The sequence below is a fragment of the Rana temporaria genome, chromosome 2 (assembly GCF_905171775.1).
Source record: "Rana temporaria chromosome 2, aRanTem1.1, whole genome shotgun sequence".
NCBI lineage: Eukaryota > Metazoa > Chordata > Amphibia > Anura > Ranidae > Rana > Rana temporaria.
This window is the reverse complement of record NC_053490.1, coordinates 123,382,171-123,454,259: the sequence shown is the minus strand read 5'-3', so window position 1 is coordinate 123,454,259 and position 72,089 is coordinate 123,382,171. Positions and strand designations below refer to the sequence as shown.

At 43.4% G+C, this 72,089-nt stretch overlaps 1 protein-coding gene across 4 annotated transcripts; it reads right to left on the bottom strand.

Annotated features, from left to right (window-relative positions):
- Window positions 1-19,056: 19,056 nt before the first annotated feature.
- DCTN2 (dynactin subunit 2) lies at window positions 19,057-69,635 on the bottom strand. Of its 4 annotated transcripts, XM_040340910.1 has the most exons (16): window positions 69,396-69,635; window positions 55,416-55,484; window positions 48,050-48,058; window positions 38,961-38,966; window positions 35,871-35,967; window positions 34,542-34,603; window positions 30,620-30,718; window positions 29,761-29,921; window positions 29,372-29,519; window positions 27,919-27,984; window positions 27,800-27,838; window positions 27,565-27,642; window positions 27,389-27,460; window positions 25,340-25,442; window positions 23,436-23,527; window positions 19,057-19,692 (listed from the first exon to the last, which is right to left on the bottom strand). In XM_040340910.1, the coding sequence occupies exons 1-16, from the start codon at window positions 69,429-69,431 to the stop codon at window positions 19,606-19,608; spliced, it is 1,224 nt and encodes a 407-aa protein (XP_040196844.1). In that variant the 5' UTR covers window positions 69,432-69,635; the 3' UTR covers window positions 19,057-19,605. The 4 variants fall into 4 exon arrangements, with proteins under 4 accessions (XP_040196844.1, XP_040196845.1, XP_040196846.1 ...); XM_040340911.1 differs by lacking the exon at window positions 38,961-38,966; XM_040340912.1 differs by lacking the exon at window positions 48,050-48,058.
- Between the last annotated feature and the right edge of the window lie 2,454 nt (window positions 69,636-72,089).

The following is a 72,089-nucleotide window of genomic DNA, read 5'->3' as shown; positions in this document are numbered from 1 at the left end:
CACCACCAAGATGGCCGCCGCATCCCAGCATACACCAGCATCATGTCGCTGACTCCTCCCTGTGCGTTTCGTCATAAAGTTACGTCATCGGGGCATGGCTTGCTGGACGCTTGGACGCCTTATATATACGGGACAACATACGCTTGCTATTCTAACACACCTGGGTGGGCTCAGAGCACAATGCCCTGCATCCAGAGCACACCCTATTTTGAAGCCTTTTAGAGCCTCTGGCTCTAATCGGGTGCTTCAACAACAAAAAACTGCCGCTGTAATTCATGCGCCCAGATTCCTGAAAGGGGCCAGATGCATGAATAGGGGGTAGTGTGCCCTTAATGGACGGGCCGCGCCTGCCTGACTGTAACAGCTTGCGGCATGCTGTGCCTCCTGAATGGTCCAGAAGTCTTCAGGGACCTGTGATGTGTCCCAGAAGACTGCAGGGAGGGAACAGGAGAGGGGAACTTCTGCTTGGACCACCTAGGCAGTTTGAGGTGGTACCTGTCAAAACTAGGTGTGCACAGAGGAATGCACTATACTTGGCCCTTTTCATGCTCTCCATGTAGCGTAGAAATCAAACTACTTTGCAGACAATTTTTTTTTCCGCAGACAGAGATGATGAAACTCAATGAAAATGTTAAAAGTCGGCAAGAAGCTTCTTTTGCAACATAGGAAGAGGAGAGAGAAGACAAGGAAACATCTGTCCCTCCTTCCCTATTGACCACTCCATGTAGTCGTAGATAAGTCCCTGATTCATCCATTGAAATCTATTATTTCCCCTGAACACCACCGACACGTACAGGTCCGCATCTCCAATCCAGCCTGGGATGCAGAAGGGAAAAAAAACACTTCCTTCCTGGTGAGGAAATGAATGGGGAGACAGATCGGAACACACATATCCCCAATACTTTCAGCTGGGTTAACCCTTACTGTCCTGAACGAGTGATACACCCCCCACTACTGGCTGAACCATTTCAAGATTTTTGTCCAATCAGGTTAAAAAAAAACGCTACTCTAATAGACTTAGTTTATTTATAAAGAAAAAAAATAGTTGTACGAGTGTCACAGCCTTCGCACAGCCATTGCAAATAATATCCCTAGTGTGTCTAATATGTAAATGTATGATTGTCAGCTCCATCTAGTGGCCATAATTCTGTATTTTTCTAATTTAGGTATTTAAGGAACATACTGCATTATGGCCACAAGATGGAGCTGACGATTATAGGAAATGAACATATTATGCAAATTGTAGGGATTATTCATGATGGCTGTGACCCATTCACACAGATTTTTATTTTTAATTAGACCCCTATCCATCAGGATAGGAAATTATGGAAAATCTCTTTAATTGAAAATCTTTTTAGGTGAGTGGGTCAGAACTTATTGTTTTTATTCTTGCCTGTGCAGGGAATAAACCTATTAGACACAATCGGGTTGCATTACTAAAACCAGAGAGTAAAAAATCTGATGCAGCTGTACATGGGAGCCAATCAGATCCTAACTTCAGCTTGTCCAATTAAGCTTTGGCAATAAAACCTGAAAGCTGATTGGTTTCTATGCAATCCCATTATTATTCATGTACCATTCATACAGAAAATTGTTTCTAAATAGACCCCTAAAAAACCTTTATAATATCAGTTTATGTGGATAATTCCTTTAAGTACCTTTCACACTTGTGCGACGTTTCCTGCGACTTGGGACTGCAAAGTCACATGACAAGTCGTACCCCATGATTTCCAATGATAACCATTTATATATGTGCGACTTCAAGCCATGCCGACTTCAAAGTAGTCCCTGTACTGCTGTGGTCGACTTTCATGCAAGTTGAGGTCCATGGTGTCAAAATGGCGGCCGCGAAATCACTGTAAAATTGCGCAACTTTGAAGTTGAGGTAGTGTGAAAGGGGCCCCTGATTGTTACAGCAGCACATATACCAATAGTTGCAAATTATTTCCCAGCAGCTAAAGTGCAGGAAATTAAAAAAAAGGAGGGCCATTCCAGTTTACAATAGAGTCAGAATTCTGACTTTTAATCTCAAAATTTTGGCTTTGAGCCTAGGTTCACATTGCATCGATTTGGCAGCTATTGCCAGCAATGGCACGGCCGGAATCGGTGCGACGCCGACTTTGTGGCACCGCACCAATTCCCAAAAGTTGTTTCTGTACTACTTTTGGTGATTTCGGGGTGCGATTTGTATTGACGTCTGTGCAGCAACCCCCACAGATGCCTCAGAAATCGCCCCCTGAAGTCGGACTTACATGCGGGTATGAAATCATGCGAGTTCAGCTGAACTTGCGCGATTTTAATCCCGCTGTCAGTCTGAACCAGGGCTAAAACTCAGAATTCAGATTTTTAACCTCACAATTCTGACTTTCAAACAGAGTTCTGACTTTTAATCTAAAAATTTTGACTTTTAGGCTGGGATCACACTGCGGTGCGGCTTGCAGCAGGGGGTCCGGTGCATCCCCGTTCGCCATTTCAGGTTCAAATTACTGTAGGTCTGAATTTTTGCCTGAAACCGAACTAAAGACGCACAGGACCCTTCTGCAGTGATGTGTGAACTGACTCTATTGAGAGCCGGTCACAGTCTCCTGCCATGGGAATTGAATGTGGTGAAACTCGCATCCAATTCGCATTAGTGTGAACCCAGCCTAAATCTCAGAATTTTGACTTTCTAACACAAAAGTTTGTTTTCCACTTCTCCATCTTATCCCAGAATTTGCATCAATTCCAGTTTCTCCCAATTAGGTGATTAGTACTTGAAGCTTAAATATTAAAATAAAAAATTATTTTTAAAATGTACAGTCAAAGAAAAAAAAACGTTTCGGTCTTTGCAAGCATGCAGCTGTGTATTCTGTACATACAAAATGGAATTGTAGTTCTCAGCTTCCCCTCTAAGGGGCACTGCTGTCTATGGAGAAAGACAATGCGTTCAGAAAGAGCTCAATTGACCACTTTTTGAACTTACAAAGATTTATGAGTTCAACCAATGTTCTTCTGGATACACAGTAATATGAAATTTGCAGATAGTGGAAAAAAAAAATATTTTACTAAACACAGACGGCAGTGTCTTGGAAATAATATCTTATTGTAAAGGTATTCCTCTGGATCAATTGTGGGTATGGAGTTGGGTGTATGGGATTGTATTGTGTTTTTATTTTGTTTTGTTTGTTTATTTTTTTTGTGGTTGAACTGGATGGACTTGTGTCTTTTTTCAACTTGACTAACTATGTAACTATGTAAGGATCCATTGGCAGAAGGATTATGAGCCGTCTCCTTGCACCTAATAAGATAAGAGGCTGGGATGGTGTCACACACTTCTCAGATCTTCTATATATAACTTTGACTTCCTTACTGGACGGCGGCTTTATTAAGTATGATGCCCCGGAGCTCTCCTTTTAAGGGCATTAAAAATCTATCAATTGCAACAGTTCACATATTGATACATAACTGTTATGATTTCAGTTCACAGAGGATGAATTCTCGCCTAGAAGATGTTCCTGCAAAGTGGTCAAGTGTGGATCCCGCTATTTTTCCATCAAAGAAGTTTGTAGTTGGCGACTATCAGAGCCAAGCATTTTGTTGACACTGGCTTCAAACTTTGCCATGCATATGTGTCACATTCGTCCTAGGAACCCTGTCTACCACATGACATGAAGTCTGGCATCATTATGTAATTTGTGCAACACAATACTTGATCAACAAAATGAGAGAGAGCTTGTCATTATTCTTCCAAGAAAGCCTTTTCTGTACATCCCAATGATCTGTATTTCAATTTGTTGTTAAGGGTCAGCTTATCTTTGCTGCTAAGCCCTGCTTTTAGTAGCTTATTTCTAACCACATACAAACCTCCTGCTCTATAAGAATACCAGTAACAGCCACAAAAGTACCTTAACTGTATGGCCCTATGAGTAGGAAATTGTTTCTTGGGTTAAACACATAACCTAAATATAGGCTAGTAATAAGATAAATATTTGAGGCTGCTATTGTTGACTTCTAAAAATGCCAATTTTTTTATTACTTTCTAAGACAATGACCCATAACAAGAATGCAAATCAGGAAAGTCAGAAAACCTTATCTGCATCTGACAAACAAAAGATTTCACAGCCAGCCTGCAAAACGACTAAATGGACCCTGTCTAATGCCGTGTACACGATACGACAGGGGTGGCCAACCAGTGGACCAGGGGCCACATGTGGCCTGCAAGGCCTTTGATGTGGTCCACGACCTTGTGCTCTGAAATGGTGGACTGGCAATCCCAGATCGCAGGTTGCCGACCCGCCATACCAAAGCATCAGTGTTGTGAATGAAGCTGGTGGTAGGGGAAGAAAGTGGCTGCAGAGCAGAGACCCATAAGCCGGTGCTTCTTTTACAATGCCGGCTTTTGCACTCGCAGAGTTTATGGCAAAGTTCAGCCAACCCACAGGATAGACACATGTGCACTATGCTGTAAACCACAGAACATCAGTGTGAAAGCAGTCTTAGGCCCCTTTCACACAATCAGCTTGACCAAATGGGACCCTCAATTCACCTCTATAGAGCAACAGATGTCTGTTTATGCCCGCCTACCTCCAATCCGAAAAACATAAGGGAGTTCGTCCCCTTCCATCTGGGCAGATCAGAAGGCCTATAGAGTAGCCGTAAACTGTCATTCGCCCGTTCCGCTCATTGTGGCCCTCGACTGGTTACCAAGTTGCTTTAGTGGCCCTCGCTCTTCAAAAGGTTGGGCACCCCTGCGCTACGAGTTTTTTTCGTGCATTCCAGCAGGTTGCACGAAAAAAAACCTGACAGCTCTGGTTGGAGCCGCTGTACTAATGATGCCAGGTTAGTTCAGCGATCACCCCCGCTGAGCTATTGTGTTCCGACAGAGGGGGATGCCCCCATCCCCCGCCAGAATGCTCCAAACAGCTTTCTCTGACTGAGAGCGCTGATCGGGAGTCTGTCGGCTGCTAGTTTTCCAACATGCACAAATGGCCGGCTTCTGTCGGACAGACCGACATACACACGGCAAGAATGTTGGATGTTTTTATTTGAACTGGTAAATGTCTCCCGACATTCTACCTGTGTGTGCGGGGCTTAACAGTTTACGTTAAAAACAGTGTTTTGTTTGCACACATTTGCAAATTTATGTGTAAGCCGCAGTGCCCACGTCAAGGGACCTCTGTATATAACGAGGTCCTAACTTTACATTTCCAGAGCTTCCATAGTAGGAGCACATAAAAGACAGGTATGCCTGGAGGGAGCCCACACCTCCTTAAAGCCACAGGGACGCATGTGAATCACGTGACTTCCTGCACAAGCACTACTGTACAAAAAAGTGGCAACCACCTCAAACTATAACTGGCCATTGCAGCAAGGTGCACATCACAAACAAACAAAAAAGTTTCCCAGCACACTTACCAGCCAATGACGGAATCTAGAGCAGTGTTTCTCAACTCCAGTCCTCAAGGCGCCCCAACAGGTCATGTTTTCAGGCTTTCCATTTTTTTTCACAGGTGATTTGATCAGTTTCACTGCCCTAGTAATTACCACAGCCATTTCATCTGAAAACCTGAAAACATGACCTGTTGGGGCGCCTTGAGGACTGGAGTTGAGAAACCCTGATCTAGAGTGTCCGCTTGACTGGCAGGCACTTCGTATTTTTTAGGACAAGATGTCGGAAGTCACAAACCCTTTTGTTTCTTTCACAGGTTTACTTGACTTTGGCAAGGCCAGATCTTATAAGCAAAGTAAAGACATTATTAGGGGGTTCATAAACAAGACACAAGGGAAAAGGCATTTTCCTTCTCATCCATTGAGGGTCCCAGGAAGTCCTTCAGGTTATACTGCCATCTACAAGAGGATTTGACACTTGCAAGCAAAAATTGTGCTCTAGCTCAGGATAAACCCCCCTCAACTACCAGCATGCATCAGTTATTTGCTAGAGCCCTAGAAGGATTCTTTTCTCTTTAGCTCTGCTGTGTTAACAAACCTGTTCTTGCCAGCATTTTCTTCCATTTTTTTCTACATTGATGCTGGAGCTTTTACTCTTTGATTGCTATCTGGTTTGGCCATCCTGAGCCTGGCCTTCGGGGTATTGTGTCTAACTGTCTAAACCCTGCTGGACAGGGCGTTGAGGGGATAGCCTGAAAGTGACTTTCAGGCACTGGGTTCCCTTGGGGTGCTTTCCAGTCTCTGTTCTGGTAAAAGTTAACTGCAAAGCATTTTTCTAGCTACAGAGTTGCTAGTATTGCCTTGGCACTTGCCCTCTCTTTAAAGACTCACTTAGTGAGTGGACTAGTCAGGCTGAGCATTGGAAACTACTTCATTCGCACAGGTTGCTTGGCACCTTATTCCCCACGCCCAATGTTTTTTTGCCACTGGAGGGGTTAAAGCTGTGGGACTTCATTGGATTAAGTGTCATGCACGTGGCTCCACTTTCTTTCCTGCCATGCGGCATTGAGGAAGAATCTCCCTGCTTCTGCTTTTAAACTGATCTTTGGCTGTTCCTAATGTCCATCTACAGAGGCCTTGGTCACCTGTGGCCATCTGACCCTTTTATCTGCTACCCCCATTTGGGTTTTGGAAGTAACTGAGGCCCTGACTTCTACTTTTCAGCCTTAGCTCCTCTTAGCCCCAACATGTCTAATTCAATACACCAAGGAAATAGTCCCTCAGTGCCTGGTGTCCCCATCTCACTTTTTTTAATGGGTTCAGGACTGCTTGTATGAGGTCTTCTGATGATGCAGCTTGTTTCCCTCTGCTTTTGAAGTCCTTTTCATCCCCAGAATTCTCAAGCTCTGTCGGGTGAGGTTGTGTCCATTTCCCCTTCAGCTGAGGTCTCTGCAAGACTTGGCCAAAATCACTCAGCTCTTTGCTGAATCTGATCTCAGAGTTCACAAGCACACTCCAATGTCCTCTTCTGAAGATTCTATATCTGATTTGTCCCTGGCTCAGCAGCTTTTGCACTATCGGTTACAGAAACTCTGCCTGATTGTTCATTTTTCGACTTATGAGCTCATCCCTAAGGAGTTGCAGTCTGCTCTTATTACTTCATAATTAAAGGAGACCGTTTCATCACATATTGATACAGAAAGACCTGGCTTCTGCAGTGAGGTCCCTTGACTACCATTTCCTGGACATAGACTTCAGCCTCTTCTATGCATTAACCAAGGTGGAGAAACTTCATGCTTTCTGGTCTACAATTCAAACTCTTCAGTCCAGGAGTCGTCTGTATCTCTGCTTTTGTATGAGAGTCCTATACCTGATGTTATCCTCCTTCGAGACCAGGGGTCAAGTCCTGGGGAAAAAAGTTTGGGACTTCCCACCCAAGATCCACTTCCCCACCAAAAAAAAATTAATGATACGCTCATATGCATAATTACTAAACCGCATGTTTTTTTTTTTTTTTTCGATCCACTGTACCTTAGTAATCCTTAGTAATGTTACTGACCGCCCTTTAAGCAAGTTCTTTCTAAATCCCGCGATTACTCGCGGCAGACCTCCGCAATGTCTCCTGGGAACAATGACAAAAGCTCCCAGGAGACATTGCGGCATTGAGGAAGTGACGGAATTCCCACACACTACAGTACCTGATGAATCCATATACAGGAAGCGGCCAGTAACATAAAGGATTACTAAGGTTCGCCTGCCCCTGACAGTGACTCGAGCTGGGCATCGCCGCTTAGTGAAGGATTGGCTCGGGCGGCTCGGCTGCTCTAGTCCTGCAAAGGGAACTGAGTTCCTGCTGTGAAAAAAGTGCAGGGACTCCATTCCCACGCGTTCCCGCAGGACTTGAGCCCTGTTCGAGACCGTTCCATTGGCCCAGTTTAACTCCATGCCTCTGCAGCACAAGATTTTGGCATTGTGGAAAAATTTGATATTGTGTTTGAACAGACCAATTAAATTTTTCCTGATGTCCCTGACTTAGTAGCTTAGGAACCCGGTTTTGGAGTCATAAAAGTCTTTCCTTCCCATAATTTGAAGCATCCTCACAACAGATGCCAGCCTGATGGGCTGGGAAGAAGTTTCATCTCCACAATAAAATCCTGGAGCTTCAGGCAATTTAGCTGTCGGTGTAGCATTGGATAGTCTTTCTGGAGAGTCATTCATTTCGAATTCAGTTGGATAATGCCACAGCAGTGGTCTAACTTAATCATCAGGGATGAACTAGAAGTCTCTTGTTGCAAGAGCGGTAAATCAAATCCTGTTCTGGGCAAAATTTCACTTTCCAGTTTTGACAGCCATATACATCCAAGGTGTAGCTATTTGTCAGGCAGAAGGGGTAAATGCTAAGGAACTAAGCACAGACTTCATATGCAAGGTGGAGTGTCTTGCGTGCTCGGTTCTCTCTTTCCTGCTATTTTCTTGCTGGGAAGCATCTCCCTACCTGCTGCCCATGCATTGCAAATTGCAAATTTGAACTCCAATCTCTGCTCCATTCCCATTGCCCATTTACATTGACTTTTGTCACTTCCAGCTGTTTTTTTTTTTTTTATATCTGAGCTTTGGCTGATACCCAGCGCTAAGTTGCATAACCTCTGCCCAGCCGCAGTCTTCTGCTATTGAATCCGTTTTTAAAGAGACCATTTCAGCTGTTCTTGATGCAGTATGTACTACCCTGCGTTTAAAGGATCAGCCTGTTATCTCTAGACTTGGGTCTTTCAGAGCGGCAAAGACTTTTTTTTCTATTACATCGCTTTTCAATGTCTTCTTTTAGGGGGATTAAAAGCACCTTGATGGGTCCTGGACATCCTTTGAACTAGGGCTGCAACTAACGATTATTTTCATAATCGATTAGTTGGCCGATTATTGTTTTGATTAATCGGTTAATAACCTTAAAAAGAAAAAAAAAAGTTTTTCTTGTTGTGATTTGCATTTTTTATTTTTTTGGGGATAATTTGTTGTTGGGCAGATTAAAAAACACAAATTGCCACAAAAACGCATTACATGCTTTTCTGTAGCTTCTCCATTGAAGTATATTAAACCAAAATAACACCGCTTTGCGTAAAAAAAAGTCCTTGTCCTTTCCAAATACGCAGCAGCTGAAAAAAGCATGGATGTGAACGTGTCCCATAGGAAACCATGTACAGTAAATGAACTGTAGTGCGTTTCTGCAAAAAGCACCAAAAAACACAGAGGTGTGACCCAGACCTGAGATGTTTAGTAACATAATGGGGTTAAAAAAACTAAAATTAGTCCAAAAAGAGCAAATAATCGCTACTGTAAGGGGTTCATTTTTTACTGTGGGACAGTGAAAGTAATATTTACAGTAGTGATTTTCTCTTTTTGTACTATAAAAGGGGTAATTTTCTTTTTTAACCCCATTATGTTACTGGCCGATTAATCGATTAATTTCATAATCGATTAGTTGTTTCGGCCCTACTTTGAACATTTGTTTCCATTTGGGAAGGGTTTTGCAAAATGGTGTTCTACATCCACTGTAAATCTACCAGTCACCCACCTTAACTGAGAAATCACAAGGTCAGTATGGGGTCCTCACATTCAAGGATTCTATAGATGAAAAGTTAGAATCCCACTTTAAAACTCAGTTATTTTTGGGAGGTGTACCCTTCACCCTATTTTAGACGTGGCTTTAATGTAATATGTAAAATTATGGCAGAATGAGCTAATTAAAGTGGTTATAAAGGTTTTTTTTTTTTTACAAATAACAAACATGCGTATACTTACTTGATCTGTACAAAGGTTTTACACAGAGAAATCCCAATCCTCTTCTTCTGGGGTCCCCTGCTCCTCCTCTCCATCGGATGCCCCCAGAAAAAGCTGCTTTCCCTGGGGGCTTCTGTGCATACTCCCGAGTCCCACTGCTGCATCTATTGACACAGACAGCTGGACTCCGCCCCACCCCCTGCTCCTGTATTACTGGATTTTATTGACAGCAGTAGGGGAGCCAATTTCTCTCACTGCTATCAAGCTGTCCAATGAAGAGACAGCGGTGGGAGCTGCTGCGCTCGTGCACATCGCTGGATTAGATGGGCTTAGGTAAGGAAATGGGGGGGGGGGGGGGGGGGGGGGGGGGGGGCTCTGAGGGGCAGCTGCAGCACAGGTTTTTCATCTTTATGCTTAGAGAATGCATAAAGGTGAAAAACCTTAAAGTGGAGTTCCACCCATAAATATAACATTACATCAGTAGTTTTAAAAAAATGTCATTTTTTTTTAGATGCCTTCAAAGTGTTGTTGCTAGGCAGAATAGTGAATCTTCCCACTTCCTGCACCTAGGTGCTTAATGCTTCCTAACCTACACCGCACAGACTCCTGGGAATGTAGTGGGTGTAACTTTCCAGGAGTCTGTGCACTCCCCAGTCTCAAAGAATCATGTGACTTGGACAGCACAGGTGCTGAAACCTGATCTGACACTGCTTGTGCAGCACTGAGCATGTGCGAGATTTGCAAGGCTGAAATCCAGAAAGTCATACAGTCTGGCTTCATGATGCCCACACTTAAGATGGTCCCAGTCAATTTCTATTTTATAAAGTGTCTAAATGCTGTAACAACCTAACAAAACGGACCTTGGTTTACAGACTAACTTTACTAGAATACATTAAGCTTGTGTATTACAGGGGTATTTATATTTAAAAAGTGAAATTGTGGGTGGAACTCCGCTTTAAGGCTTTAGAACCACTGGGATGCAGACTGCATCCAAGGTGCACGTAACCTACTTTGTCTTGAAAGGACAACGTCCCTTTGATGGTTTTATCAGTAATATCACTGAAGCACAGAGCCTCCACCTGCCACAGCACAAGAAATCTAGAGGCAGGTCAGATAAGTCCCTTTACCTTTCTTCACCTACTCCTGGTGCAGGCTTTCCAAACCTGATTCTCCAGCTACACACAAGGGAGTAGGTCTACAAAATCCACAGCCTCCACTTCCCCTGGTGTTATTACCTATGAATATCTGTATCCCGGTTTATTTTGTGCATTTAGGAAATATGTAGGCCAGTTTTTAAAACAATCTACTGAGCTGGTAAGAACTTGTTCTTGAGGAAATCTATTTCACATTTTTTCTTTGCTTTAGGTTTAAAGAAATCTTTCCATACACAAAGGTTAATTCTCCTTTCCTCCAGACATAAAGAGTGCCCCCTTGTCATTTGTGAATAATTCCACACCAAGTTCACTATTTGGACCACTTATGTATTTATACATGGTGATCCTATTCATTAAATCCTCCACCATGGTCCCCCTCACCTGTACAGTTGGCTATGATGAGTAGTTTCTGATTACTGCCCTACTAGGGTTCTGCCCATAGGTGTGCGCAGCCTATTGCATTAGGGTGTGCACCCCAAATCTCAAACACAAATGAATGCCGCCTGCTGTCACAGAAAGGAGGCTCTGGTGGTGGGAGATAGTTGATTGGGAGCATATTATGTTACACCCTAAATACGGGTGTAACATGTTCCTACTGTTGAACCTAGCCTTTAATATAATGGGGGCATTTACACTGGCCACTGGCATCCCCAACCACCCACCTGGTGCTGTCCCTTGATAATGCTAATGCACCTGGGGTGATTAGGGTGTGCCCAGGCACACCTGGCACACCCTGTGCGCACACCTATGGTTCTGCCTCTTCAGTCTCAACCCTGTATGCAAAGTGTTTGCCAGGGTTTTGGTTCCAGGTTATTCTCTAGTGTATTCTTGTGGCATTCCAATTCTAGGACACTCAGATGACCTCCTGTGGAGAAGACAGTTGTGGGCTTTGATTCGGCTAGATCTTGTTTCATCAGGAATTAGTGCTACTTACTGGACTCCAAGAAAAGGATTTGACTGGTAGTACAAAAATCCTATTTTTAAAGCGGTAATAAACTCTGCTTTGTTGTGTTTTGTTTTCTTCTACAGGTAAGCCTAGAATGAGGCTTACCTGTAGGTAAATAAAAAGATCTCTTAACCACTTAAGCCCCGGACCACATTGCTGGTCAAAGACCAAAGCACTTTTTGCGATTCAGCACTGGGTCGCTTTAACTGACAATTGTGCGGTCGTGTGACATGGCTCCCAAACAAAATTGGTGTCCTTTTTTTCCCACAAATAGAGCTTTATTTTGGTGGTATTTAATCACCTCTGCAGTGAGTTTTTGCGCTATAAACAAAAATAGAGCGACAATTTTGAAAAAAATGAATATTTTTTACTTTTTGCTATAATAAATATCGGCCAAAAATATATAAAAAAACATTTTTTTTCCTCAGTTTAGGCCAATACGTATTCTCCTACATATTTTCCGTAAAAAAAAATCGCAATAAACATTTATTGATTGGTTTGCGCAAAAGTTATAGCATTTACAAAATAGGGGGTAGTTTTATGGCATTTTTATCAATATCTTTTTTTTACTAGTAATGGCGGCAATCAGCGATTTTTTTCGGTACTGCGACATTATGGCGGACAATTCTGACACATTTTTAGGACCATTGGCATTTTTATAGCGATCAGTGCTATAAAAATGCATTGGATTACTATAAAAATGCCACTGGCAGTGAAGGGGTTAACACTAGGGGGCGGGGAAGGGGGTTAAGTATGTTCCCTGGGTGTGTTCTAACTGTGGGGGTGGACTCACTAGGGGAAATGACTGATCGCTGTTCATACATTATAATAACAGACGAGCAGGCATTTCTCCCCCTAACAGGACCGGGAGCTGTGTGCGGGTGCCCGGCGGCAAACGCGCCCACTGGGCACGCACACGGGAGTCAGGGATGAGCGGGGGGGGCGCACGCGCCCCTAGTGGCCGCTTAGAGAGCTGACGTTATACTACGGGCTCTCACGCAGGGTAGCCGACCTGCCGCCATAGAACTGCGGCGGCTGGTCGGCAAGTAGTTAATATTGTCATATAATTGTACCTAAATATTTAGGCCGGGTTCACACCTATGCGAATTGAGTGTGGCTTAAACCGCATCCAATACGCAGAACATTTCTAAATACATTGTTTTCAATGAGGCTGGTTCACATATGTGCGATGCATTCGCACTGCGCATTGCCGCCAAACCGTGTGCGTCTTTTATCTTCTATGGGTACGCAGCTGATTCGCAGATGTGTTCAGTTCTCTTCAGGAATTTCTCTCATTCAGCTCAATACACTTCTCCCCCACTCTCCTCTCATCTGTAACTTCTCCCAGGTCTCCAAATTTGCATCTAAAACGTTGCTAATCTGCTGAACACTTCTCTTATCTCTCTGCAGAGATAAGAGAGATGAAATTCGCACCGCACTAGTGTGATTCCGGCCTAAAAGATAATATAGCCAGTGTGCCCCCCTCCTTTGACTACTTTGGGTCATTTGCCCAGAGTGACTTAAGAATAATAAGCTTTGATCATTTTTAGTGTTTCTCCTTGCAGCTTTGGATTTCTCTTGCTTCCAATTAAGTCATTCCTTGAAAGACGTGTAAGCTGTGTTCTGACAGATGTTTCTGTAGTGCTGGATGTACAGGGAGGAAATCACCAAAAACAGAACACAAGTCCAGAGTTCATTTTATTCAGGTTCTTGTATAGTAACAAGCAAACATATTTTGGAGGTTCAGATGGTCTCCTTCATCAGGACTTGGTATTGTTGAACAAAGTGTGTACTGGACTGATAAGATTGGAGGGAACCTTGAGTGTTTTGTACGATTGGTCTGGATAAGTGCAGCATGTTGGATTTTTATGACATAAGAGTCTGAGTAAAATGAAATCTGGATTTTATACACACTGCTTTTGGTGCTTTCTTCCTTGAATACCCAGTCCCTCCTCAAACAAAAAAAACAATTTTCTGCCACCACTCCTGGAAAAGCTGCCTTGGTATATCGTTTATACTGCTTAAGACTTTATTAAAAACAACTTCACTTTTAAGGTATTTAGCTCCCCACACCTTATTCTGACCATGGCCATCTTGAGTAAGGGCAAATGATTCATGTAGCATTTACTTCCTGGAATCCGTCTGCCCTTAGCTCAGGTGTAGACAACCTCGGTCCTCCAGCTGTGGTGAAACTACAAGTCCCCTGAGACATTGCAAGACCCTGAATATCCCAGCCATGACTCCTAGAGGAAGAGGCATAATGGGATTTGTAGTTTCCCCACAGCTGGAGTGCCAATGTTGCCTACCCCTGCTTAGGAAATGCAGGAGAGAGTGCTTAGCTGAGAAAAACCATCCTCCCCTTCTGAAGACTCCTGGGATGTATGACATCATTTGCCTAGGCAAGAAACCAAGAAGTAACTGAACAAATGTAAAAAAAAAAAAAATTTGCTAATATATTACTTTCCTATATATTTTACTAATGCTACCATCATGAGAATAACAATAAAATAAAAAAATAAAAATCAATGTTGACTGGGAGAGTGAAGTTCCACGTGAATATCAGTATATAAATGGGGATGGGGGGAGCTAGTAGTGGTTAGTGTTATTTAATTGGACTTGTTCTGTAATGTTGAAGATGTTTTACCACATATCTAAGTAGCTTTCTCAGTTCTAATGAGTTTTGGGAACATACCCCAGAATTTATACTTGCATGGATAACTTAGGAATCTATTTGTATAAGTGTTAACACGGCTAAGTTCTTTGAGTACTCTCTGCTGTAGTGGATAGGGTGTAAAAGAGGGCGCTATTACGTGAGTCACCTAATGTGAATACACTGGATTCCTGGTATAAAAGATACACATACTAATATAGCAGGGTATATGAAAAAGTTATAACACTCCACTCCGAAAATGATAAAATGAATAATCAAATAGTTAATCTAGCATCAATATGATATGAAATAAATAGCATGACAAAACATTTTTTTTTCAACATTCGAATCTGTGATAGTACAAAAGAAATAAAAAATAAAAAATATATGGATAGTGTCCACAGTAGTGATTCTTGAGAAAAAACTGTTCATAAAAAATCACATTGAAGATTCTTCTATAAGTGATCATGTGCAGTGATATCCAGTGAAAAAGCAGCCTTCACCATAAAAATAGGTTTCACCCGAAGTGCTCTTGGTATTTAAATACGCTTACCAAAAAGTATGGACCACTTTAATGAAAAAGTTAGTCTAATACGCAGGGCAGGTTTAAGTGCCTGCACACTCTGCAACCGAATCTGGAACAATGCCTTCAATAATGATAGCCAATGGATCCACCCACAGAAAACAAAAGGGATCTCATAGTATAATACCGTTTATTAAAAGCAAATTTAAAAACAAGCTGATTTGCCTCTTACTTGTGTAAGTGCCTACCCGGCACTAGGAATGCATGCGTGTCACCCCTTGTTGGAAGGACTTTATTCCCAATAACGAGTAGCTGGATGTCCAGGGTTTGATGCTATGGCGGGTAGCGGGATCAGCTGTGTGCATGAAGGTCAGATCTAAGCCGCCCACATATGTTTCGTGGATTACCACGCCCCCCTGATGACATGGTAATCCACGAAACATATGTCGGCGGCTTAGATCTGACCTCCATGCACACAGCTGATCCCGCTACTAATAATATTTTTAGAATTTTGGGGGACTTATTTTAATTGCCTGTGGTCGCTGTTCCCCACGTTATCCCTTAGTTCCCAGTCTGCAATCAGCTGTTTTTGCAAATTTTAAGTCTAGCAGAGAATCATTTATAGTTGGGGCTTCCGCCAACTGACACATGATGTTGTCCTGCAACACATTCAAGAAATGGTGAGACTTAGATAATTGAGCAGTTCCATCTGCGCAGTCAATATCCAGATAATTGAAGTCCCTCATGATAACAATGCCCCACCTTACTGCCATTTCTAACTATGAGAAGAGATCAGTCTCCTCTTCATCCTTCAGAGTAGGGGGCCTGTAGCATACACCCAACAATAACTTGCCATTTGTTTTTCCACCTTGAAGCTCCAGCCACAAGGATTCCTCACTTGCCCGGTTAGTAAAATGTCATTGTTCATATTCACTAGATATCACTCTTGAGATACAAGCACATTCATCCCCTTCTACCTACTCTGTCCCTCCAATACAGGGAGTACCCTTAGTACCAATCTGTGAAACCAGGTTTCGGATAAAGCCACAAAGTCAAAAGCCTCCTTATGTATCAGCAGTTCCAGTTCTTATGATTTATTAGCCAAGCACTTACTGTAGCATTTGTGAACATGGCTTTAAATTTTGTACCACATTACTTTCTTCTGGTTTGTTCTGAGGCTGCAATATGTTTCTGCCAGCCTACTGTACTTTAGATACACTACCAATACCTACCACAGTAACCCCACTAACCCTTGCTCAACGCCAGCTCCAGCGTCTTCTCATTCCCCCCCCCCCCCTTCAGTTTAAAATTTCCTCCAATTTGCCCAATTTCTCCCCCAACTATCTAAGTCGCTCCCTTTTCCATTTAGGTGCATGCCATCAGCCCAGTTCACCATGAACCCGAAAACCCTCCTCCCTGCTCCAATTCCTTAGCCACTTGTTAAGGACCCTAAGTGCTTGCTGCCCCTCTGGTGTGGCTCAAGGTACGAGCAGTATTATTCTTTAATATAGTACCCAAGTCCCTGAAATATTTTCTTAGGACTCTCCATCGTCCTCTAATTTTGTCACTGGTATCAATATGTACCATAACAGCTGTTCCCCACCCACGAACATTCTACTGTTCCACGATCACAGTCTTTGTGACCATTCGCCCTATCTGTCCTAATAATGGAGCCCCTTACCACCAGAATTTGTCAAACCTGTTCTGTAACCTTCCCCTTATGCGTGCTGCAAGAGTTGTTTCCTTGGCAGCTAGGGTAGTCACTCTGCCTCAGCAATGCCACTCCTTGACTGAAATCCAACATCATGCAAGCAGGGGTATTTATTGGACTGTGTCTTTTCTGGACTGGCCACTCTTCCTGCTACCCTGTCACCCATCTACCCTGCTTTGGTGTCTGCACCTCCATATTGGCCCATGCCAGCAACTGATCAGACAGACCTTGGCATTCTCTCCTTCGCCCACTTGCTGATCACATGGCCCCCGGGTGTAATCTGATGGTCCCGGACATCCTCTCCAACTACTCTTGCTCAAGGATCACTCGGCCTTTGGCATCCTCTCCTCCTGCTCCCACTTGCTGACTACACAGCCCTTTGTGTCTGTAGTACTCTCAGTGCCTCAGTAGTCACAGCACCCCAGTCACTGTCACTAAACTTCAGTACTCACAGCACCCCAACTTCCCTGTCATATACAATAAAACATTCATGGGGGAAAATCTTCTGCAGCTTCCTCCGACACTGCTTCAATCAACTTGTTTGCCTTCTGATTCAGCATCCTCTAGGACTGGTTTATTAGGGTCTGACTCCAATTGAGAAAGGGGAGTGGGAGAAGAGGGACGTTTTCAAACTGTGGATACAGATAGCAGAAATTAGGTTCTAATCTGAGAAGTTGTAAGATAGGTGCAGAAAATTCTACTTGTGTCAAGAAGGCTCCTTGTTACGTTCCAGAAATAGAGCTATAATTGGATGCCGAGACCAGTCTTAAGACCGGTTCCTGCTCCATTGCAAAGGATGCATTGTCACTCTGAAGTTGAGTGTTGTACTTGCCTTCAGAAGAGCGAATGTGCACAATAGCTGGCAGTGACGGTATTCCCTGTGGGGTACTCACGAAGTAGAGTTTGGGACATAGGGTAAGCATGTCCAGTAAGAGTACGAGGTTACCCAGATGTTGACCGTCGTGTAGCAAATCCTTGTGGCAAAAGGGTGGGAAGAAGAACCCAATTACCTTATAAGGGCTCTAGGGAAAAGTGACATTAAATTGTGCGACCAATGGTGTGCTGTAACACCGATTAATTTTTAGTGCCAAGTTTAAAAAGTTTACACTGTTAATTGAAATACATTTCAAACATAGCCCAGTTTACACAGTAATAGTCAGATACAGGGTGACCCATCTTACCTGTTCAGAACACTAGACTGTATAAAGTCCATGCTCCACCCATCACAGTAGGAATACCCCGAAATGATGTTTTCAGGGACTGGGTTCCAAAGTAATGGCCCACAGCCCTGGACCTGTATAATATCCTCAATGCATTGCACCAAATACCAAAGTGAGTGCCCTGTGCAGGAGTCAATGCCATGATGCAACATTACAAGCTTTCCTCTTAGCATGGGGTCTGGGTACATCTCCCAGGGTTTTGCAGATGTTGCACTGATTCAGATAAACGGCTTCTGTGTAGGTATTAGACAGCAGTGAGGTTGATTAAAGAATTCTTAGGAAAAACTAAAGAAAAAAAAAAAACTTGTGAAGTCGATTTCTCCAGGAAGGAGATGAGTGCCATCATCTACACACACTAGTGAAAAACTGAGGACTCAAGGAGTGTGGTAGATTTATAGAGGAAGCATCCCAAAAGAGACGTGTCCTCAAAAGTTTGCCAGTGTCCATTCACCAGAAGATAGGAGCCTAACTCATGGTGTATGAATAATATGTGCTGGAAGGATAATGCGTCACACTGGAAAGCAGTTGCTTTTATGGAACTAATGCAATATCCCCATTTTGGAAAATATAATATCCTTTATTTCAAAAATAGTAAAATGCCATCCAAAATGCATAAAAGATAAAAACATACATCCATCAACACACCCCAGACAACATTGTCTTCCCCACTAAGTAACAGACATCACCTGTGGCCAATGATGGTAAAGAAACCAGATTGTAAGAGCTCCCACTAATCTAGAAGTTTAAACCTTGTGGGGAGGCATACTAGCCATTTACAGTAAACCTCTTATATAGAGCGATTATGTTGCGACAAGCTTGTGGGGAGGCATACTAGCGAATTACGGTAAAGCACTCCTATGGAGCTATTATGTTGTGACAAGCAACATAGGCAATTCCAGCGGAGAGATAAAGGAGTTTGTATAGAACACCACTAAGTGGTGTAACAGGTGGTAATCAGATTACATTTTGTATGGCCTTTACTATTTTTTGAAATAAAGCATATTATATATTCCAAATTGGGCATATTGCATTAGTTCCATAAAAGCAATCACTTTCCAGTGTGACTCTCTTGTTCACACATTAACCTTCCAGCACTTATGTTTTTGAGTTACATAGGACTGCACCACATGGTGTGAGTAGATGCCAATATTTTATTACCTCAGGCAAAGGCTTAACTTTATGTAAGAAAAAGCAACAAGACACCATCAGGTTTCAGTACAATTTTTTTTATAATTTACTTCATGTTTATTTTTAGAGAAGACTGTTAGTGTAGAACAATTTCCCTCAAGCCAGCAAAGCTGTTATATTATTCTCAGTGTTCTGTTCAGAAAACACAGAATTCTGCACCAGAGGGTTTAACAATGATACATACAGATATAAATAAAAGGCCTAAGAAAATTCATCCCCACATTCTCCCTGTCCGTATGTTAAGTACCAACATGCAAATGCAACACCTTGAAAAATCCTTTAGTTCCGGGGCACTGGAACTATGATAAGAGCACCTGATCCAATAGGCACATAAGGGTCCCGTGCATGGGTGGGGACAGAAAGGGAGCAGGAAGCATAGTCTGGGAAAAGAGCAGTGGAAGGGGTAAAACTGAAGGCCAACAAGACTATAGATATATATATATTTATATATACACAATGGTAAAACCTTCCTTATAGGCTAGGGGAATTTAGAGCAATTTCATAGTGCAGCGTTTGCAGGAACTCGTTTTTGATGTTGAAAAGAATGGGCCTTTTAAAGATCAATTGTTGCTCATTTGCTCAGTATCTTTATTCTGGAATCGATACTAGAGAAGTTGTCCTCCACTGTAGCTAAATTCTCCTTCATGGCCTTTTGGACCTGCACAGAAAAAGAAGTGATGAATTCATCAGCATTTGCAATACTGTAACCCTTTGCCAAAGCACAGTGATTTTACATCATACTATAATTTATATATATATATATATATATATATATATATATATATATATATATATATATATATATATATATATATATATATATATATATATATATATATATATATATATAAATAAAACATATACACATTTTCTTTTGGAATTAGGACATGTGTTGAACTGAATACAATTAAATCAACTGCAGTGGGGAAAAAAAACGAAACAAAAAAAAAAACACACACAAGCTATAAAATGTGTGCTTTAGGGCGATTGGTCACCATTTATAAAGTAATACCATCCAGTTACCTTATATAGAGCTCCCCAGTAGTCCTAAAGCCCAGAAGGATCTAGAATAACACCACTCCCCCCCCCCCCCCCCCCATGCTGTATATTTGTATTACAGTATACAGGATTGATTCTTTTAAAAGGCAGACATTAGTTACATTACAATTTGGTAAAAGAGGAATCAGAGGGCCCTGCTCGTCAGAGATAACAATCTAAGAGTGGGTCAATTGATACAAAAGGTAATAGCGCTAGGGGATGAGCTGATGGAGAAAGTAAAACAGTGTGTTAGAAGCAGGGTAGGCTTCTTTAAAGAGAAGGATTTTCAGGGATTGTGTAAAGATGGATAGATTAGGGAACAGTCGGACAGATTGGGGTAGGGAGTTCCAAAAGGGTGGGAGAAGCTCTGGAGAAATCCTGTAGGCGAGCATGGGTGGAGGTGACAAGGGAGCTAGAGAGCAGGTCTTGGGAGGACTGAGACAAGAAAAACCTGGGGGTTGTCTGCAGTTCAAAGGGCCTCATGCCTGAAGCTGGAACATCCCCCTGGTAGAACTTAGAGAATGTGCGAAGACGACAAGAAAGCACCCTTGCAAATACAGTAAACAGTTGTTTGATGCCAAGAAGCACCAACAGATTTAATAGCGACAGGAAAGGATAGAATCCAATTCATGAGAGCATAAGCTTGGAGGATGGTTTGCCTGAGAAGCCAGCACATCCTTACAGGGTCTATCTGGGATAACAGAATTGGCCTTCTTAAAAAAGGAATAGAACAGTTGTCTCTCCTGGCATCAAGCACCGGGTCTCCTCTCTAGCAAGGGTACACTGGTACTTCTGGGTTTCACCTGGAACATTGTTGCCATGGTCAACCAGGAAAGGAGACAGCTCCCATGAGTCACAGCTATCCTGATCAGTTCTACATCCAATCCAAAGAGCTCCCATCAGAGATCGCTTCCCCACTGTGAAGTGACATGTAGCTCTGCCTTAGAACAATGTGACACTACCCTTACAGGCAAGCCCCACTGCTCACTTTGCACTCTGTTCCAGCCTCTGGGTACCCAGTTACACTTCGATCACTCATTGCTCCCATGGAACCAAGTGACCCCTGAGCATCCAATGTCATCTAGTGACTCTAGTGTGCTTTGTGACCCCAAGTCCATCTCTGAACATCCTGTGTCATCCAGTGACTCCTGTAATTCTCTTGACTCCAAGTACACCCCAGAGCACCCCTGTGCTTCCAAAAGTCCAGTGTACCTAGAATCTCCTTGTGTCATTTAGTGACTCTAGTGCCTCCCCAAAGCAACCTGTGTCAGTCTAGTGACTCTAGTTACCCCATAGGCCCATGCATATCCCAGAGCATCCTGTGTCATCTAGTGACTCCAGTGCCCCCCATAACTCCAAGTGCCCCTTCAGAGTATCCTGTGTCAAGTACTAACTCTAGTGCACCCCAGAGCACAGCAGCCTCTAGTGAATCCAAGCACACCCTAGAGAATCCTGTGTCATCTAGTGAATCTAGTGTGGCCCATTACTCCAAGAGGCCCCCAGAGCTCCCTGTGTCGTCACACATGTACCCATGTTTCTATTCTCATTTAAAGTCCCAACCCTTTCTCTCTTTCAATTTTCAGGGATGGAGGCATGTGTCATCCACATGCCTCATTCAAAGTCCCAAACCCAGTTCCATGTTTATCAATAGGGATGGAGATGCGATTTTGATGCTTATACATTTACCCTTATGCGTTTTTTCCAGTGCTCTTTATTGCTACACCAATTTTAGATGGAGGCTGGCTGGTGACACACATCCCTAGTCACCTGCTCTCCATCTACTCATTAGCACTTGTATGCCTCCACTGAGGAAACTAGAAAAGTTTAGTTAGGACCACAGGAATGCAGAGAGCCTTGTAAGCGGCCTGTGGCTTATCCATATATTTGCAAAAATTGTGCAACCAATCCTCTGCTTTTAACATACTAAGTTAGACAGTTGAATTCGGCTTGCAATTTGGTTGGCAAGTTTGAGCATGGTTATTACGCTATACAACTTTATTTATTTACTTATACATACTGTTTGCATCAACACGCATCTCATTTAAAGTCCCAACCCTTTCTCTCTTTCATGTTTCTATTTGCACCCAGTGTGCCTCGTGTCATCCAGTGACTCCTAGTGTGCTATATGTGCACTTCTGTGACAACTGTTTTTTCATGCAGCCTCCTATACTCTTCTTCATTTTCTGGCATAAAAAGAAATGGCTGAAAAATACTACAACCCAAACCATTTCCAGACCATGGATGGAAATTTCCTTTTGGTGAACCAGAGTCAGGCAGAAGGAAAGAATAAAAATGTCCTGGTTGGGGTGAAAGGCAAAAACTACCTTAGGCAAGAAAGAAGTCCTGGATTTAAAATGCCACCTTTTCCTTATGCTAAAAAGAGACAGGGTTCCTTGCCGAATCGAGCCATCAGTTCAGACACTTGGCTCGCAGAGAACGGGCTACAAGAAAACAACCTTGTGGGTTAGGGTAAAGAACAAATCAAATGGTGGTTTCTGAAGTACAGAGAATACCAAATTCATATTCAATGGGGGTCACAGAGAGACTAACTAGCAGAGCTATATGGGAGACCCCCAATTCCAGAGTCTTACTCAAGGAGCGAGAGGCCAATGGCCAGAATAGATAGGGAAAACCTGACCTTTGATAGTGATGAGACAGACATTGGGGTAGAAGCCCCCCAAAACACACACCGAGTGAAGTATGCCGTCTATGCTCAATGATACACTTCCTACATTGTAGCATCATATGAATAAAAGACTCAGATGTCACTTCTCTCAGAACTCGTGCTTCAACAGCCATGTCATTAAAGGCAGTGACCATAAAGCAGGGTGGTAAACAAAGATTCTAATGGCCTGGCAAAGCCCATACAACATCCGCCAGAAGTCTAAACAGGTTAGCATACCACACCTTCCTAGGCAAGCCCAAGGCAATGAGGAGGACTACATCTTGATCCTGCATCGTAAGTGGTAAGCTGTGTCAGTGATTGAACGCAAGAGTAATTTAATTTACCATCCCATATAACGCATTTCGCCCAGTGCTAGCTTAATCATAGAGTTATATCTTTTTATTTTGGGTTTGTCCACTTTTTTCTTGAACCTGAAGGCCAGGGAGGTCCACATCTGGCAATCTCCACATGTGACACTGGTCCTGGCACCACACACCCTGGTCTAGGCACTGCCAGTCAAGAGTGACCAGAGCAGCTTCAGAATATAAGCATGTTTTCTTTTGCAGGGTAGACAGAATAGTCTTATAATGGAAGTGGGAGTAGGTTAAGTCTTAGAATTTCATTAAAAATTACACCTTAAACTCAAAACTGGAGCTGGGATTTAAAGAAATGTCCAAAACCCAACCGCTAACACTTACCACGGCCAAACCACTTTTGTTGTCCTTTAGGGAATTGGCAATCATCTGCTGTGTAGTATCCAGATGGGTAAGCAGCTGGCCAAACTGCATGGCTGAAAATCAAAATAAATGTTTGTGTTAGTTTTCCTGGATTTAGATAAAAAAATAAAAATAAACTTACATGCACAAGTGATAATCCTCACATGAGACAACCCTGGATGATTTTGGCCAACGAAGCACTACTGCCATCCTTACCTTGCATGCTGATTTGTACAGATCCACAATAAAACTTTTGAACAGTCATATACACAGTTATGCAACATTCAACTTATAGTAGAAGTTTAGGGAAGGATCACTACTAGGGTGTTGAGGTTTACGCGATATGCTGACTATTATCCACAATATGGGGAATGAGGATGGGGTTCCATTAGGTATGGCCAACACATCCAGCCTGGACTGCTGGAGAATGGCAAAACTGACTTTAGTTTTTATTATGTAATTATGGCAGCCCCCTTATATTACAAGTGCATCTGTTATAAGTACTAAGCTCAAAACAAGATATTTGGCAGCTTTAACCACTTGCGGACTGCCCACCGTACATTTACTGTGGCAGGGCGGCCGCTCTGAGCCAGACCAAGTACGTAATCTGACACTTCTGGGTCTGGGGTGCCGGCAACCCTCCCCCGCTGTGATTCTACACAGTGGGAGCCCAGCAGCGGGTGCCACCAACTCGATGTGCACCTCGATCACACGGGGCAGTCAAAACGGCAATCTGCCTATGTAAACAAGGCAGATTGTCGTTCTGTCAGAAGAGAAGGCACAGATCCTGTGTTTCTACCAAGCAGGAACACAAATCTTTGCCTTCCCTTAGTCAAAGAACCTCCCCCCCATAGTGAGTAAGCACAACCTAAGCACACAGTGAACACTTTGATTGCCCCTGTTAACCCCTTCCCTGCCAGTGTCATTAGTACAGTGACAGTGCATTTTTGTAGCACTGATCACTGTATTAGTGTCACTGGTCCCCAAAAAGTGTCAGGTGCCCGATTTGTCCGCCACAATATCGCAGTCCCACTATAAGTCGCTCATCACTGCCATTACTAATAAAAGCTAACAAAATAATGCTCTAATTGTGGGGGGAAAAATATTCTGGTACGGCGTTGCACGACTGCGCAATTGTCAGTTAAAGTAACGCAGTGCTGAATTTCAAAAAACGGCCTGGTTAGGAAGGGGGTAAAAACTTCCAGAGCTCAAGTGGTTAAAGGTCATCAACGTCAACTGTCCAACCAAACTGCTTAGCAAATGGTGGACAGATTTTAATGGGATCAAGTGTTGTAATGAACAGTTTAATTTAAACATAAAAAATACTGCCAGCATTAAGAAATAAATACTCTTTGGTGCCCCCAGCACTGCAAGGGCTAAGTGTTCATTTTGTCTAAGCGGAAAGGATTAAGCAGCAATATTTACCTTACTCCTCTTCTGCATGGTTCAAAAAGCCTCTCCAGCATCATCCCGCACAATGCAAACCTAGCAATCCCAGGCTAGCCCACATACCAGGCAGAGGAGAGTACCAGCATGCCAGAGGGATGAGGATTAGGCATTGCTGTTTATTCTTTTTCCCCACATGAAAGAGCATTTAACTTATGCAGTGTAAAGTGGGGGTTCAGCTCTAAAACAATATATTTCAGCTGCACCAAAGCAAAAAGGTGTGCAAAGTATTGAAGTTCATTTCTTTAGAAAGCAGACAAAGCCTTATTAGAAAAGCCTGTCATCTGCCAGCATGCAGCTCAGAAGGACCATTGCTTTCTGCGTGGAAGAGGAGGTCTGAGACACCCCCTGATAAATCAGAACTAAAGCTTCCCAATCAGCAGGGAGCATTAGCACTACTGACTTAGCAACCAATACCTCTCAGGGCAGTCTGACTTTACCTTGTTCATGAAGCTGCTTTAACGCCACCAGCCTTTGCACCACCTGGGGCAATGTGCCAGACATGGAATCCCATTTTTGAACAATGTCGAATAGCTGGTGCACCTGAGGAAACAGACAAGGCAATGTACAGACATAAAATACTCAAAATGTGACTATTAAAATAATTTGTTTTAAAAAGAACTACTCCATGAAAAAATGATATTCTCCCATGCAGTGGGGCTCTGCCCGCGCTGCATGGGTTAACTGCTCGTTTTGTCTAGGAGTGCAAGGGAAAGCTGTACTTAGCCGGTCCCTTCGGTCCTCCGGAAAACCGCGCACCCCTACATCCAGTGATGGCCTGTTCTTGCTGTCCTCAGGTCCAAAGCCGGTCTGTGGGCGGGGTGATGTCAGAAACATTCTATTCACAAGGCTGCTAGCGCACGGGGGGAGGGGGAGGGGGAAATGGGGTAGATGCGGCTGGGACTTGTCTTACGGATGGCCGTTTAAGTATATCTCCTCTTCGTAATCCCCTAGATGCACACGAGCGGTTAACCCATGCAGTATGGAACAGCCCCATTGAATGGGAATCCCCCCCGGAGTTCTTTTTACTACTTTTGGGTATTCTTTAGCAGCTATGCAACATTAAAACATATCTTCTACCACAGTTTTTAAGGAGCCCAGCCTGTAAATTGTGTAAATCGTGTAGCGTATATCAATATGTACACAGCCAAGTGGTGTACACAGTGCAGCTCACATACACAAGAGGCAAGTACTATTTAGGTTCTGACTGTATGAAATACCTTAAAGCGTGTACAAACATCTCTGCATTGGCTGAAAAAGTTTGTACATGGGTGAACATAAATAGCAAGAGAAGGAATCCTATGGGAGTGAGGAATAACGCAAGTACAACCCCTTTTTCATCCAATCCTAGGCAAAATGTGGGGAGGGAGACTAACTGCAAGGATTAATTTAAAAAAATCAGCACAAGGGACATAACTTACAGTGAGTAGGATGTCCCTTGTGCTGATGCCTGTTCTGTTAGGTGAAATCCTCCATCCATGCACCCCACCTGCCATAATCTTACGGTACAACAAGGGTAGATAGAACCGAGTAGCTATTGCGGGCACCAAATAACAGTGCTTAAAGTGGAACTTCAGTTGTTTTTTCAACTTTCTATCCGTTTTAACTTTGGACAGTAAAACATTTTATTTCGGTCAGTAAATACCGTATACAGTCCACTTCCTGTTTCTTGCCTGGTAAAAAGCCTAGGCTTATGACATCTTGCACAGCTCTCACTCTAGTTTGCCGGGGGGGGGGGGGTGGGTTGAGTCATAAGAGGGCCAATGAGAGCTGAAGGTGTGTGTGTGTAAATCCAGGAAGTGAACAAGCAGCAGCTTCAGCTGCCCACAGTTAAAATGGACGCAGCCAGACTTCGTGGAGATTTCTGCAGCATATTTGGCAAGTACAGAATCATAGTATATATACAATAATATGCCAAGTGGTTGAAGGGAAGCTTCAGAAGGACAAAGATGTTTTTATTACAAATTATGTGAGCAGCCTGCAGTTTCTCTTTAAAAACTTTCCAACCAGCTGTACACGAGGACCGACTCTACAGGTTCTCTGCTTCATTTAGTCTGTGGGTGTATGGCTTTTCCACTTTTCCTGCTGCTTCTTGACCATTACCCCACCAGTCATCAGATGGCAGCTATGCTAAGAAAGCAAAGCCTTTGTCTCTACCAAAACGTCTACTTCCACAAAACGTATGAAACAGTAAAGGCAGTGTTTTTTCCCTCTGCTTGGCTTTTATGGGCACAGCTTTCACCGAACGGGTGTTCTTTAACGCACACATAAACCTAATAGAATGCATTTAAATATTTCCACTTCACAATGTATTAAGATGTTCAGAGCCGAGTACTCCTCTCTTAGTAAAAATACGATATGCCACCCCTTTGATGCTTGGACACATGACCCAAGCTGTGGCTAGGGTCGTGTGGTTTATGTAAAATAAAGGAGGGCCAATGCCTACAAAGAGCTGCATAGGGGTTTGGAATTATATTTTAAACATATACCTTGCTTTCTGTGTCTGCATCCTCAACCGCTGCTTTGTGCTTTGCAATTTCGTTCATCTTCCCCAAAACACTCTATGGAATAAAACACACAGCTACTTGACACATATGTATGAACAAAAAAGACATTCGAATTCTGGACACAATTCCTTCATCTACAAACCAAAGAGGTTGTTTACCTGTAGCCTGGCTTCCACCTGATCCAACGATCCAACATCTAACATGTTCACTTTAGCTTGTAGTATTTCCACACTATCCTGGGCAGACAAAAAAATCCAAGGCATTCACTTGTGTTTCTACCCCACTTTCAGGTTAGCTAGTATTCTACTTTTCAGGTAAAGTTTTACAACATCGTTTTAAGTTCAATGGTGCTTTTTACAGTTGTTTCACACTTCTAATAGACAAGCTACATACCATGATATTTGATCCTTGCAATCCAACAGTGAGAGGATTCTGCAACAACAACAAAAGTAATGTCTATCACCTCTAAAATAAGTCAGAGATAAGAATTCATTGACTATATTATAACTTGCCTGTGGGTCCTGGTCACAGCGCACAGCGGATTCTAGCTCACCCAGTCTTTTCTCAAGCTCTGCCAGCTGTAAACACAATAACAAGGTGAAAAAAAACATCACTGCGATAGGTCATAAAACTAATTTCAATGTGACAGACATGAAAAGCACTGCTTCAAAACGATTTTAATTGAACTTTAAAGCCCCAATGTAATTTCTTCTATCCTGTCTGCTACAGCAGGTTCACTGTGGCCGATCGCTAAATATACTTACAGACAACCAACATGACACAGTTATTAGTTGCTTGTAGCAAATGCCAGATACGGAACATTTTTAAAAGAACAGAGCAAACCATGTGCAATGTGTCAGGAAGATAAATTCCCACTCATGAATATCAATGTCTACCTGATCAGATCATACCAAATGAAATAGAAACACGCTAGCTCATGTTATGGTTTACACCTGCCTAGGTGTTATGTATGTTTAGAGACAATTTCATGTCTAGTTACCCAGGCCATATTAAGCAGCATTCATATACGTCAGTTAAAGAGGCAATAAACCCTTATATATATATATATATATATATATATATATATATATATATATATATATATATATATATATATATATATATATATATATATATATATATATATATATATATAAAAACTCATTATGAATTACTTACCCGAGATCGAAGCCCCCGCAGCGGTCCTCGTTCCCCCTCCTCCGTCACCGCCATCACTCTGGGAGTGACTTCCGGGGTATCGCGGCACCAGCGCTGTGACTGGCCGGAGCCGCAATGACGTCACTCCCATGCATGCGTGCGGGAGCCGCCAAACACAGCACGATTGCTGTTAGAAACGGCACGCTTAGTGCCCCTGTACCGTAGACATCGGTGCCTGTATTTTCTGCAAATATCTTCTAAACCTTTTAGGTTTGGGAGATATTTCTTGAACCTACGGGTAAGCCTTAATCTAGGCTTGCCTGTAGGTCAAATGGTTGTATTGGGTTTACAGTTGAAAACTACTTTGACAAATTTTATATACACAAATTCTTTATTTAAAGGCATATATTGTCTGAAAAGTGTTTATTTGCAGACTAAAGGCTTTTTTTTTATCATTGAAGCCTCAATGTGATCACTATGGTGTAGCTGATACAGTGGTCACATGATCAGGAACAACTCTGATTGTCAGGGAGAACCAGAGCCATCAGTAACACATGGGATGGAGAGTCAACAGCCGCACAAAGTTTCAGCTACTTGCTTGAAAGGGGGGGACATATGCCCCAGCAAATGCTGCTGAGGGACCTTTATTTAGATTGCAAAACAGGAAGGAGTTATGAGAACTATACATTTGCTAGTATTGAAATAACTACAAAACATTCTTAGGAAAAACCACCAACGTTTACTATCCTTAATTTTTGTTATACGCAAAAGTCATAATTTAATTACACTTGTGCCACCTAACATTACCTTAGCAGCCTGGGAAAATTTGTTTTGTTCAGGACGGCAATGTAATTCATAGGTGACCAAACCCCCATCTTTGTCTAATCCCTTTGCCTGGCTTTTTCCTTCTGGAATCTTCCTGGTTTTAGCAGCATCCAACTGAGTTAACAACCGCCTAAAATGAAACATCGGATACAAGACTTAATTCCATGCGTTCCTGATCCTTGTCGGCCTAATATCAAACACATTCTATTAGGACATCCTTATAGCATTTAAATATTACACATACAGAGTTATTTAAATGACCAATCACATGTCACCTTTCACAAACAGAGTAGTCAGTCCTATAAAAAGAGGAATGAGTTAATGCCCAGGTCTTATTACACAAGGGTTATCTTTATTATTTGAATGCTTACTTTGCAAGAGCTCCATCAGGGTCTGTCAGGTTGATGGCAGCGTCAGGACCTAACAACTTCTCCAAGTGGTTGGAAACCAATTGTTGCTTTAATGTAGCCACTTGCTTTGCTAATGCAACTGGAGTAAGCTTCTCTTCAGTGGACGATTCCTTATCAGTGCTCTATGTAGAAAAATAGAGAATTATGAGTTTATTAGAACAATTCATTCACACAAAAAAGGGGCTCAAAGAGTTACATTACATGTATTAAAAAATCTTACAACAAAGGTGGCGTTTTACCACTTCCAGAAAGGTTGCCTATTCAAAATTGACTTAAAGCGGAGGTTCACCCAAAAACACAACTTTGTACCATCCAAACTAGCATACTAGCATCAGCTACAGTATGCCTTTTTTTTTTTTGTGCTGTACTTACGGTTTAATCCGTACGTTTCGTTTCAGACACCTGCGGGGAATGGGCGTTCCTATGAAGAGTGGAACATGATTTACGGAGGCTATGGCACGTCACACTTTCCGAAAATAGCCGGAGTAGGACTCGGCTCTTCACGGCGCTATATGGCGACTGCGCACAGACTAGGAGCTGACTGCACAGGCGCCGTATATGTTCGCGTCCTATTTCGGCTTTTTTTTTTCGGAAGGCATGACGCGCCATAGCTGGACGTCAATCATGTACCCCTCTTCATAGGAACGCCCATTTCCCGGCCGGAGTCTGAAACGAAAGTTACGGATTAAACCGTAAGTACGCCGCAAAAAAAAAAAAAAAGGCATACTGTAGCTGACGCTAGTATGCTCGTTTGTATGGTAGATAAAGAACATTTTTTTTTTTTAGGGTGAACCCCCGCTTTAAAATGTCAGAAATTCACCTGTATATTCTCAACTTCTTGCGTCAGCTCTTGTACTTCATGAAGCAGCCGCTGGTACTTTTGTTGTGGTGTCTCCTTGATGCCAATTCCTTCCCCCATCTGCAAAAGAAATACAAATAAGATACACATACAATAGTGCACTACTCTTATGCCAATAAAAAACAAGCTCATTATTAAAATTGATACCTTTGAGATAGGCTAGAACCTCAGCAACATATTTGTTACTACTCTATCCCTGTTGGATAGATCTCACATCATGTCATGTCCAAGTGACTGCTGTTACACAAAGGGAGGAGAACTCTCCTACCAGAGAGACATAGAAATCCAAGCTTGACAGAACGGAAAAAAAAAAAAACCCACAACAATGGGGGAAATGTATTATAACTGAAGCAGTCAGAATCTGGAGCAGCCATGCATAGCAACCATTCAGCTTCTATGGTTTAGTTAAGCTTTAAAAATGAAAGACAGAAGCTGACTTGCTGTCATATACAGATTCTGGCTGCTCCAGTTTTAGCACATTCCCCTCAATGTACTTCTACTTTGGGAAAGTTACTTAAAAGCACACATTCCTTCAAATATATCTAAATAAGCAGAGGGTTAGGTAACCAAGGAGAAAAAACATAGACCAATAAATAGATGGTTATCAAAATCCACCAATCTGATTTTAATGCACACTGTGCTGTGGTCTTCTCTACAAAACATGTCATTCATAACACCTCAAATGTTACAACCAAAAAAATAAACAAAAAAAACATCCACTGTCTACACTACATCCAAACAAAAGCATCCAACACTTACGCAATGTTAGATGGTCTTTGTACAGATCCTAGTTTTCTAGCACTGGCAGCGGAGAAGCAAAGCAAGTCAATGGGTCTGGCATAAAAGCATGCTAGAGTGCATTCTTTTAAACAACTGTAAGCCCTAAAGTCTTCTCAAAAACTTTGAAAAAGAATAGAGTTTAAAAACAGTATTTATCATAAACAAAGAAACGAATTGATAGCATGCAAAATGTATCATAACTGCCCCTGGTGCTTTCTGTAGCAAGATAGTACAGGAGCCAGTTACCTATTGGGCAGTGTTAATTTTGTCGACTAAAACATTTTAGTTGACTAACTTAAAGGGGTTGTAAAGGTAAACATTTTTTTCCCTAAATAGCTTCCTTTACCTTAGTGCAGTCCTCCTTCACTTACCTCATCCTTCGATTTTGCTTTTAAATATCCTTATTTCTTCTGAGAAATCCTCACTTCCAGTTCTTCTGTCTGTAACTACACACCGTAATGCGAGGCTTTCACCCTGGTGTGGAGAAAGCTTCTTGAGGGGGCGAGCAGGAGGGTCAGGACACGCTTTACTTTGCGGACAGAGAGAGGAGCTGTGTGTTAGCCGGCGTCCTGACACTTCTGCTTGCCCCCTCTCCCCTCAAGAGGCTTTCTCCACACCAGGAAGAAAGCCTTGCATTACTGTGTGTAGTTACAGACAGAAGAATAGGAAGTGAGGATTTCTCAGAAGAAATAAGGACATTTAAAAGCAAAATCAAAGGATGAGGTAAGTGAAGGAGGAATGCACTAAGGTAAAGGAAGCTATTTAGGGAATTTTTTTTTTTTTTTTACTTTACAACCCCTTTAATACCATTTTAGTAGACTAAAACAATTGAGATGACTAAAATAAGACAAACTAAAACAGCATTTTAGTCAAAAGACTAAAATGGGACTAAAACTTAAATGCCATTTTAGTCAAAAGACAAATTTGATGTCAAAATTAACACTAATCTGTAGTGCATGTTCATACCTCAATACCATAAATAACATTCGATTTTTCACTCCAGCAGTATATAATGTGTTTGAAGATTATAGAGAAATGCTTAAATACTGGATTACAATTTTTTTTTTTTTATTGTATTTTGTGCGTGTACTCGATAGAGGAGCCGGACTGCAGGAGTTGGGAGTAGGCAGGCCTCCCCCAGAGGCAATCTGCCACCTTTCTCCATGCCCCGGGTGGCAATGGCAGGTGTGTGAGGGGGTCCTCCCACACAGCCCACCCTGCCTGCTCCGCTTTGAAGCCCAACAGGGCAGAGGGACTCCCTACAAGGGAGTGAGAGGATCTAGCCCGCTCAACCAGCCCCGTTAGTCCTTCGCCTCTCTTTTTAGAGACCGCGTGGTCAAAGTGCGTGCATGTTAACTCAATTTCGAGTGCGTGTAAGTGTGGTGGTTTTTGTGGGAGGGGAGTGAGTGTACTAAGCGCAGGCTTACCTCGCATAGCACACCCACCGGGAGCCGGGCTGAGACCACCAAACTCAATTCACATGTAGCCGAGACCGGGATCCGAACCACTAGCTGCAGAGGTGAATGGCTTGTCAGCGCAGTGCCAATCGCGTTGAGCCACCGCAGCTCCTCTGGATTACAATTTAACTACACCCATTAGATTTTAGATGACTAAAATTTGTTTTATTCGACCAAAATGTCCTGGAGATTTAGTCGACTAAAACAATTGTAGAAGACTAAAACCTAAAATTCCATTTACTAAATCGAATTTGCTGCCAAAATTAACACTGCTATTGGGGAGACCCTAATGGCTCATTTGCGATGACAACAGACCATTCTAAATAAATTTCTAATTTTCAAGGTCAAAAAGTACAGGGGGTAGATGTGGGATGGTTGAACCCTACATGGATACCATCCCAGAAGATATGTACAGAAATGGAAACAAGGTTCGATGGGACTTTGCAAGCATTCCGAGAGAGTAGCCACTCTCTCAGACTATTCAACCAGGATTAAAGCTGTGTTCTGCCGGAAAAAAAAAACAAAAAAAATTTAAAGTCAGCAGCTACAAATACTGTAGCTACTGACTTTTAATATATGGACACTAACCAGTCCAGGGCGCCCGCGATGTTGGCAGCAGCCTATCTGTCCATCGGCTCTCGGGTGCTGCCTCCACCATCTTCGGTAAGGTAATCAGGAAGTGAAGCCTTGGTTCCCTACTGCGCGAGTCACAGTAGGCAACACACAGTAGGCACCCGACGGTGGCGTAGGTCACCGCGATTATCTATGCCAGGAAGTGGGAGCAAACACATGTATTACACAGGTATCTGCCCTCTTCTCCCCTGAAAGTTTCCCAATATTTGACCCCGGAGGAGGAGGGTATTCCAAAAATGGGTAAGTAACTGTAACAATGGTTTTAATAGTGTCAGTTTTATTAATGTTTTAACACACACACACACACACACACACACAATATATATATAAAAATTAACAGTGTATATTTTCTCCTTTTAAACCTTTTTTGATTTGTGTAGTTCTTATAACCCCACGTGGTACATGCAAAGTCCCATCCAACCTTGTTTCCGTTTCTAATTTGCAATACACCAATTAAAAAGTGCTGCAAATAGGGTGACCATCAAAGGGTAAAAGAACCTCAAGGGAAACCTTTCCTTTACACCAAAAAGATCAAGGAGGTCTATATGGGTGACATACTTTGATTAGTATGGTGGAATCACTCAATTTTCTCATCCTTAGGCTGCTTTCACACGGCTCCCTTAAAAGACATATGCACATATGCTTTTTGGATGCGTTTTGGGTGCGCTTACTGGTTGCCCGACTCTCAGTATGCACCGGTGAAACACGGACACGCCATTAAAAAAAAAAACACACCAAAAATACAACCATTGCGTTTTTATTCATTTCAATGGGGAGCAGTGTATTGGTGCGGTTTTGAAAAGCAAAAAAATGCTGCAAGCAGGACTTTTCTAAAAATGCACACCACAGCGCAGTCATGTGAAGAGTCCCATAAGATTTAAAGGGGGAAAACATTTTCTTTGGTTGTTCCCGCCCAAAGGTAAAAATGCACCAGTGTGAAAGGGCCCCCTAATCCCTTCAACAAATTAAAACAAATTATGATAGCATATTAAAGCATTACCCAAAATACTTACTAGTTCATATTCTCCAGATTCATATCCTGTCCTTTTTGACCTGCTGATTCGATCTGAGAAATCTACAAATCAAATAGTGAGCGTATGAGTGCATTTCCACTACTTGACTGTGCAATAAAATGAAAACTTTGGTAGTGATTTAATAAAGGCTTTGCAATACATGTTGACACTTCTAACATGTCGCTATGGCTGCGACAAATTCATTAACATTAAAATCAGAGTTTTCTACCTTAATGCATTCTATACATTAAGGTAAAAAAAAATCAGCATGCAGTAAAAAACGCAGAGGTGATCAAATACCACCAAAAGAAAGCTCTATTTGTTTGGGGGGGGGACATCAATTTTGTTTGGGAGCCACATCGCACGACCGTACAATTGTCAGTTAAAGCGACTCAATGCAGAATCTCAAAAAGTGGCCCGGTCTTTGGCCAGCAAAATAGTCTGGGGCTGAAGTGGTTAATTTTTCCTCCTGGTGTATTTTCCCCCACCCCACGCTGTCAGCTGCACAGCATCATCTGTCTCTAGGATGCTGTCGACCATGCAGGGTCACTAGTTTTTAGGATACAGGTGGCTGAGAGCGTCCTAGACACCAATAAAATTGGGGCTGAACATACACAGGGCTGATCATGCACTTAGGATGGACACAGGGCTGATCATGCACTTAGGATGGACACAGGGCTGATCATGGACACTACGACCCCAGTGCTGGCCCACAACCATGTCTTTATAAATGCTGCCTGAGGTGGGCTCCTCAGTTGGCATCACAGGTGGCAAGGTCCTGTTGGGTAATTTATGTCAATTCTGGCACACCTTTGGAACAAATCTGTTGCATGCACCGACATTTGTCGTATGGGAGCAAGACCCTGTTCCTGACAATGGTCACAGGACAAATAGAGTAAATCTTTCCACACAAAAACAGCAAAACTAAAGTCATTTTTAATGTAAACATATTGAAATATTGCGTTTTGTAGATCTATTCTGCCAATATACTCAGCATTTGTAGGAGAGGGGGAAGAAGGTGGTTCTACTTTCTGAAGGAAGTGATGGTATTTCACCACAGGAAGTTCTCTGCACCTTTGTCAGCAAACGTGAGAGAAGTTTCATCTTCACCCCAACAAGAGCCATACAAAAATTTACACATGCAGCCCCCGGGCCACAGGTTGGGCACTAGGGGTATAAAAGAAAACCCATTCTAGTGTAATTTGCCTTATTACAGTATTGGTTTTATTTTTTGTTATTCTCATCTCTTACACCAACTAGGACTACTTCTTCCGCTGCCATAGCAGAAAGTCAAATTTTAGCACAACCTGCACTTTAAAAAAAACTTACCTAGTCCTTTAATGCCAACCCTCTTGTCTTTAAATTTGTCATAAGCTGCATTGGGGTTGACAATGATATGCTCTACACTGGTACTGGTCAGTTCCTCCTGGATAATAGGAAAGAATAACATACATTAATTAGCAGCTTGCATTGCACTGATATTTGTTAGAACACAGAGACAAAGTAATTTCTCTCCTAGTACGTGCAAATGAGATAATAAAATCAGGAACTGAATCAATAGTCAGCATTCATTACAAAATCCATTAAACTGCACTGATTGAATAGGATTATAAAATGTGAGCACTCCACAAAATAACTGTCAAATCACAAGAATTATCCTATGTGTGAGAGATAAATCATTATGTTACCTGCAAATGTTGGGAAATCAGGATTTATTTTTTCAGTAGTATCCTGCTTTAAAATCTGATTTATTATAAATAATTTCAGTACCTTAGACTGATTGGCACAAGGAAGATGTTTAAGGGTGCCCACAGAATGCTCAGAGGTCTAGAGGGCTTATTTAATAAGGAAATGCACTGACCCATACTTACCATTAACGCTTTATTTTTTTCCTTGACTAAAGCAAACTGATTTTTTTTTTACCACATTATTAAATAAGCCCTCGCATATCATGAAATAATGTAAAAGACTCAAACAAAATCTCAAGTTTATGTGATTCCAATGAGTAAATCATTAATTCCTGGAAATGGAAAATTAGCAGACAAGACTCATTGATTGGGTTATATTCTAAATATGTCAAAAGCAAGGAATTAAATAATATTCATGCAAAAGGGAAAAATATCAGATAAAAGGGTTTGAAGTTAGGGGACAATATAAGATGCACTGCCGTTTACAAGGATTTAAGAAAATACTAAAACATTGGTATTTGGAGGAAAAAGGAAATGCAAAAGAAAAAAGACACCAAACAAGATGGAAAGCAAACTGCATAAGAATGCTCAGACATTGCATGGAAAAATGGGCACAAACCTATCAAACTTCATTCGGGCGTTGACACCCGTTCTGCAGTGTTTGTTATTGTGCCTGAATCTGCCATGCACTGCATGCAGGCAGCATATGGAGGTGGATACAGCCGAACATCAAAATATGACACGCATGCAAGAGTGGGTACACAGATCAGAACACACACTACCAGCACCCAGATCCGGGCACCCACTCCTGACCACACCTAAAATTTAACAAAAGATAACAAACACCACCTGCATGCATGTGTCAACGCCCGTCTGAATGAAACCCTTTGGCATCTAAGCGCATGAGCAAGGCTTTGACTCATGGCTGAGCTCATCTGGGCTTCAGTGTAAAGGGAAGCTAATCTGATCTGTGCAGATCTCTGAAGGATAAAAATCCTGAAATGTACTGAACCCAGGAAGTGGAGATAGTGGTGGTGATGAATGTTCAGGAAAGGCACTTCGCTGGAGAGGTGGTTAGTATTGTGGACATTAATTCCACTTTACTGGTTTGTGTGCTTCGATCCTCTAAAATTATAAAGCACTACACTCATTCCAGGCAAATTTTCATACAGCCCAAACTAATTAAATGAATTGTTAATTAACCACCTGAGGACAAAGTGTAGGAAATAAACCAACAAAATTCCTAGAGCAAATCTCCTGCGTTCTGCTGCTCTCCCCTTGCCACCACTCTTCCACCATTACCACCACTCCATTCCATTTGACCTTGCTTTGTGCACTGGTATAAATCATTTGGTGGTGGAGGGGATTATGGTGTGGGGTTATTTTTCAGTAGTTGGGCTTGGCTCCTTAGGTTCCAGTGAAGGGAACTCTTAAGCAGGGACGGGAAAAGGGGTGGGCAGGATGGGAGGCTGCCCCTGGCGCAATGGTTTATTGCAGGGATGGGGTGGGCACCCTAACCCTAAGGGAAAGAGGGGCGCAGTTTGCCATCTTTGCCCTGGGCACTGGATGACCTTGTCCTGGCACTGCTCTTAAGGTGTCAGCATACCAAGACATTTTGGACAATTTCATGCTTCTAACTTTGTCAGAACAGTTTGGGGATGATGCCTTCTTGTTCCAACATTACTGGTCCCATAAAGACATGGATGAGCGAGTTTGGGGTGGAGGAACTTGACTGGCCTGTACAGAGTCCTGACCTCAACCTGGTAGAACACCTTTGGGATGAATTAGAGAGGAGACTGTGAGCCAGGCCTTCTGGCCCATCATCAGTGCCCGACCTCACAAAACGTGCTTCTGGAATATCAAACATTCCCATAGACACACTCCTAAACCTTGTGGACAACCTTCCCAGAACAGTTGAAGCTGTTATTGCTGCAAAGGATGGGCCAACTCAATATTGAACCCTCCAGACTAAGACTGGAATGCCATTAACGTTCATGGGTGTGTAAAGGCAAGCGTCCCAATATTTTTGGCAATAGAGTGTATATTTAAATCTCCAGTTCTTCCTGTAAAAGCCAGAGTTTGGCCCTAGCCCTCCAATCTTCGAAGCACTCTATTGGCCAGAGTCTGCTCATCACTGGGGTACCCAATAAGAGACCAAGAACAAAAAGGTAGGGGTGGGACTGAACTCCACTTTAAAAGGAATCATCAAGATTCTCAAATTTCCAGCTTTAGATCCAATGAGGATTCTGACATATAGTTTTCACTTACAGCAATCTCTGCTAAAACATTTTATCATCATTTGCGGATTTTGCGCAGTTTGAACTGCCTAGATTGTTACAGTGTATACACCCCTCCGTACTAATAAAAGCAATTCTTTTTTTTCTTTTTTTATAAACGTATTGTTTGTGTTTATGGTCAAAAACAATCTAAAAAAAACAAAAAACTGTAAAAAGAAGATGGATTGATGATAAAGAATAGACAGTCAGATGAAAGAACAGAAGGCATGCAGTCAGTCAAAATGACAGCAATTGGATAAAATATAGTTGGACAAATACAGAAGGCCTAAAACACAATACATAACCAGGAGGGAAAATCATTTTCTTAAATCCATGTTTACAAACATAACACTTGCTACATTTAAATATCATGATTAGTAAAACACAAAAGCAAACAGCAAAAAAGCAAAAAGGCCACAGTGAGCACAGAGGGAATCAGACAGCAGGCTTCTTACCAGCTCCTTGCAGTGTTCCCCAAGAGGTGAGTGAAAGATAAAAAATACAGTTACAAATAAAAAGAAAGAAGAGAACCGGTATTAGACATTTAAACATGCAACAACTTTACAATTAGCTCACAGTACCTGTGGTAGAAGATCCAGACTAGAAAGAGACCTCCTTTCAGAAGTCATGTAGGTCTTTGCCTTGTTTTGTGTTCACCCAGCCCACAACCTGTCCAAATTAAATAGACCCCCCCCCCCCCCCCCCACGTGGCCCTCTTTGTCTTCAGAATCACGACTTATTTTAATTAGTATAAAAAAGAGATGAAAATGGGTTATGTTCCAAGCATGCCAACCAATGCACACATTATGAGCAGACGGTTGTACAATAGTAGTGCTTAGAGATCATATAGCAGCACTGAAATGTAAACTGTACTATCCATATACCACCTGCACAGGAGAAGGAAAAGCTCCCATTATTTTCTTGTATGCGTTTAGGCCAGTGATGGCAAACATTGGCACCCCAGATGTTTTGGAACTATATTTCCCATGATGCTCAACCTCACTGCAGAGTGCATGAGCATCATGGGAAATGTAGTTCCAAAACATCTGGGGTGACAAGGTTCCACATCACTGGCAGACGAGGAAGGTGGCACACGTGGCCTCCCAGTTGAACCTGAGTTATACTTGTGTGTCTACACAAAATCTGGTGCAGCTGTGCATAGTAGCCAATCCGATTCCAATTTAAGCTTGTTCAATTAAGCTTTGACAAAACAACCTGGAAGCCGATTGGTTTTTATGCAGAGCTGAACCAGATTTTGCACTCTCAAGTTTTCGTAAATAAGCCCCTACGAGTTAACCAACCTTGACGTGCAGGTGAACTTGCTATTATTAGTTGCCCAACTGCTGAACATGCAAAGTTAGCCATTGTAAATTGGATGGTGAAACGGGCGATAAGCAATAAAGCGATAAGTGCAGCGAAAACAATGTATTCCGAGACTAGCAAGGTCATTCCAGCAATGTAAAATTAAAGAAAACTTGTTGCGATTTTGTTAAAACTGCAATTCAGAGGTGACAAACATGAGGAGTGAATAAAAAGAATGGCAATTGTTCTGTTAGAAATCATGGTACATTGACTCTGGAATCTATATTTGCACTGCTGCGTCAGTTGCGAGACTTGGGTATCCGGTCCCTAAGGGACCTCTAGTGGGTACATGCCAATTCCATTTCAACTGCTTCGGGTATTTTTTTTTTCTCCCACCCCCAAGTTTCCTTTTGGCATTTGTCTATAAAGGTATAGGACTCAAACTGGGAGCTGTACTACCCCAACCATTAGAGCCCTTTCACACTGGAAACGCCTATAGCGGAGCGTTAAAATAGAGGTAAAACATCGCTATTTTACCGCGATTTTACAGTGGTTTCAATTAATTTCAATGGAGGGGGCGTTTTTTGGAGCATTTTATGAGCGTTTTAATAGTGCTATTTTTACCGCGAAAACACAGCAAAAATGCACCAGTGTGAAAGGGCTCTTAAAGAGGGTTTCTACATGTGTCATAGCAATACGTTTTTGCAATATTTTGCCGAGATCTCGGTTCATGCCTCACTCGAATGCAAGGCTGGAGAGCTCCTGAAATTTGCATTCTGTACTGTTTACATAACTGACATTATATGACGCCTATATATGTGTGACTCTCGTACGGTGCCTTATTCAGGATTATGTTTGCCTTGTATGTTTATAGCGCTTGGTGCTTTTGTAAACTAAAAAAACCATTGATAAAAAAAAAAGGTACATAAAATCTGGACCAATGTTTTAAACTGTATTTTGTTTCCTTTTTTGTGCCTTCCCTGGAGGAATGGGCGAAGGAATTGGAACGCTCTAGGGACTTGGAAAGCCTATTGGCCCGGGAAACGGGAAGGGAAGAGCAGTTTTCTCATACTTGGACTGCATGGTCTGAATTTCGAAAGTCATTTGAATTCTCAAGCTGGGTTAAAGGGAACCATATAGACGAGTAGCCATGCTGGGGGGATTATTACTAGTGGACCATATTCCCCTCTTTGATTTTTTCCTCCCCCTTTTTATTTTATTTTTTGTTGTTTTTCTTTTTTTTTCCTCTTCCCCCCCCCCCTTTTTTTTTTTTCTTTTCATTTTTTTTCTCTTCTTTTTAAAGCTTTTTATTTACAGACTACAAAGCTCACTGTGAATGGCTGAGCAGTGCTCGGCCCGACTAAGTTTTGGTTGGGGAGTTCCCTTCTCACTGCCGGAACACAGCGCTGTTTAGAGAAAATTCACAAAGAACAACTGTTGGAGAGGTAAATTGCAAAGGTTTTCTCTCCAACAGATGTCGTAAATTGCAAAGGTTTTCTCTCCAACAGATGTCCATTCTGACTGCAGTAGGGGGCAGTATGGTGCACGATTCAGCACATCAGTTTTTTTTTCCCTTACTGAACTTTATGTGAAGCGTACAAAAGTATACTTCTTTTAGATCACTAATGCTATACAGTGAAATGCGATAAAATGCAGCATGTCTGCATTTTAGTGCAGCTCTGGGCTGTGTTGCAGCCTGAATGGGACACACACAAAAACAATTTTCTGTGTGTTCTTACAGTGACCCACGTTTTAAAACACAGTTAAATGCCAGTCACATAGTGTAAATTCAGCCTTACTGAATGTTGTTGAGGCTACATACAGCATATACAGCGGTAAAATCTAGTAGTGAAGCTAATAGTTTGTTTGGACCAGATTGGTCCAAATTATCTATTTAAAGTTCACTAAAGGCTGGAGAGAAGTTTTAATGTAGTTAAAACACCCATCTCATTCTAGTAAAAACTGGATATTTGTACTTGCCCGTAAAATCATTTTTTTTGGAGTACATCATGGGACACAGCAGGCTATAAATCATGACCACCTAGGTTATGCGTCACCTATTGGTGGACACTGGCATAAACAGACAGGAAGTCCTACCCTATATAACCCCTCCCATACAGGAAGTACCCCCGCTTTGTAGTAAGCAATGAACTTCCAGAAAGAAGGGCAGGACCCTCTGTGTCCCATGATGTTCTCCAAGAATTGGATTTTACAGGCAAGTATAAAACTTCCGTTTTCTTTATCATACATCACAGGACACAGAAATGGCTATAAATCATGACTACCTGGGATGTCCCAAAAACAATGCATGTGAGGGGAGGGTGACACAGAAGCTCCGGTCAGGCCCATGAAAACTACTCTGCAGTTTGCCACACATTGCAGCCAGAATAGAACGAAAGACCAGGTTGAAGACCTGAACCACTGAAGCCACTATATACCCAAGTGGCCCAAGAAAGGCGGAACCTTACCCTTCAAGCCGTAGGCTTGGGTAATAAGCTGACAGATCCACTGCAAAATGGTCACATTTTGAAGCTGCCTGACCCTTCCTAGGACTCTCAGGCAGAATGAATAAGGAATCGGTTTGCCTGACCACTCGCTACAGACATCTTTAAATATACCTTGACATCCAATGTGTGCAGAGCTTAAAGCGGTGATTGAGGACAAGGCAAGACTGAAGGTAGGACAATGTTCTGATTCAGATGAAAACTCAAAACCACCTTGGGCAAAAAAAGATGGATGAGGATGCAATGCCACCTTGTCCTGGGGAAGAACTACGCCTTACAGGAAAGGGCCGCTAATTCCAAAACTCTCTTACAAAGTGATTGCCACCCAAAGAAAAAAACCCTCCCAGGTCAATAAGACCAACATAATTTCATTATTTGTTTTGAAAGGTAGACTCTGTTAAACAGGTAGGACCAAATTCAAGTCTCATGGACACAGAACGACCAAGTGATTGTAAAGGTTTACATTTTTTTCATTAAAATAATAAACATGTCATACTTACCTGCTCTGTGCAATGGTTTTGCACAGAGAAGTCCTGAATAGTCCTCTTCTGGAGTTCCCCATCAGTGCTCCTGAAACCTCCTCTGGCAGATAGCCTCCAAAGGAAGCCGCTTCCTATGGGGGCAGTGGTGTGTGCTCAATCCTGAGCCAGGCTGTGTTTGTCTATTTGGACAAACAACCCAGCTTGGCACTGCTCTGTTCACAGGTTTGACTGACAGCCAATGGCTCCCGCTGCTTTCAGCCAAGCCTGTGAGGCAGGGAGCGGGGAGAAGAGCTACTGTGGATCTGCTTTAGCGCTGGATTGAGATCAGGCTCAGGTGAGTACTGGGGGTGGGGGTTGGTTGCTACTATTAAAAAGGTTTTCTACCTTAATGCAGAGAAGTCATTAAGATAAAAAAAAAAAATTACCTTTACCACTTTAACAGACGGAACCATACAGGTTACCCTTTGAACAAAAGTACATACTAAATGAATGAGAAGCAATGGGCCTCTGGGCAACAAAAAAATAAAATAAAAAAAACCTCCCTGAGCCGATATTTTGCCTTTAATGTAACTCGAGGCCAAATTCATTTCAATTCCAGACTAGTGGAAAGCTAAAATGCAACCAATCGTGTATTTCCAGGTCACAGAAGACCTCTAGGTCATATTTAATTTGGACGCTGGAAGATCCTTTTTTTGCACACAAATGTACTTTTCTACCGAGAAAGGTACTGAGAGGTAAAACATTTCACATATTTCCAGCATACAGAAATATAAGGCTTAAAATGAGAATTTCAGGATAGCTGCCCATTCATTTCCTGTCACATTGATCCCCTCTAAGTCATAATCCTCAGCAATACTGCAGAAACAATTTGGTCCACGTGTCCGAGGCGTTAGATTACAGCTTAGTGTAGCACTGAATGATAACGTCAATCTGTGCAAGAACATTCCAGCTGGAGAGCGACTGAAGCCAAACCTATGACCATACAACTACACATTCCTGGGATTTATTTTTATGTGAAATTGCTTTTCATATGAGCCATCTCTACTTAGCTTACATTACTATGTACTATTCAGACCTTGCAATTTCTAATAATTAAATAATGATCAGATCAAAATAAGGATTTTTTTCCCTTAACGCCACCATTAGGGATAAGCGCGGATAGGTTTGGCTCCTAGGCCAAATCCACATTAAGGAGTTCACTAGGAAGCGGTCCCTGTACTGGGCCAATCAAGTGCGGCCAAGACATTCCCTGCGGTTGCAAGTATACACGCCCCTTGAATACATCTGGCTGCGGGACAGGAAATGCCACGACCACAGATAACTGGTCCAATCAAGTGACAACTTCCTTGCAGGCTCACCAATGCGGGTTCGGACTAGGATCCAATCACACCCAAGCTCAGCCATACACCCCATCTTAAGATGGTTTATAGAGGAATTATGGCTAATATAAATAAAATTATATATGGTTCAGAAGCCAGTAAAGCAGCCCATACATTCATAAACCAAAAAAATGATCCGATTCCCTCATCCACACATTTGATGTGTATAGGGAAATCCTCCCGCTGTGCTCTTGTGAGCCGGCTGAATTTCAATCCATGTGTGGATGGCTTAAGTCTAGTCTATGATGTGTAGGCACCAAGAGGTAAGTTACATGGCCTTCCAATGACAAAATATATACAAAAACATTACACCGTCTGTATACACTTTAAAATGTACAATCCTAAAACAAAAAATTTTATATATTGCAATTTACAAGTCCTTGGTGGGGTAGCTGCATTAATTTTCTCTTTTCAAGCTTCCTTTGCTTTATTTTCATCTGAGAACCTTGCAAACAATATACCTCCTGTCCCTGTGTGGATACCTCGCTCCTCTGCTGTATTTATGGAAGGAGTCACGGTTGTCACCCTAGTAGTTTGCTATCCTGATGTGGACTACAAACATGTCCATATCATTTCATCTATAATACATGGGGCACGGCAATTTATAGCTGATCTCACAAGATCATAAGTTATTCTGTGTACAGTAGTTGCTAAAAAAATAAATAAAATGAAGCTAAAAAAAGAAAAAACAAATGCAGCCACCATATCATATTAACCCCTTCCTGCCACCCTGCCCTTTAAGAGGTTCTAAATGCCGGGAGGCAGAGGCAGGCATTACAATCATGTGACCACTGAGCAGTCACATGATCGGAAAGCTCCTGATCAGAGCTTTCCAGTACCCGCCAGTTACTGTGTCGGGTGTGCGCAGGGAACGCGCAAACAGCACAGTAATGGGTTTACATTAAGGCCACATATGTGAGGTCTCTCTGCGTTAAAGCCCACCTGCTGAGAGGCCACATAAATGCTTACAGCCTTCGGAAAGAGGTTCAAACAATCAAATTCACAAACAATTGAATAGCCATACTTCTCTTCTGATTGATTTAGACTCAGATTTAATAAACCTCTGTTGATTGACTATGACAGAATATTATCGTTCATTTTGAATTGGCAACACTTTAACGACTACGATCGTATTTTGAACGATCAGGTTATGAGATTACATAGTGGAAACAAATGTGATCGATAATTTACACTCTGTGTGCATGTGGTATATCGATCAACTACAGAACAATTGCTCCCATCGGAAGAGAGGTTGATAACTTACTAAAGCATCTATGGCCGCCATAGGAACCGTAAGCTGCAATAGATTTCATTTTTGTTCCTGGGCTTGGTTATCCTTTAAGGTGCATTGACCGATTCCACAGGCTTGTCAAATCCTAGAGACTGAAGTCGATTTGGCAGCCTTTACATTGACAATACAGTAATGCTATTCCGTAGCCCGTACTTCATTTAACCGTTAATAGATTAGGGCAGGAGCAGGAGCATACCTTCTCAAACATAACATTCTTTGCGTCTGTAGGGAGTCCATCAGACTTCTGGTACTCTTACTACAGTATATATTTGGAAAAGATAAATGCAACTTGGAAGCCAAACTTGCTGTAAAAGTACAATAAAACTTGGCAGTCCCGCTTCCAGTGAATCGAATCTTTGCCATTTTACAAAGCTACCTATTCCTGAAACCATCAGCGACTGATAATGCTGGGTGCGCTCTTCAGACACTAGCGATGTAGAGCCCAAAGACACGCGGCTGACATAGCAACCCATGTATGGAACAACAGAGCCTAGAAGAGTGACATTCACCACACTTGGAAGTGACAAATGCTGAAGATCTCAGCAGTAGTTGTAGCATAAAAGAAAAGACTGAAGATTGGAGTCACTGGACAGCAGGACTGGTAATACTGTACTTTTACATTTGTTTATTTTTTATTCTTAGACTCCTTTCACACTGGGGCGTTTTTCAGGTGCTTTAGCGTTAAAAAAAAAAAACCCACCTGTAAAGCGCCTGAAAGAAGCTGCATCTGCAATCCCAATGTGAAAGCCGGAGTGCTTTCACACTGAGGTGCTGCGCTGGCAGGGCATCAAAAAAAAGTTCTGCAAGCAGCTTCTTTGCAGCGCTTTAGGAGCGTTGAATACACCGCTCCTAAAGCCCCCTTCCCATTGAGGGAGCTTTTTTAACGCCAAAGTGCCTGAAAAATGCCACAGTGTGAAAGGGGTCTTAGTGGAGGTTTACTAGCGTTTTTCAGGCGCTGGCAGTGTAAAAGGGCTCTGAAAGCACTCAGGCTTTCACATTGGGATTGCAGATGAGGCTTCTTTCAGGCGCTTTATAGGCTTTTTTATTTTATTTTTTATTTTTTTTAACACTAAAGCACCTGAAAAATGCTCCAGTGTGAAAGGGTCTTAGTGACAGAGCCAATTTTAAGAACCATAAAAAATGCATAACCATTTTGCTATACATTTAAAACAAACACAAGAACAATTCTGCTAGTGTACAACAAGTATAGAAAAGAATCCATCAGCATTTTAGTGCTTTCTGTGGCCCTACTGGGGTATTTCCCCCTCACCTCCTGTCCAGGTGATGGGTAGAAGACAGGAAGAGAAGAAAAATAGTCCTCTATGGGAATTTAAAATTGGACAAAAGTTGTTCCACCTTCCGACTCTATTCATAACCTATAAAAAGTTTTGACTGGAATCAGGTAGGCTCGATAGCCAATAACGGCCTCTATATTAACTAAAGAATAGGACACATCATACCGTACACACTGCATGATTAAATGACATAACATGCTGCGTTGGAATCCTGCTCTAAGGCTAGTTACACATTTGTGTGTATTCCTAATACACAAAAAAGAAAAAGAAAAAACACACGCACACACACAAAAATAGGTTTATTTACTAGAGCTGGAGAGTGCAAAAATCAGGCTCACTTCTGCAGAGAAACCAATCAGCTTCCAGGTTTTATTGCCAAAGCTTAATTGAACAAGCTGAAGTTAGAAACTGATTGGCCACCATGCACCAGATTTTGAGTGCTTCGGTTTTAGTAACTTAACCCCAAAATCTTTTTTGACGATGCGCGGCAGTGCTGTCTTAATGGCACCCCACCACATCTTGCCCTTCGCGCATAGCATGCTTTTTTTTTTGGGTGCTATGCAATAAAAATGAATTAAGGGAGATGCGCTTTTTTGTGCGATTATTACGCAAAGGGCAGCCCACTGAAATGAACGGGCTACTAAATGTGACACGCGAAGCTGTCGTACCTGCAAGCTACAAAAGACAAAAGTATCCCTACAGTGATGCCCATTAGTGTTGAATTCATTATGCAAAATATTAAGTAATTCAACACCTTAAACATCTCTTCTATTATGAAAGTGCGAGATCCTGTCTACAACGGCTGAAATCGGAGCCAATGACAAATGCTGAAGGATCATATTATGGCCGTTAAGCCACAGAAAGGAAAAATAATGCCCATTATTAGTTGGTTGTAGTGCAATCAACCAGAAATAAATGGACAATGTGTCCTGATGGCTGCGCTGTCTGGTTCAGTTCTTAAATAGATCAGTTTTAAGACTGGTTTACAGGAAAAAGGGTTCTTACGTGCCAACAATGCTATCACAACAATGCACACTGCACAAAGAAATCATCATTTTCATTTCAAGATTACATTTAACATAATAGCATTTCTGATCATCAAATTAACCCCAAATGCATCCAAATCAATAAGAAGATTGACGAGTCCCTTGAATTATAAAGGTTTTAACTCTTCACAGATGGCATAATCAGTGATTAGGAGCCCTAAAATCAGCTGCGATTACAAAAATCAGGGGGCATGCAATTATTTGTACACAAAGGCATGCAAAATAGGAAGCATGAGTGGTCTTACTTGTGCAAACTAGTATCCAGGCAAGGTGGTCAAAAAGGGAGGGTGAGAGTGTTAGGAACATTCATAACAGTGAAAATGTCAGAACAATTCATCATACTGTCAGTGCATGGCATCCCAAAGCAAGTAATTATGAAAAGCTATTTAGCCAAGGTAACATTGCATACATTACAATCAAGATCAGGCTTAAATAAAAAAAAGGAAGATAAAGACACAACATAACTGGTAAATGTGGCTTTATAATTTCTTTTATACACCCTGAAGAAATTTTCAACTAAATCGCCATGTCTTTTTTTTTGTGTTTTATGTTGTCATTTATCAGCTAGTCCACGTGTCTCTGCAGGTGTTCTGTTGAGAAGTGCCCCCCCCCCCCCATCGAATAGTGCCCGGGATGAACGGCGCATGCGCCGCAAGTCATAGCACAACAGCTGATTTTACCATCAGCTATGCCGACGCAACTATGGCGTATGCGCACATATGAGGTATCTCGATGGGAGATACCATTTCACGGGCACAATTGAAACCTATACAAACAGCGGGGGGAGACCGTAGTTCTCAGATTGTTCTTTGCTGTTGCATGGCGGCGATACAGTATGCTGATGGTCTGGTTTTGTCTGTTTCAGGGCGGGTTTGCGGTGTTAAAAGTCCGGGGTTGCACAGGACTGGACTGGGACAAAAATTTGGCCCTGGACTTCATCCAGACTGGCCCACTTTGACAGGTCTCTCACACAGCGGCCGGACAACTCCCGCACCCCCCCAGCCACCTCTCCCCCTTCACTAGCCACTAGCCGTTTTACTTTATTAGAGTAGAACGGCTGGTACTCTTATAGGCAGTACCAGTGGGGAAGCTAGACGTTATTTCTCCCGGGGCAAAAAATCAGTTTGGTGCCCCCCCCTCATGGAACAAAATTAGGCAGAAGTGAGAAACTCCCAGGCTGCTGTCACTGAAGCCGGCCCACTGAGCCATCGGCCCACCGGGAAACTCCCTGTAGTCCCAATGGCCAGTCCATCCCTGGGGTTGCAACACAGACAAAACCAGCCCTTCAACACAGCCACATGTCGCCCTCCAGCAGTAGCGATGCACAATCTGAAAACTACGATCTCCCCCTGCTGTTTGTAGAGGTTTAAATTGTGCCTGTGAAATGTTATCTCCCATCGAGAGATACCTCCTACGTTGTGCGCATGCGCCATGGTTACATCAGCCCAGTTGATCGTAAAATAAGCTGTTTTGCTGTGACATACAGCGCATGCGCGTTCGTCCCGGGCACTTCGACGGAACACTGGCAGAGACACACTAATCGATGGGGGTCACTTCAACAGAACACCGGTGTTCTGCCAAAAACGCCAACTCACCAAAATCTCTAACCACGTCAATTCCGGTGACTGTGCAGCACCAATACCTGGAAATATGTGGACATTGTTAGTCCGCCCGATACTAACCCACAACATCCAGGGCAGTAACAACTTTTTTCTATCTTACCCAATGTTCTGTCTAAACAGCCAACTCGTTGTGTAGCGTACTGTATATGCCGCCGCTATTCTGTGAAACTCGTCCAAAGCTTTAATTGTTGCTGCTAGAGCGTCACCGGAAGTGACGAGGTTGGAGATTTTGGCGAGTTGCAGTTTTTGGCAGAACACCGGCAGATAACTGTTGAATCACAAAGCACAGTGATGCCACCCACCATGGCTCCAAGTTGCTGTTGGTTAGCTGAGAGTTCATGTTTAAAAGTTGCAATGTCATCAGAGAATAGAGGTGGTGCTTTGGTTATGTGACCGCACAGAAAACATGTATTTAGATGGCGACTTAATAGAAGCAAAATTTAACAGGTACATGGTACACACTAAAATCCAAAAGGGAAAAGGCAACAGCAACATTTTTCCAATGGTTATGCATTAACTTAGCAAACCAAAATTAAACTGGACCTACACTCAGACTCTAAACATAGTTATAATAGACTTGCTATATTAGGTAAAGTAATACAAGAACTAAAATATGTCGTCCAATGCTGTTCACATAAGCATCTGGTCATCGGTGTTGAAATGAAGAATCAAATTCAAACTGGCTTCTCCGTCCTCTAAGCAGAAATATTGTAAGAAAAGACCTTGCCATTTGCTAATGTGACCAGCACAGGAGGAAGCAGGGGGCAATCTTATTTCATTGTTTTTTGACTTTTTGGTCCACTTTAACTTTCAGCTATTTTGTATCAGTATAGAAATTAAGTCTATAAAACTTTAGACTGTTTTACAATTCCCAGAACTTGTAGCAATTTAAAGTGTTACTAAACCCACAACAGTAAAATCAGTCTGTATATTCAGTAAAGCACACTTGCCATACTCACTGTGGAACCTAAGGGGCTAATGCTGCACATTGCGTGAAACAGCCTTGGAGGAACTCTGCACATGCTCAGTTTGGTGTGTATTGCTACAGGTTTTTCTTGAAAGGGTGCATGTGATCAGCACAGGGCCAAATCAGCACTGTCCAGACAGAGGGTCAGGGGACCTGCAGCCTCACAGGACAGTCAGAAAAGAATGAAAATTCCTCCTACAAGCTCCAATCAGACACCGATATAAATCACAAGACTGCTATATACTGCTGATGAAATTTCCATGTTCTGTATACTGTGAGAGACCAGATTTAGTGAATGCAGGCTCTTGGGTTAAGTAAGATTTTAATCATAGCTTTTGCTTTAGAATATCAGCTAGTGGTAATGGCTGCTGGATTTAAGATTGTTTACTGAGTGTTTAATATTGCAAACCTAAAACAATTGCTTTACAGCAGAAACTAAAATAATTCCAAACTTTGTTAAACGGACTCCTCTCCTGCTTTCAAATAGCTCTTAAATCCAGCTAAAGGGTTAAATCATTGCTTTAGCAGTTTCCTGCTGAACAGCTTACAGAAGCCCTCTATTCCTGCTTTATTACTCACATGCTAGAAGCCGTCTCATTTATGAGAAGACAACAGTCAATGCAAGGAAGAACTTCTGCCATTCTGGAAACAGTTTTAAAATATAACACACACCCGGGTCATTAGATCTCCTAATGCCGTGTACACATGGTTGGAATTTCCGATGAAAAAAGTCAGACAGAATTTTTCATCGGATACTCCGACCGTGTGTGCCCCATCGGACTTTTTCCGTCGGACTAAGCACTAGTTTCAGTGCGAAACGCGTCAAAAGTCATTTTATTTTGCTGTGACTTGTAGTGCTGTCCTTCTTTTAATAAAAGGCTACAATTTGTTCAGAGTGCGGCTGTCCAGAGACAATCTTTGTTCCTGCTTTGCTAAGTGCATTGCCTGCACCTGAGTTGTCTGCAACGGAGAATATTCATCTGGGTTCCCACCTGGAGCGGCTATTCCCTTTTCCCATGCAGGCCAGTGACCTAGCTGTGACAAGTGTAAGCAACGCACCAGCTTCAGTTCCAGACATTGAATTGATGTAAAGCATTAGTTACAAAACGGTGTTCCATAAATAAAGTGAATGCAATTAATGAATGCGTTTCCGGTAAAAGCCTTGATAACAGTCTAATAGTTGGAAGTATTATTGGTCCAGTCATCCTAGATAGGAAACCATGTTAATTTATAAAGCTGATTCAGCAATGACAAAGAATGCAAGGGGCAGCAGTCTGCTGACCTTACGGCTTGGTGATGTCTAGTAAGGCTTTTGTAGTGGTTATGCCAACTGTACTGTGACTATCCAAGGAGTGCAAGAATCATACATGAATAGAGTTGAAAAGCAGCAATTCTGGGGGGGCTCTTAGATTGCATCATATATAAATAAGGGGGGCATATTTATAAAGCAGCATGTTTAGTGCAATGATCATTCACCATAGTTATATAGTGCAGGGGTTGACAAATTTGCTTGGAATCTAGGAGCCAGCTAAAAAAATTAGGAGCCAGAAAACGCGCCCCGTCCCGACGAGCTTGCGCGCAGAAGCAAACACATACGTGAGCAGCGCCCGCATATGTAAACGGTGTTCAAACCACACATGTGAGGTATCGCCGCGATTGGTAGAGCGAGAGCAATAATTCTAGCCCTAGACCTCCTCTGTAACTCAAAACATGCAACCTGTAGAATTTTTTAAACGTCGCTTATGGGGATTTTAAAGGGTAAAAGTTTGTCGCCATTCCACGGGCGGACGTAATTTTGAAGCTGTTGGGTATCAATTTACTCGGCGTAACATTATCTTTCATAATATTAAAAAAAAATGGGGATAACTTTACTGTTTTATTTTTTAATTAAAAAAAGTGTAATTTTTTCCCAAAAAAGTGCGCTTGTAAGACCGCTGCGCAAATACGGCGTGACAGAAAGCATTGCAACGATGGCCATTTTATTCTCTAGGGTGTTAGGATAAAAAATATATATAATGTTTTGTTTGGGGGTTCTAATTAGAGGGAAGAAGATGGCAGTGAAAATAGTGAAAAATAGTGAAAAATTAGATTAGAATTGCTGTTTAACTTATAATGCTTAACTTGTAATACCAACGGCCACCACCAGATGGCGCCAGCTTACACATCTGGTGGTGATAACTTGTAATACCAACGGCTCACCACCAGATGGCGCCGCTTCCAAGCCAAGTCGCCAGGACCCTATTTCTAGTCGCCATGGCGACCGGGATTTGTCGAGCCCTGATATAGCGCATGTGCTGTATATAACTATGGTGAATGATCATTGCACTAAACATGCTGCTTTATAAATATGCCCCCCTTATTTATATATGATGCAATCTAAGAGCCCCCCCAGAATTGCTGCTTTTCAACTCTATTCATGTATGATTCTTGCACTCCTTGGATGTGCTGTGCCTGCATTGGACGGACGGCCTGAAGTGGTCAAATCAATCACCTGAAATTTGCATGTCATAAGTGCTCACATGGGCACATATATGCGACACATCTGATCTTCTGCATACAGGGAATTCAGATTACGCCCCTGCTTCACATTGATTCCACTTTGAAGTAGCGCAATTTCAAAGTAGCAAGGTCAGCGCAATTTCAGCTGCTACTTGATAGACAACTGTGTGGCTTCATACACAGATGTCTATTGAAGTCTCACCTGAAATCGGCAGAAACTACTTTTGCAAATCTGTGCGGCACCGCAAAATCGATGTCGCACTGATTGGAACAGTGCCATTGCCTCCAACAGGCTGCGACTTGTCATACAATTTGATCGCTTAAATCACATGATAAATCGAAAACCTGGTTCAGTAAAAGTTTATAATTTACCTGCAAGGGAAACTAGACAACTGATTGCGCCTTGTCTTGTTATTTGTTTTTCAATTGACACAGTCAGCCACGTTAAAGCGGGAGTTCACCCATTTATTAAATTTTTCCCCTTGTCCCCTTAGATTCCTGCTCGTTCGGTCTAGGGGAATCGGCTATTTGTATTAAAATATGATCCGTACTTACCCGTTTTCGAGATGCATCTTCTTCCGTCGCTTCCGGGTATGGGTCTTTGGGAGCGGGCGTTCCTTCTTGATTGACAGTCTTCCGACGGTCGCATCCATCGCGTCACTCGTAGCCGAAAGAAGCCGAACGTCGGTGCGGCTCTATACTGCGCCTGCGCACCGACGTTTGGCTTCTTTCGGAAAATCGTGACGCGATGGATGCGACCGTCGGAAGACTGTCAATCAAGAAGGAACGCCCATTCCCGAAGCCCATACCCGGAAGCGGCGGAGAAGATGCATCTCGTAAACGGGTAAGTAATGCTCATATTTTAAAACAAATAGCCGATTCCCCTAGAGAAAACGAGCATCCATCTAAGGGGAAAAACCAGGGTGAACCACCGCTTTAACCTTTCAAAGTCAAATTTATTTCCCAAAAGACACCACAAGATGTCCATTATGATGCAAAAAATAAATCCTTTTCTCTGTGCCCCTCTGATTTAGATTCAATTTGTTACTGGTGTTTGACGACATCAGGACACACTATAATGAGCTGATGAAATCCCTAAATAAAACAATTTAATGTTCTTTGCTCCCCATGGCAGCCAACATGCACCGCAGTTACTGACATGCTTCTGTGCCCACCCCCAACAACACATCATGGGGACCAAAAGCACAGCTACAGCAGAAACAAGCCAGCTACAGCAAAGTGGAAAGCAGCATTCCTTGATGAGTGGCAACACACAATTAATAAAAGCAACGGTCTCCAAATTGCAGCCCATGGCTTGGATTTGGTCCTTTGCTTGCCTTTATCCAGCCCTTGGGACACTAATCCTCCCATCAGGTGCTAATCCTTCCACCGACACCAATGATGGAGCCTAAATTCTTTCTCTGGCACCATTTTGCCCACTGACACCAACGATGGGACACAATTTCTTACACCGACATCAATGACGGGGCACAATTCCTCCTACTGACATCAACAATGGGTCACTTATCTCCCCACTGACATCAATGATGGGGTACTATTCCTCCCACTGACACCAACAATGGGACACAATTTCTTACATTGACATCAATGATGGGGCACTATTCCTCCTACTGACATCAACAATGGGTCACTTATCTCCCCACTGACATCAATGATGTGGGCACTATTCCTCCCACCAATGATGGGGCACTAATCCTCCTCCTCCTAACTAATCCCACTGACCACCAAGCCTGAGGAATTTTTTACTCCCACTGGCCACAGGCCAGCCCCGCTAAGGCCTAAAGGTCAGTAAACTGGCCCATTGAGTACTTGTACTCCCGCAAATGCCCCCGATGCCTGAATAGAATACTTGCCCGCCGCCGCATACCGCAAAGCCGCCGCTGCCGCGTTAATCAGCGTGCGGGGAACATTACAGGCAGCTTTCGTTTGAATAGCTGTATTCCCTGCCGCGCCGTGTATAGACACTCCCCCTTGCTCCGGATTGGACAGATCCGTCCAATCCCGAGCAAGGGGGAGTGTCTATACACGGTGCGGCAAGGAATGGACAGCTTTTCAAACGAAAGTTGCCTGTAATGTTCCCCGCGCGCTGATTAATGCGGAGGCGGCGGCATCATCATCTACTAGGTATGGGGGACATGGCTGGATATATGTGGGGGGACATAGCTGCAATATATGGGGGGATAAGTGGTATCGGGACAACCCTAGTTTTAATGTTGCTTCCATCCTTATCCATGAGATCTCAAATCAAAATGTTGTTTATTTATTGCCTGCAGCGTGACTGCTACACCTTTTAATACCTTGACCTTGCTGTGTTAGAAGATGAAGTGTCAGCCTTATGAGCACTTTTTTTTCAGGATAAAGGTTGCGATAGCCATTTAAACACCTTACATCTCCCCCGAAATTAAATTAAATTTATATGCATACATATATTGATTGGTAGCAAACCCAGCAGTTTGCACACAAGAACAAAAAAACATTCATCTAAGAAATTGTAGAGCTTACCGCATCAAACTCAGCCTGGTCGTCTTCGGGCAGATCACTTGTTTCATAAACATCTGGCTCATTCCTAGCCTGAAATAAGAAAAAAAAACACTTAATTTTTATTATACAAAATTACACTGCTCATTGTGTAAAACCCTGGTGCCCAACCTGCGGTCATTTAGCACTTTTTGTGTGGGACCCCTGTAGACACTGATCTGTTTTTTCCCTATTGCCCCGTTATAGTGGGGATTTTAGCAGTCTCATGTCTCCTAAAGCATGTCCCCAATCTCCCAACACTTCCTATAGCATGTTCACAGTAGGGATCGACAGATATCTATTATTTGGTGCCGATACGATAACGATATTTTGGCAGATATTTTGTACATTAAAAAAAAAAAAATGTCAAGATCTGCATTTTTGAATACTTTGATTATTAAAACTGGCGCCTTTAAGATGCCAGTAATACAGAAAGTAATATCATGACATCTCTTCCGGATTACTAGATCCGAGAGAAGACCCGAAGGAAAGCATCGGGTCTTCGCCCAGCCGGCGGACCTACCAGCTGGTTGCTCAGACCTGCCAGCTGGGACAGGAGAGCCCGGGCGAGCCACATCGGTTGTTATCACAATAAAGCTGACAGCCTGCTCTAAACAACAGTACCTACCGCTGCATGCATCACCCCGGTAAAGTCCCTTGAAGCTGATGCTGAAAATGCTTATATCAGCTGCCGATAATCGGTCGATCCCTAGTTCACAGTGCATGACAGTCTCCGGCACCACGTCCACAGTTTTTGGCTATATACTGCTGTGTGTCTTCTTTTTCTGACACTGAATATTTACTGAATTTTATGTGCAGCCCTTTGGTGATGACGAGGGCCGTACTTGACCCCCCCCCCACATATCAGGAAAGATCACCGCTGGTCTAAGAATTACTATAAATGTAAGGAAAAAAAACAAAAAACGCAGCAGCTTTTTTTGCCAAGCCATTCTAAAAAAGGGGGAGGGGGAGCTCTGACGATCTCAGGTTGTGTCGGTGCATCTCTTCTACCACACATTTCTACTGGCCCATCACCATGAAGGATTGCCTTACTGGCCAAAAGGAATAAGTGGGAGGGAAAGCGCAAGTTTCGACACGGAGAGTAACAGAAATGTGAAATGAGACTGCTACCAGGTATAAGGTGACTAAGGCCGGCCATAAAAACGGGTTGCAGGAAAGAAATTTGCACGATTTCCCCATCAACGCAGACAGTGCTGACAGGGGCACGTCGACAGTGAATACCACTAGATAGTAAAGATGAGCTCCGGCGTGTTCGCATAGAACACGTGCCAAGCCCGCCAGGAAGTCGGCACCCGCGCTGCGCTAATCACAGCCAGGCAGACATTTCCCGATCATCGGACAATGTCTGCCTGGCTGTGATTAGCGCAGTGAGGGTGCCGACTTCCTGGCGGGCTCGGCACGTGTTCTATGCGAACACGCCGGAGCTCATCCTTACTATATAGTAGCCGCTAGTGATAATCCTAAAAGAATCCAGCAGGCTGGTTGTACCCAAGTTGATCGATCAGCCTGCCCATTAACAGTTCGACTCTTAGCCGGTTCCTGCTGAAACTCGTATGGCTGGCCTAAGTACATGAAAGATAAACTTTACTCTCCCAATCAACATTGGCCATTTTTAATAGATACAATATAAAAATCCATATATAATGGATGGAAATATATAATCCATTTAAATAAAAAAACAAAAAGCAGATTGATGCAATAGTCAGCTTCAATCTAGAGATTTCCCACAGTGTTTTATCTGCCACTGAATGTCCTAAGCTAGATGGCCACCATCATTAACCTGCTTCCTCTGAGCCCAAGCCCCCCTAGAGCTGTCCCAGCATGTGACTGCACAGTGAAAGGAGAAGCAGCTCATCTCCCCATCAGTCTTCTTTCTCCTCCTATGAGTGACTGGCTCTTTGCGCTGCTTCTTCCACTCATGTTCCAGCATTGCTGTACAGCAGGGGAACATGCCCGGGAGGCCACATGTTGCCTGCAGAGCCTTTTGATGTGTCCCCTTCCGTATGGGCAGATCGGAGGGCCCATATTGTGGCCCGCGACCGATTACCAAGTCGCTTAAGTAGCCCTCGCTCTTGAAAAGGTTGGGCAGCCCTGCTGTACAGGGACTGTAAGAAGCCGATACCATTTCAAATTCAGGTATTTTCCACGATATGTTTTTAACATTTTTCCTGCCAGAAGCATTTTTTCATGTTTGCACATTAAGGACCTTTTCACAAATGCCTTCAGTTTGTTTCATCAGTTCATTCACGTTTTTTTCAAAGAAAAAAAAAAAAACTGTTTAGTTTACATCAGTTCTTTACATCCACTTAACCACTTGAGTAAAGTTTTTGGTTTACATTCGAGCCTCACGATTCTGGACAAAATTAGAATCACAATTTTTTTGCTTAGATCACGATTTTCAATTGGGCTAACTTTACTTGTTTTGTCTTTTTATTCACTGAAGCGCATTTTTCCCCCAAAAAAATTTGTTTGAAAGAGTTCTGCGCAAATACAGTGTGACAAAGTATTGCTACACTCGCCATTTTATTCTCTAGGGCAGGGGTCTTCAAACTATGGCCCTCCAGTTGTTCAGGAACTACAATTCCCATGATGCCTAGTCATGTCAGTGAATGTCAGGCCCCATACACACCATAGAATCTATCCGAAGATAAATCCCATCAAATGGGTTTCAGCGGATAGATTCTATGGTGTGTACACTCCTGCGGATCTGTTTCCGCGGATAAATCTCCCCTGGGATGGATTTCCAGCAGATGGATATTTGCTGACATGCTCAACAAATCCATCTGCTGGAATCCATTCCAACGGATGGATCCGCTCGTCTGTACAGACTTACCGGATCCATCCATCCAAAGGGATTCCCCGCACGCGTCGTAATGATTTGACGCATGCGTGGAATTCCTTATATGACAGCGTCGCGCCCGTCGCCGCGTCATAATAGCGGCGACGGCGCGACACGTCATCGGCAGAGGATTTCAGCGCGGATTTCAATGCGATGGTGTGTACACGCCATCGCATAGAAATCTTCTGAAATCCTCGAGAGGATTTATCCGCGGATACGGTCCGCTGGACCGTATCTGCGGATAAATCCTCTCGTGTGTATGGGGCCTCAGAGTTTTATAATGCCTCATGGGACATGTAGCTCCACAACAGCTGGAGGGAAAGAATATTGGAGAATCCTGCTCTGTGTCTGCTAAAAATAATATATATAATATTTGGGGGTTCCAAGTAATTTTCCAGCAAAAAAATACTGATTTTAACTTGTAAGCAGCAAGTGTCTGAAAAAGGTTTAGTATTTAAATGGTTAAACCAACCTCATTTACAGACCGAAGTTCATCCATTTGATCTAAAAGAACCGAGAGATACATTGTATCTTTTCTCTATCTCTCTGCGCTGAGGAATGTCTTTTTACAGCTCTCAGTGCTATGAAGTATAGAATATATACGGATATGGAATATATTTATGTCTGTTTTTTATCCGTCAACGAATGGATGAAAAACGGACGCACGGTCCGTATGTGTGAAAGGGTCCTTAACCACTTCCGGACCGCCGCATGTACATATACGTCGGCAGAATGGCACGGACAGGCACAATGGCGTACCTGTACGTCCCTGCCTAGACGTGGGTCCGATCGGGACCCCCCCCCCCGGTACAAGCAGGGGTTCCCGTGGCTTCAGGAGCGATCCGGGACGAGGGCGCGGCTATTCGTTTCTAGCCGCCCCCTCGCGATCGCTCCCCGGAGCTGAAGAACGGGGAGAGACGTATGTAAACACAGCTTCCCCGTGGTTCACTGTGGCGGCAGCATTGATCGAGTGATCCCTTTTATAGGGAGACTCGATCGATGACGTCAGTCCTACAGCCACACCCCCCTACAGTTGTAAACACACACTAGGTGAACCCTAACTCCTACAGCGCCCCCTGTGGTTAACTCCCAAACTGCAACTGTCATTTTCACAATAAACAAGGCAATTTAAATGCATTTTTTGCTGTGAAAATGACAATGGTCCCAAAAATGTGTCAAAATTGTCCGCCATAATGTCACAGTCACGAAAAAAATCGATGATCGCCGCCATTAGTAGTAAAAAAAAAAAAAAAAAAACTAACCCCTATTTTGTAAACGCTATAAATTTTGCGCAAACCAATCGATAAATGCTTATTGCAATTTTTTTTTACCAAAAATAGGTAGAAGAATACGTATCGGCCTAAACTGAGGAAAAAAAAATGTATATATTTATATATTTAAATATTATTTTTGGGGGATATTTATTATAGCAAAAAGTAAAAAATATTGCATTTTTTTCAAAATTGTCGCTCTATTTTTGTTTATAGCGCAAAAAATAAAAACCGCAGAGGTGATCAAATACCACCAAAAGAAAGCTCTATTTGTGAGGAAAAAAGGACGCCAATTTTGTTTGGGAGCCACGTCGCACGACCGCGCAATTGTCTGTTAAAGCGACGCAGTGCCGAATTGTAAAAACCCCTTGGGTCATTTAGCAGCATATTGGTCCGGTCCTTAAGTGGTTAAAGGGGTTGTAAAGACATTTTTTTTTTTTTTTTTAAATAACAAACATGTTATACTTACCTCCACTGTGCAGCTCGTTTTGCAGATAGTGGCCCCGATCAATGTCTTCTGGGGTCCTTCGGTGGCTGTCTCTAGTCCTGCCCGGAAGAACTTTCCACCTTCATGCGAGCGAGCTTGCATGGTGGTAAGTTCTTGCAGGGGGGGCTGCCGTGATACAGCCGGCGGTATATAGCCACTCATAGGATGCGCTAAGGTGAAAAAACATGTACCTTTAGTGTCCCTTTAAAAAGCACAATTTTAGGCCTGCAGATTACCTAAAGGCCTTTTTTCAGGACAGGTCAACAGGAACAACAGAAATTAACAAATAAATGTTAAAAATGATGAAAGATTTTCTTAGACTCTACTGCAAGAATATGCCAACAATGGGTAAATATTAAATTCCTGTAGTACTAGTACTGCATGACCCTAGTTAAGCAATGTCAGCAAAAAAGTCAGATTCACCGACAGCCAAACATTCACTTCTTACTCTTCTCCATATGCCAACGCCCAGATGCTAATAATACAAAGCACTCAACAAAGAGCAGGAATGATGGGATGAGTAATGTAATACTTGGAGAACCATGAGACAGATTGTCGGAGAAAAGCAACATGACAAAGTTTGTACATAGCCGAGGATCTTCACAGAACAAAGACTGTGTGTATGGCATACAGTCCGGCTTTCACACAAAGACTTGCCACATATGGGATCTGTAAAGAAACTCTGCTAATCAAATCGGGTGTAGGCTGCTTGTTACTGGTCACCCTTGGCATACATGGTTTATAGCCTCTAATAAAAATAAATTTCTTTTTTTTATTTGAGACGATTAGCTGAGGTCTACATTTCAACAATCAATCTATACAAGTCCCAGCATTAGTAACCTAATAAAACAGATATATTATTTTATAATATTACATTCATACTAATATTGCAGCTTTAAAGAGGAAGTAACCCCCCCCCCCTGAAAAACAGGGGGGAAAAACCTGCAAGCGAAAGGCATAATTAGCTAGTATAGCATACTAGCTCATTATGTGGCACTTACCCTAAATCTAAGCCCCCGAAGTCCTCATCGTTCCTCGCCGCCGTGTCCCATCGCAGATACTTCCTGTTTTCGCTGCTCCGGCGCAGTGATTGGCCGGAGCAGCGATGACGTCACTCCCAAGCATGACCGGGAGATCCCCGCATATGCGTGGGAATATGGCATTAACCCAGGTTATGCCATTCAGAAAAATGGCACTTTCAGTGCGCCTGCGCTGTTGTCCGCAGTGACATTGGCAGTGACATTGGCGCTTGTTGTAATTACTGTAAACATCTCCTAAACCGTGCAGGTTTAGGAGATATTTCTTGCACCTACATTAATCTAGGCTTACCTGTAGGTGAAAGTTTTATGGTTGGGTTTACAACCAATTTAAAGAGTAGAGCTGGCCACATATGTCTCTCCCCCCCATCAAGAGATGATCCAAAAAAAAAAATAATAATGAATGAATTTCTCCATTCACACAATCAAGGTGAATAAAAAAAAATCCTCCTCACTGCACTATTGTATTCCGACAGCGGGACTCATCTGCTGAGAAAAACACACTGATCAGTGGCTGCAGTCAGCGGATAAACTTTTTCCAACAGTCCTGTTTGACAGAAGTCGACTGTTTGGCCTCATGCACACTGGACGTTAAAATAACGTTAAAAAAAAGCCAGTAGCTTTGCAGTAAGTTTTTCAACTTTTTTCAATAGCGTTTTTTTGCGTTTATTGGCGTTTTTCCGCATTAGCGTTTTTTGTTGTTGAAGAAAATATTTTTTTTTCTTTTTTTTTTCCAATGGATCAAAAACCCTGGCGAGTGACGTTTATCAGCATTTTGTACTGCTGAAAAACCTCTCTCAGAACCCACTAGTTTGGGTTTTTTATTTACTGCTCAAAAATGCCACTGCCCAAAACTGCGGATAACGGCCTATGTGTGCAGGGACACATAGGATAACATGATGGAGAGTTTATTGACTGTAGAAAAAAATGTCTACTGCCAAAAACGGCTGTAAAAATGTCCAAAAACATCCAGTGTACATGAGACCTTATGCCTCGTACACATGGATAGATTTTCAGAGAAAAAAAGTCAGACAGGCTTTTTTTCTAGGAAAGTCTGGCCGCCATCTGACTTTTTTTTCGGAAGTCCGACAGATCTCAGCTAGAGAACCTGTTCCCTTTCTTTCCGGACTCGCGGCGGACTTTTGCACGGTCAAAAGTCCGGCCGTGTGTTTAAGGCATTAGATAAACTTCTGTTGCATGAGAATGGCCATGGGGATCGTATTAAAGACGGTCCCTGCATCAAATGAATTTCGACCCATCTATGGGTAGTCTTAATTCACTTCCAATACCTACCCCATCCCACCACATCATAATTAAACCTTATCTTAATTTATTACACAGATAAGGGATAAGTGCCCATTTATACTGCTGGTGTACATTATGTTCTTACAATACATTGTATGGTTTACTTTGTTTAACAGCTTGCCAACCAGCCATGTACTGAGGCAGGTTGGCACGTACAGGCAAAATCAAGTACACATAAATGATTTTGCCTGCTTCGGTTAAGGGGGGCACAGTGCCCCCTGCCACACACCGGATCAGGATACTCTGGGGCCCAGTAATTATGTGATTGCTATGTGATCGCATGATCACAATGTCAACAATGAAATCATTCATAACAGCTGTGTTGCCTGTGCTGATTGGCCCACAGTTATCACATGGTACCTGGGCAAACACAGCACCATGTGATTTCACTAGTAATCACAGCTGTCATGAATGGTTAAGCCATTCATGACAGTTGCAAACTCTGCTGTTACAATGATCTTCATTGTAACAAACAAAACAAAATTTCCCAATTACATTTAGCAGAATACATCTTGGCCTAAATTTATAACGAAATTAGATTTTATTGGATATATTTCGTGACAGAAAGAAAATATTGTTTGTTTTGTCTTTTTTTGTTTATATCGCAAAAAAATAAAAACACAGAGGTGATCAAATACCACCAAAAGAAAGCTCTTTTTGTGTGAAAAAAAAATGATAAAAATGTAATTTGGGTACAGTGTTGCATGACTGCGCAACTGGCAGTTTAAAGTGATTGTAAAGTGTTGTTTAAAAACAAAAAACAAACATGTTATACTTACCTCCTTTGTGCAGTTGGTTTTGCAAAGAGCAGCCTTGATTCTTCTCTTCTCGGGTTCCTCTTTGCTGCTCCTGGCCCCTCCCTCCTATCGAGTGCCCCCACAGTCATCAGCTTCCTATGGGGGCACTCGAGCCCATTCACAGTTCCATGTCTCCATATAGACAAGAACCCCCGCCCGGCCCCCTCTCTCCCCTAATTGGCTGACTGGCTTTGATTGACAGCCACGGGAGCCAAGGGCTGCACTGCAGATATACAATTTGTGGGCACAGGCGTCTCTAGGCAGGCACCTACATATACTGTACAAGGAATACACTGTTATTTCTTGGAGGAATTCAAGACAAATGGTAATTTGTATATTGGTCAGGCATAATTTTAGTTTCTAAATGTTCCCTGTAACAGCAAATCTTCCGTTTTTAAGTTTGGGTCCACTATAAGCTGGCCAGAGACACTAGTGACAGCAGCAGTTTTGGCCCAGTAAGATAACAGCCCTGTGGATTCCTATCCGAGTTAAGAACATACTATGCACAGGGTTCTCCCCAATTCTTTTCTTATTGGTCGCCAAACACATTACAACACATAGATGTAAATATGCAGACTACTTTCACACTGGGGCATTGCGGCATCGGTAAAACGCTGCTATTTTTTGCGGCGCTTTTAACTCCCGCTAGCAGGCAAAGAAGGGTTATAACTGATGGCAAAGTGTCGCTGTAGCGGCGCTTTGCCGGCAGCGCTGCCCATTGATTTCAATGGGCAGGGGCGCTTTAGGAGCTTCTACAGCTCCTCAAAGATGCAGTTGGCAGGACTTTTTTGAGCGTCCTGCCAGCGCACTGCTCCAGTGTGAAAGCAGCGGCTCTTTCAGGGCGCTTTGCAAAGCACCTCAGTGCGAAAGTAGCCATACATTCCTTTTCTTTGTTGGGCTTGTACACACCAATTCAGTTCAGCTGCACAGATCCACGCCAGGGCACACTGAATACAATTGTTTCCTATGTGTCCTGTTCACACCACAACACTGCCTTGAGGTGGGATGCGGGGCGTATAAACACAAACATGTAGCATTTTACCTGCAATGCACCAGAGCTCGCCTCAAGTCGCTGTTGGTCATCACACTGCAGTTCTACCTTGGTACATACAAATCAGTGAAATGTCATTCCGACATTAAAAAAAGGTAAACATTGTAACAACACAAGGCACCGCCTGTACACAATAAAACCACTTCAATACCGGGCACTTTCACCCCTTTCTGCCCTCTCACATTTTGAATGACAAATGCGCAGTCATGAAACACTGTACCCAAACGACATTTCTATCATTTTTTGGAGACAGACAGAGCTTTCTTTTGGTGGTATTTAACTACTAGCCGACCAGCCGCCGTCATTCTACGGCGGCAGGTCGGCTCTCCTGGGCGAGAGCCCGTCATATTACGTCGGCTCTTCGAGCGGCCACTAGGGGCGCGTGCGTGCCCCCCGCTCGCCCCCGACTCCCGTGCGTGTGCCCGGCGGGGCACGATCGCCGCCGGGCACACGCGATTGCTCGTTACAGAGCGGGGAACGGGAGCTGTGTGTGTAAACACACAGCTCTCGGTCCAGTCAGCGGGGGAAATGCTGATCTTCTGTTCATACAATGTATGAACAGAGGATCAGTGTTTCCCCTAGTGAGGCCACCCCCCCCCCCCACAGTAAGATAACACACAGGGACATACTTAACCCCTTCCCCGCCCCCTAGTGTTAACCCCTTCACTGCCAGTGGCATTTTTATAGTAATTCAATGCATTTTTATAGCACTGATCGCTATAAAAATGCCAATGGTCCCAAAAATGTGTCAAAAGGGTCCGAAGTGTCCGCCATAATGTAGCAGTACCGAAAAAAAAAATCGCTAATCGCCGCCATTACTAGTAAAAAAAATATATTAATAAAAATGCCATAAAAATATCCCCTATTTTGTAAACGCTATAACTTTTGCGCAAACCAATCAATAAACGCTTATTGCGATTTTTTTTTACGAAAAATATGTAGAAGAATACGTATCGTCCTAAACTGAGGAAAAAAAATTGTTTTTATATATTTTTGGGGGATATTTATTACAGCAAAAAGTAAAAAATATAATTTTTTTTCAAAATTGTCGCTCTATTTTTGTTTATAGCGCAAAAAATAAAAACCGCAGAGGTGATCAAATACCACCAAAAGAAAGCTCTATTTGTGGGAAAAAAAAAGGACGCCAATTTTGTTCGGGAGCCACGTCGCACGACCGTGCAATTGTCAGTTAAAGCGGCGCAGTCCCGAATCGCAAAAAGTGCTCTGGTCTTTGGGCAGCAATATGGTCCGGGGGTTAAGTGGTTAATCACCGCTGAGTTTTCTGCTAAAGAAATAAAAAAAAAAAGTTTTTAGTTTCAGTTATAAAATCTTGTAAATAAGTAATTTATCTCCTTTCTTTCAGTGATGTGTGCTAATGAGGCTGCACTGAAAGGCATTACTGATGGGCACTGATTGGTATCGCTAATGGAACTGCTCTGATAATCAATGCACTGATTAGATCTCCCCCACCCGTTGTTGGAGAGCCGCTTATTGGCCGAAAACCAGACAAACTCCTTTCTCTGGAGACCCACCCAAGTACTTGTGGGGATCCACCCAGATGCCCGACTGGCAGCTGGCTCAGCCTCGCAGCACACCACTGACAGCCTGAGCCAGCCGCTCCCTTCCAGTGCTCCAGTGACTGCTGGAGGTGTAGAGAGCTGAGCAATCAGCTGTGTTTGATCTTTGTGTACTTGGTGTAGAGGTGGTGGGCGACAGATGCTGCATCCACCTAGAGCAGGCATCTCCAAACTACGGCCCTCCAGCTGTTGCGGAACTACACGTCCCATGAGGCATTGTAAAACTCTGACATTGAGAGGCATGATGGGAATCGTATAACTGGATAACTGGAGGGTCATCGTTTGGAGACCCCTGATCTAGAGTATTAACTACTTGAGAGCCGTGCTATAGACGAAAGAAGTCTACAGCTCGGCTCTCAACTGCCGGGTGGACGTCTTGTTGTTTACATCCCCCCCGCGCACCGCAGAGGACCCGCGGCGGGGAAAAGCTGTGCCCGCCATGTCACGTTGTGCCGATGCGTGTGCCTGGCGGCCACAATGTCCGCCAGGTACTCGCGATCCGCAGTTACAGAGGCAGGACGTGGAGCTCTGTGTGTAAACACAGAGCTCCACGTCCTGTCAGGGAGAGAGGAGACCGATCTGTGTCCCTTGTACATAGGGACACAGATCGGTCACCTCCCCCAGTCAGTCCCCCTCCCCCCACAGTAAGAATCATTTCCAGGGAACACATTTAACCCCTTCCCTGCCAGTCACATTTACACAGTAATCAGGGCATATTTTTAGCACTGATTGCTGTATAAATGTGAATGGTCCCAAAATAGTGTCAAAAGTGTCCGATATGTCCGCCGCAATATCACAGGCCTGACAAAAATCGCAGATCGCCGCCATTACTAGTAAAAAAAAAAAAATGCCATAAATCTATCCCCTATTTTGTAGAAGCTATAACTTCTGTGCAAACCAATCAATATACGCTTATTGCTAATTTTTTTACCAAAAATATGTAGAAGAATACGTATCGGCCCAAACTTAGAAAAATAAACGTTGTTTTTTAAAAAAAAAAATTGGGATATTTATTATAGCAAAAAGTAAAAAAATATTAATACCTCAATGTGCATCTATGTGTGAAGGGGCCGTTCACACCTGGGCGTTTTGGACCAATTCCGCATGCGATCTCAAAACGCACTACACTGTGTGTTCGAAAACACATCCAGAATCGCATGTGTGAGAACCAGGGCTTAGGCTCCAGATTTCAAATGCACTACAATCGCAAAACGCAGGTTCAGGTGTCATTATTTTCAATGGCACCTAAAACGCGGTGCGGTTTTGCTGCGTGATCTGGCAATCCTCATGTGAAGCTTGTTGCCCAAAAAGGAGCAGGAGCTTCTTTTGGGCGACAAGCTTTGCGTGATGCGATTTAAGGTACCATTGAAAAATAATGGCACCTGAACCTGCGTTTTGCGATTCTAGTGCATTTGCAATCTGGAGTCTAAGCCCTGGTTCTCACACACGTGTGATTCTGGATTTGCATGACAGGCTAGATATTATGTATTCCTGTTGAGGTGGTTCGCACAGATGCAATTCACACACAATGTGCTTTGAGTGCGATTACGAAAAGGGTCCTGTCTTTTTTTTTTTTTCCGAGGACAGACAGCGCACACAATGGAGAACTTCCAGCCAAATCTGCAAGGTCTTCTTTCAGGTGCTCAGTATGTCCTTACACACGCACACACACACACACACTACAGCACAAACAAGTAAAAGGACTGAGCCGCCAACTCTTATCCATATAGCGAGTTTAAAGGCTTTGTAAACAGTCTTTTTTTTTTTAAATAACAAACATATCATACTTACCTCCACTGTGCAGTTCACTTTGCACAGTGGCCCCGAACCTCGTCTTCTGGGGTCCCCCGGAGACGGGTGCGGCTCCTCCTCGCATCGGTAAACCCCCTGGGAGAAGACGTTTGTTCACCTTGATGCATTAAGGTGAAAAAAACACGAGGGTTGGCTTACAACTCCTTTAATAGTCGGTTACAAAATGTGCCAAGCAAAACAGCCGACGTGTTTCGGCAGCAACAGCCTTAGTCGTTGCTATGATTAAGGCTGTTGTCGAAACGAGTCAAACGTTTTGCTTGTCAGTTTTTTGTAAACAACTATTAAAAATCGCTATATAGACGACAGAGTAGCTCAATCCTTTTACTTGGCCTTGTTTTTTTTTCCTTTTGGGATAAAGGTTTTACATAAATAAAAACGGATCAATGAAAGCACCCCTGCCAGCGGTGAATGGTTTGTCTCATCCCTTTGACTACTACATCTGCAGGGGAGCTTGTGCTTTTAAAAAAAAAACAACAGACTTGCAGGCTAGATCACCAGAAGAAAGAAAGCCTAAAAAAGAAAACTAATGCTGGATTTACATCTAACCAGTGCCGATCCTGACCTCCCTGGGGCCCTAAGCAAAATGACATGGCACATTAAAAATGAGAAGCGGGGGGCGCTGACGACAGTGACATGTCACATTAAAGAAAGTTGCAAAGCAGGGGGAGGGGGTGTTCTGCTGTCGGAAATTACATCTTACATTAAAGCGGTGTTTCACCCTAAAAACAAATTTCTAGCATGCCATCAAGCATACTAGCGCGATCTACAGTACACCTTTCTTTTATTTTTTGGCGCCGTACTTACGGTTTACTGCCGTAGTGACGTTTCAGACTCCCCGCGGGGAATGGGCGTTCCCATGCACAGGGAAGATGAGCGTCACGCTCCCCAAAGATAGCCGAAATAGGACTTGAGGCAAGTCCTATTTCGGCTATCGTCGGGGAGCGTGACGCGCCATAGCCGGCCGTCAATCATCTTCCCTGTGCATAGGAACGCCCATTCCCCGCGGGGAGTCTGAAACTTCATTACGGCAGTAAACAGTGAGTACGGCGCCAAAAAATAAAAGAAAGGTGTACTGTAGATCGCGCTAGTATGCTTGATGGCATGCTAGAAAAAAAAAGTTTTTTTAGGGTGAACCCCCGCTTTAAATTGAGAAGCGGGGGAGGGAGTGTTATGCTGTCGGAAATGACATCTTACATTAAATTGAGAAGCGGGGGGTGCCGACTTCTTACCTCTTCTCCCATGCAGCCAGTGAGTTGAGAAGCGGGGTGAGGGGCTGAAAATGACTTCTAACCAGGCGGGGCCTCTAGTAATTTGGGGGGCCCTTCGCAGCTTTGCGGGGCCCTAAGCGCCTTGCATAGTGAACCTATAGGGCGGATCGGCCCTGCATCTAAGAATTGGTCATCTGCAATATAATAAATGTTTGCTTTTGGGTTTAATACGTCTTTAATAGAATTTACAGAGCGAATGTACTTGTATGCGGAGGTCAGCTTTATGTCGCTCCGTCCTGGTCACACCCCGAACCCCCCAATGTGTCAGCACACATTATTGGTACATACAGAAGTGTTATGTATGACACATGGACAGGGAGGAGAGAGGGGGGTCCAGGCCTCCATCCATAGTAATGCCCCATCACCTCCACCACAGGCTCCCCTGTCATCACACACAGTGATCAGAGGGGGGCGCAGTGCTGGGTGTGGGGAGGGCCCCTGGGTCCCAGGCACAGCAGCTCCACCCCTCCCCCCAGGCCCGGTCTCTGCTGGCTACTCACGATGCCCGGCAGGTCGGCGTATTTGGGATCGGCCATGTCTGTGTCGGCTGACAGGAGGGCGGCGGCTCACTGCAGCGGAGGAGGAGGGCGGAGGCGGCGGCAGCGACACACTGCGAACACCAGAGCCTCGGTCACCGGCTCACAGCAGCGAAGGAAACGCCACAACAACAATGAATGCAGCCTCCGGGAGAGCGGGGCCGTTACCGAGGACCAATTACCGGCGAGAGAGAAAACCTCGCGAGACAACAGACCCCGGAGAGCATTACACCGCACTGCCTGCTGGGAAATGTAGTCGCGGGCGGATCCGCCAATCAGCGAACGAGCAGTGAAGTTCTCTTCACAATGAGCTGACTTCCCGTCTTACTAGGGAAAGGTGTGACCACAGCGCCTGTGTCTTCACTAATCCACCATGTCCTCATTGTCCTGATCTTCTCATCACAATCATACAAGACTTTTTCATTGCATTAAAGCCAAGCTGAATTTCAGTATAAACACATTCCAGGTGCATCAAAACAAATGGCGTCTTCACTGTGTTTTCTTAGAAGGCAGTCACAGCTTCAGTAGGAAAAAGTGTTGCCAACCTACCAGATTGAAATTTACTGGCACGACACGCGAAATTTACTGGCACAGCCAAGTAGGGTGACCACATTTCCATACAGCCATTCAGGGACACCCCCCCCCCCCCAGCAAGCAGCGGTCGGTGACATCACAAGGAGGCAGTGCCGCCATATGACGTGGCCGAGAGGCCCCGCCCCTTACCTATTTAAGCATTTGTTTCATGTATGGAAGCCCAACATTGCAGCTGCAGGCAGCCACTTAGATTCACAGAGTGTAATTGTTCTTGCGATGTTGGGCTAACATACATGAAACAAATGCTGTTTATATCTAAGGCACTAAAGTTGTATATAAAACCCTGTACTTTATACCACAAAAGAAATACAAATGACACAAGGGATCTGGGGTAAAAACTGCACATACACTGACCTACCCGACTACTACACTGACCTACTGTACCTGATTCCTACACTGACCTACCGGACCACTACACTGACCTTCCTGATCCCTACACTGACCCAATTGATTGCTGCATTGAAATACCTGACCACTACACTAACCTGATTCCTACACTGACCTACCTGATCATTACACTGACCTACCCGATTCCTACCCCGTCCATTGGGGGGAGCATGTCAGATCCTCAGCTCTAAGGGACTAATTCTGGGACCTGTAGTCCTTCATTAGCAGGATGAGGTCAGTGGCAGACTGGCAGTGCTGGGGGCATGGGTTAAGTGGCAGTGCTTGGGAAGGGATGGGATCACTAAGGCCGGGTACACACGGACAAACATGTATGGTGAAAGCGGTCCGTCGGACCGTTTCCACCATACATGTCTGCCAGAGGGCTTCTGTACGATGGTTGTACACACCATCGTACAGAAGTCCGCGCGTAAACAATACGCGGGGCGTGTCCGCGGTGTCGCCGCGTCGATGACGCGGTGTCGCCGCGACAATGACGCGGCGACGTGGGCGGCCCGCCTTTAAAATGCTTCCACGCATGCGTCGAAGTCATTCGACGCATGCGAGGGACGGCGGGCGCCTGGACATGTACGGTAGGTCTGTACTGACGACCGTACATGTCCGAGCGGGCTGAATTCCAGCGGACTGTTTTAAAACAAGTCCAGGAATATTTGTCTGCTGGGAAAAGGCCCGGCGGGCAAATGTTTGCTGGAATTCGGCCCGCTCGCGCCCACACACGACCAAACATGTCTGCTGAAACTGGCCTGCGGGCCAGTTTCAGCAGACATGTTTGCTCGTGAGTATGGGGCCTTACTCTCACTTGCTGTCACCTGTTAGTGTCCATTTGGGAGGGGAGAGGGGCTTGGTGAGGGTGAAAGAGAGAGAGAGAGAAGGGGTGTGAGAGAGAGAGAGAGAAGGGGTGAGGGAGAGAGAGAAGGGGTGGGAGAGAGAGAGAGAGAAGGGGTGCGGGAGAGAGAGAAGGGGTGCGGGAGAGAGAAGGGGTGCGCGAGAGAGAGAGAAGAGGTGCGGGAGAGAGAGAAGGGGTGCGGGAGAGAGAGAAGGGGTGAGGGAGAGAGAGAAGGGGTGGGAGAGAGAGAGAGAGAAGGGGTGCGGGAGAGAGAGAAGGGGTGCGGGAGAGAGAAGGGGTGCGCGAGAGAGAGAGAGAGAAGAGGTGCGGGAGAGAGAGAAGGGGTGCGGGAGAGAGAGAAGGGGCGGGAGAGAGAGAAGGGGTGCGGGAGAGAGAGAGAGAAGGGGTGCGGGAGAGAGAGAGAGAGAAGGGGTGCGCGAGAGAGAGAAGGGGTGCGCGAGAGAGAGAGAGAGAAGGGGTGGGAGAGAGAGAGAGAAGGGGTGGGAGAGAGAGAGAGAAGGGGTGAGGGAGAGAGAGAAGGGGTGGGAGAGAGAGAAGGGGTGAGGGAGAGAGAGAAGGGGAGGGAGAGAGAGAAGGGGTGAGGGAGAGAGAGAAGGGGTGGGAGAGAGAGAAGGGGTGGGAGAGAGAGAGAGAAGGGATGAGGGAGAGAGAGAGAGAAGGGGTGAGGGAGAGAGAGAAGGGGTGGGAGAGAGAGAGAGAGAGAAGGGGTGAGGGAGAGAGAGAAGGGGTGGGAGAGAGAGAGAGAGAGGGGGTGAGGGAGAGAGAGAAGGGGTGGGAGAGAGAGAGAGAGAAGGGGTGAGGGAGAGAGAGAG

What these genes read in the sequence shown, in the direction of transcription:
- DCTN2 (XM_040340910.1), bottom strand. Translation starts at nt 69,431, where the DNA reads ATGGCCGATCCCAAATACGCCGACCTGCCGGGCATC. An exon ending in AAGAAGTTGAGAATATACAG is followed by an intron (nt 29,922 to 30,619) that starts GTGAATTTCTGA and finishes TTTTCTACATAG; the next exon opens with AGCACTGATAAGGAATCGTC. An exon ending in TGCAAGGATCAAATATCATG is followed by an intron (nt 27,643 to 27,799) that starts GTATGTAGCTTG and finishes TTGTCTGCCCAG; the next exon opens with GATAGTGTGGAAATACTACA.